A 71,841-nucleotide genomic window follows, 5' to 3' on the forward strand; every position below is an offset into this window, starting at 1 on the left:
ACAGGCGCAATCCCACCCTGACCTATGAGTCGCTGGGTCGGCATCAACTCCAAGGCAGGGAGTTTGGCTTTGGTTTAGGTTAAGCTGGTCAGTTCCCTTACTGCAGCCTCGTTCTTAGCGGTGCGCCAGAGGGCGCCAGAGCTGGCAATACTGATCCGCCCATCCCACAGGCTAGCTCTGCCCACAGATGATGCCATGTCCCACCAAACTCACCAAATCCACGACCATCGAGTGGATCTCGACTCCTCGTGGCACGGGCAGCTGTATTTTCTACCGCAGGGCTCTATTCCCTCCCACCTGCTGGCCCCAGCTGTTAGTCTGAGCCAAAGTCAGCCAATCCGCAGGCTGAATGACTCGGAACCGCTAGCTGAGCGGCCCAATGGCACTTCCTCTGGGAGGCGCAGGACTGGAGGACGCGGACGCATGCAGTGATGTGCACGGTGAACCCTGGCGGAATGTGCACAGAGGTCGCGCTGAGGTCCCCGGGGCTGCTCCAGCACACCCCTCCCTGGGGCTCACGGGGCCGTGGCCCTAGTTCTTGGATTTCTCCTGGATCCCAAGCGCGCCCTGCAATTTCCTCTGAGTTCCTCCCAGACCAGAGCAATTTTAGAGCCTAGGCCAGTGTCATGGGCAGCGGTCCCTGCTGGCCGGGGAGGGGAGGCCGGGGTGGGATGGGGGTGAGAAGCGCCTGCCTAACTCCCCTGAGAACAACTTGAAGTCCTCTTCCCAGCGGCCCACCTGCGACCACCTGCTTGGGTCTGAGCGATCCCCAGGGATCTCCCAGAGAGCTTCTGTGGGCGGAATGGGGTGAGACTGGCTTAGCCTTTACTAGCATGTGGTTTTGTGCTTCGGTGGAGCCACAAGAAGAAAAAATAAAAGAAGAAAATTCTTTCCAAGTGGCCGGTGACCATGTAACCCCCTGGGGGGCGTAGCAGGATGGGAATAGAAATGGGGTCAGGAGGGCTCAGAGGCCACCAGGGGGTGTGAGGCATGCTCTGCCAGTGCCTGGAGCTGGGGAGGGATGAAGGGGCCGGGTTGTGGCGGGGCAGCGCGCTGCAGGAGTCCAGTGGTCCCCTCATTGCGAGGACAGGGCCAGGAGACCAGTGAGGGGTGGCGCCACCCGCCCAGGGGAAGGTCTCCCAGCTGTCAGAACTGCTGGCGCCTGTGTGCCAGTGTCCCTGGGGAAATGTCAGGGTGCCAGCCCCCCAGCTGGAATGTTTGATGAGCACTGCACCCTGCCCTGGGCTGATCTGTGTGGGGGGTTGGTTTTTGTGTGTGTGTGTGGGGGGAGGCTGGAGGAACTTTGGGGGTTCCTTCTCAGCAGGGCAGTCTCAGCAGGAGGTCTTAGAAGAGTAATGAATTCTCTGGAAGATGGAGTGTGGCCCATGACCCAGATCTAGGCTCAGGGTCACCCGGAGGGGAAGTCACAGAGTCATAGTGCCAGTGGGCTCATCATGCTGTATGGAGCCAGCCCGAGGCAGGCTCTGGGCTTACATTGGGTCATCCGGGGGAGTGTGGACGCACACTCCAGGGCTAGCGAGGCCCCTTGGGAGTCATGTGTACAAGTGGTCGTGGGTGAGAATGGGCGGGGAGTTGAGAAGAGGAGGCGTTAAGCTGGGGCAGAGTTAAGGGCAGAGAAGCCCGTGGAGGCTGCTGGGAGAGCAAATCAGAAGGGACAGGTCAAGTAGGGACAGGAACATGTCAGGGCACAGGGGGTGGCCTGCAGGGGACAGAGGGAAGAAGGAGGGGGGACAGGGGAAATGAAGGGTCCTCCTAGGTGACTTGCAAAAGTGGCTTTAGGGGATCCTGGAGATGGGGGTCTTGGGAAGAGTAAGGGGACGAAAGAGGAGGTGAGGAGAGAGAATGGAGCAAGGGTCTGATGGGAAGTAGGACCAAGGTTTTCTAAGGATGGGTGGGGGGTGGCGACAAAGGCCAGTGCCCTTGGAGTCTTGCTTTTGCCCCTACACCATGCCACTTGACGGCCCCTCCCACTCAGAGCCCCTCAGGCCTCACTGCCCCCTTGAAGTCCAGCTCTAACTTTTGTGGGCATTGAGTTTCCCACCCTCCCCAACACCGTGATGTTTCAGAGGGATTGGCTGGGGACAGCGGCCACACTTTGGATGAGACAGCCCACCTCAGGGATGGCATCTTTGATCAGTCCCGTGGGCTGGGTGCTGAGGGAGGATCCAAACCTCGGAGCCCCAGGAAATGGTGTGGCAAATGCACTTCCTCCAAGTGTCTCAGAAGGCACCCTACTTGGGGGATGGGGGTGTGGTATGGGAGGGGGCGTTGCTGTTCCCACTTTTCCCCTTGGCTATTCTATGCCCCTGCCACTCCCAGAGACCAGAGTCAGCAGCACAGTGCTTTATTGATGGTTAGAACAAGGGCCCTGGACATCCCTGCTATGGGCACGGCCTCTCTGGGATCTCCTAAAGGCTCAGAATCTTGGGTGGAGGAAACAGGAGGCAGCAGCTAGGGGTACAGGGGGCAGCAGCTGAGGCTGGGACATTAGATGCCTTTTGCTGGCCTACAGAAAGTCCTGGGCAGGCGGCCAGCCCCTCCTGCCTCCAGGCACACTGGCTCTGCGTCCTCCTGATGAAAGCTCCCTCCCCAGCCTTGTGTGCTCAATCATCCTGGCCACTGCCCATGCTGCTTGGGCGACCTTGCCAAACCCCAAGTCAGGTTTGGCTGGTTACTGCCTGAGGGATGGGGCTGTGTGTTCAATCCTTTGACCTGGGGTCTGTTCCCTACTGACCTCTGATTTAGCCTGTGGTCCCCACCGCTGTGAGAAGACAGCAAGAGCTGTCCCCAGCCTTAGGGCACACTATGTGCTTCAAAGTGGGGTGTCTCTTGGGAGTCTGTGGCATGTCCTCAGCACTTGTGTCCTTTCTGTGTATGGTGTGTGTGTGTGTGTGTGTGTGTGCATGTGTGTGATAGAGGCTAGGCCTTAAAGTCCAGTGTGAAATTATTTACTCCTAAGCTCTGAATTGGCTGTCTTTTTAACCTTGTAAAATGGGGAGCGAGTGGGCTAAACTGGTTATTCCCTTTCAGACTACCTCAGCAAGGGAGGGAACTGTTGGCTTTCAATCCTGCCCCACCTTCATGCCAGTAGCTGCCTCTTGCTGCTTCAGAATAACTTACACCACATATTCTCAAGTGATTCTCTCTCCTCAAAGGTCTGTAGGGCCACATCCCTGACCCCCACACTGCTTGGATGTGGTTCATACTACTTGTTTGAAGACAGAACTTCCTCAGACCCCTCGGGCATATAACCAGTCTTGGCCATTTTTGCAGCCAGCATGCAGAGTTCCTAAGTTGGGCTTCTGCCACCTGTCTCCGTGGGCGGTGCTATTCCTGTAAAGTTACTTGTCACCGAGGCCTTCAGAGCATCACAGATGCCTCTGAGGAGACCAGCAAAGTGGACACTTGTGCATGTGATGATGATTTGGGTCCCAAGATGAGTCATGTGCGTTTTGAAGGCCGATGAATGCCACCCCGGTCCTCTGGCGATGTTAACCATCTCTAAGGGCAGCAGCAATCAGTTAGAGACCAGCAACACGAAAAAGGAGAAAACATAGGCCGGCTCTATCCCTGAAGTACTGGAAGGATTTTAGGGTGTGTGTGTGGGGGAGGGGTAGTAGTTCTTTATGGGGTGCAGGCTAAAGAGGGGACAGCTTACACAGTTTGGACAAAATAGAAGTACTCTTACCAATAAATACGTCTCAAGAGGAGAAATAAAGCTCTGTCCACTTGGCCACCCCAGAGCCCAAGGAGACGTGGTGGGCACTGTGGCCACGGGCTATGTACAGATTGTAAACAGTAAGGCTCTGGAGGGAAATGAGGACGCCGGGTGGGTGAGGGGGTGTGTGTGGAAGGGCTTGGGGTGAGCCCAGGGTTAAATACACCAGGCTTGTATGATGATGGTCATCTTCGTCACCAAAGCTAGTGGGTGGTGGCGACAAGTCCCCTGGGTCCTCCAGTTGGCAGTAGAAGGGGCAAACTTATCCAGCAGGGAGGCTGGGTCCCACCTGTTCCTTCTCAGTAGTGGAGGCAACAGGGACAGCCAGACCAGGCTTCAGTGCCCTCCCCAAGCGGAGAGGCAGGTGGGGTGGTGGTGGTGGCGGTGGTGGTGGCAGTAACTGTCCCAGGCCGACCACAGCCCCTCCGTGCCCAGTCCCTCTAAAGTGAGGCTTTGTGTCGGGGTGGCGGCACCCAGGACTCTCCGCCAGAAAAGGGCCTCGGCTCCTGGGAGGAATGGCACAAAATTCCACCCTATCTAGGTTCCGGTCCCTGCCCACAGAGGCCTCCAGCACAAAGTCCTGTCATTTCCCCTGCCTGGCTCAGGGGTCCTTAAATGTCAGTCTCCCGGAGGTTGCTGTAGTCGGCCAAGTCATAGGCCTGGTAGGGGACACCCTGGGCCACGTCGTGGGGGACGCCAAGGGACACGGCCTCCACGTCGGCGCGCAGGGCGTGGGCGTGCGCGTCCCCGGCGCGCGGCGCGCCCCCGGCGCGGATCTTGTGGGACAGGCTGGAGACCTTGGCCCGCAGCTGGGTGGTGGGGCTCCGGAGGGGCCCGAGCAGCCGCCACTCGCGGAAGCCGCAGACCGCTTTGCGCCCGTCCGCCGCCTCGGGAGGGCCGGGGGCGTCGCGGGCCGAGGGCGCCGTGAGGGCCAGCGGGGCCCCGGGGAGCGCGGAGCCCGGGCTGGGGACGCAGTCGGGGTGCGGGCCGGCGGTCGAGGCCCGCCAGTGGTGGCCATAGACGCGCCAGAGGGGACGCCGGCGCCGGCGCCGGCGGCACTGGCAGCGCAGGAGGCGGAGGAAGGCGCGCTTGAACTCCCGGCTGGAGCAGGGGTAGATGAGCGGGTTCACGCAACTGTTGAAGTAGCCAAGCCAGAAGATGACCTTGAACACGCCCTCGGATGGCTTCAGCTGCGGGAACAGGGAGCCTGGGGAGCCAGAGAGATGCGGGTTAGGTCCTGCAGGGCGGGGAAGGACCAGGCAGAACCTGGCCCAGGGTGCACCCCATGCTGCAAATCCCACTGCAAAGAGCAGAAAGCCTTATGTGGCTCCTGGAGGGGCGCCTGGTGGTTTCGAATGGCCGACCCGAGGGTTAGCAGCCCTGCTCATAGCAGACTGCACCCCCAGGGCTGGCGAGTTGATCCCCATGGACTTTCCCCGAGGCTCCTAGATATACAACGGGGGCTTCAACAGGTCGCTGGGAACTTTCTAGAACCTTTTAACTCCATTTTGCCCGTGAAAAATTTGTAGCCCCCTCTTGTATGATTCCGGGGGTCCATGGACTTGGGTGGGAGGAAACATTTATCTTCCTTTTTACATACCTCCCCCTGAAACGGTATATTCCCTTCAATGATGAGTGTGGGTCATAGAGTTTGGCAAAACGTATGAGTGGGCTGTTTTTGTAGGTCAGAACAGGTACCCTGGCGGTTGTTTCATCTGGTCTGGCTGAATGCTAGAAATACCCCTGATAGTTTCCCTATCGTAGTTATTGCAGATCCTTTGACATACAGTTTCTGCTCCTTGTTATTTGGAAATGCCAGTCGTTAGAACCCGCTGTTAGTGAAGGAGGAGGCCTGGTCGCATAGTGGTTATGCACTGGTCTGCTAACTGCAAGGCTGGCAGTTCAGAAACACCAGTTGCTTTGTGGCGGGGTGGGCTTTCTACTCCCACAGTGAGAAGCAGCTCAGAAACTCACAGGAGCAATGCTGCCCTGTCCTGTGGGTCACTGAGTCGGAATCCCCCCGGATGACGGGGAGTTGGGTTTTTTATTTTGGTTCGTGAAGAAGCACGTTTATTACTAAATCAGCTATTTTGAGATTTCTATCTGTAGTGAAGATCAACTTCTGGGAATGGATAGTGACGGGGCAGCACATTTGGTGACGCAATCTGCCCCTGCCTGGTACACGTTCAATTGATGAAAATGGCAAACATCTTGTTATAGGTGTTTTTCTACCATAAAATTAAAAATATATGTCATATTCGTTTCACTTGTAACCCTTGGCGTTTTATGTTATGTGTTTGCAAGCGTGACTCTGAGAGGGGACCTGTTGTCTTCCCCAGATGCCTAAGGAGTACACAGCATGGATAGGAAGGGTACGAACCCCTACATTCAAGGTAGGCCAAGACTTGCTCCTAAGGAGCCCTGGTTGGACAGAGATTCGGTGCTTAGCTGCTAACCGGAAGGTGGTGGGTGGAGCCTACCAGCTGTTCCGTGGGAGAAAGATAATGTACAGAGTATATATACCACTGGGGTATATATACCCTCTGGGGACAGCGATCTGTCCTGGACTGTAGCTATAAGTCAGTATCCAGTTCACAACCTTTTTTTTTGTTTTTGATTTTTGTAATTAAAACCATGACCTTGTTTCCTAAGAAGCACAGTGAATAAAGTACCGTGGGCACAGAGGCGGGAGTGATGGTGGTGCTCTGTATGTACCTGGGGGGTGGGGGTGAGGTCGGGCTCAGCGAACCTTCCAGGGCCCCAATGGATGAGACCAGAGGCCAGCAAGCTAAGGAGGAGCAGAGGACATTGCAGGGGGATGAGGAAGGCCAGTTTGGGACCTGGGAGTAACCTTAGGACAAATCCAGCAAACTACATGTCAGGGCTGAAGGACCTTAAGTGCAGAGAAGTTCAACTTTTAATAAGACTTTTTTTCCTAATCAGGTGAAAGATGATTCTGGAATTAAACATCCATAAACACTGTCTATGGGCAGGATAATGGGGCTATCCCAGTGGAGGGGGCTGGAGAAGGCTTCTGGGATGGCTCTGAGGGGACAGGGTACCAGGTAGTTGGGATGGTAGATGCTGGAATCTGAACTGTGCTAGAAAGCTCCTCTTGCCTATAAACCTCTCTCCTGGGACACCCACCATGGACTGAAAGGAGGCCATGTGTCTACAACCGACACCCAGCAAAGCAGAAAGACATGGCCCTAGAAGCAGAGGCCACTCTCATCCTCACTCATCTGAAGCAGCAGCACGGGCAGGCAGGGGTATCCAATCCATCCGGGGTGGAGGGGTCTTCTAGGCCAAATAGGCCAAGGGGGCGGTGGTCCTTGACAAATCGTAGGCCCTACCCTTTCTTCCTCTTGCCTCTAAGAAAATCAAGGCAATCCCTACCAATGTGGAAAAGGCACCACACTCTCTTCTCCACCCTGGGAGACACATCACTCAGCATGTTCCAGCCTCCAACAGATAGGGAGAGTTTCAGGTATGAGACTTCTCAGAAGAGGGCAGTCATGTGGGGTCACACAGTCCATCCTGTCAAGCCTTGGTCACGCAAGTCCCTGGGGCATCCAACCCTCCCTTTCCTTGTCAGAGAAACAGGGGCAACATTGTTTGTCTGGAAGGGATTTTGTGAAGGTTCATCTATTTTAAAACTGAGCTCTTAGCTAGCTCTTAATCCACTCTGTTTTCGCCTCCTTCCTAATTGTGTGGCCTTGAGAGGAGAAACTTGGGTCCCGGGAAGGGATCCAGTTCCCAGGCCTGGAGAGTGGCCAGAACCAAAGCTAGAATCTGGTGGGCTTGGGGAGGCTGGGGTATCCATCAGGGAGTGCTCCTGAGATGCTACCCCTGGGAGGGCTGGGCAATTGGTTTTGGAATGTGGGGGCTACTCAGTGGACCTCAGCTTCCAGGAAGGTGACCCCCAAGAACAGAGTCCCTCAATGGCTGCAAAGTAAGACAGACGCCTGAAAATAACTTTCTGACTTGGGCTACAATTCTTTCTTTTATATTTAGCCCAGGATGACAAATCAGTAGACTATGCTGTAAGTGGTGAGGCAAAGCTGGCCAAAGGGCATTGCTATTAGTGAGGTCTGAAGTAGGATTGGTAGGTAAGAGGGTAGGGAGTGTGGCCGGGGTCTGGTTGTAAGCAAGATTGTTCTAACTGAGGCTCAACCAATGTGTACGGAGGCCGCCTGGGACTTCCTTACACACAAAGGAGCTGGTATTCAAACTCAGTCTCTCGGTCGCAAGACTTTCCCACCGTATCCTGTTGAGCGTCTGTCTTACTTTGGCCTCTCCCAGACGCTGAGCTGGAGACAAGGATTCAAATACAAGTTGTTGTTTTGGGGGTAAGTGAAGCACCCGTAGCTGGAGGAGGAAGAGAGACATGAGAAGAGAAGGCAGCCAAAAGAGGTGTGTTATCCAGCCGTTCCTACTAGAGTGACTAGTGAGCCTCACTGGAAATCCAAGGGCAGAGGTGGTGGGGTGGAAGGCATGTCTGTCTTGCAGAGGGCGACTACACTTTGGTTGCTGGGTGGGGCGGCCTGCCAGTGGGTAAAATGGTCAACTTTCAGTATATGACCCACTGATGAAAAAATAAGCTCAGCATCATGTCCTAATTGGGCATTTTTGACCCAGTTCAGCCCTTGGTGATCCAAGCTCTGTACTATGAACCAGGACTTTAGACTCTGGCCTTTTGAGGTGTACAACATCCTTCAGAGGTCACACCAGAAGGATCCGCCTTGAACTCCCACTAAGTGAACCGGACTCCACCTTAAACACACCGGGAGCAGATTAGAGGCGCTGAAACACTCCCATGGGCCTAAGGCTGCCATGTGAGAAGCAGATGACTACTATCCCAAGGTTATGGATGTGGAGGACACTGGGTGTTAGTTAGTTCAGTTCAGAATTCTTGGCTTGAAGGTGCCCAGTAGATGGCAACTCAGGACTACCACATACATTCTACTTTTGTCCTCTCTTTGCCTTTTTAGGACATGTTTATTCCTGATCTGCCTTTGTCATGAATGAAAGTTTCCCCTTTCCCCAAACCCTCATTGTGTAGATAGTGTCCAGTCGCCTAAGTTCTTAATCAGTACCAATCAACAGTCCATGTATTTTGGTCAAGGAAGAAGACATGTCCTGGCATTGATGGTGGTGATGGGTACACAGTGCTTATGAGTGTGACTGAACTACTGAAATGTATGTTACGTGAATTGTATGTCGGTCAAACTGTTAAAAACTAGCTTAAAAAAAGTGTTTTTTTTTGTTGTTGAAAAAGGTGTGTTATCTAGGAGCCCAGGGTGGCTAAGTACTGTTAACTGGAAGGTCAGAGATCACAGGTGCCGCAGGAGGCAGATGAGACAGCCTGCTTCAGTCCAGATGGCAGCCTGGGAAACTCTGTGGGCAGGTCTACTCTGTCCTACAGGGTCACTATGCGCTGGATCTGACTTGATGGAGTTCTTCATTTAAAAAAACAAAACAATGAGTTATTCCTCTGGCTAAACAGGGGCTTCAACTCACTGGGGAATTCTGAGTGACTGTGAAGAATATGTACCCCAATGTCATCCCACCAGTGGGGTGAGGGAGGTGGGATATTGACATTCCCACCCTACCAGTTATCGGTTGGGCTACTCCCTTGGGCGTTAATTTTCTGCACCTCCTGCCTGCTGCATGGGTGAGCAGGGAGGATTTGGGTGGGCAGAGGAAGCCTGGGGTAAGAGATGCAGATGGGGTATTGGGGTGGAAGTTGGCCCACCTGTACTACAGGTGTGGTGGGAAATGCAGATATCTGTGCTTTGGGCTCCACAAGCGCAGCGCCCAAGAGGCTGGTCCTCTGTCCCCAGCCCAAGGGCAAAAGGCGAGCTTCATCCCTCCCCTCTTCCCAGAGGGCTCTGGTGTACTGCCAACGCTTCCCTGCACCTGCTCCACTCTCCCGCACTGGCCCACAGCCTCTCTGGAAAGTCTGAAGGGATTGGTTGCTCACTGTATGCCAGGAGAGTAGGCCAGTAGAGCTGTTCCTGAGGATGGGCACCTGGCTCGTGGGCACAATGCCTTCTTGTTGCCTATCTGTGGGGGCATCAATGGACAGTGTCCTTCCTAGCCTTCCCCTCCCCCAGCCACTCGGAGTTACACCTGGCTTGTGTGTCTGGTGTTAGCTTCTCTAGCAGTCTGACACACACTTTTGACAGCCAGCTCCTGTCTCAATGGGCAGACTGACTGAGGGCGCAAGGCCAAGGCTACTCTCTCTGTGCCTCAGCAGCCTCCTCCTCTGCCCAGAGCTGGCTCGGCCTCCTACGCTCCACATTCTCCATAGCCTATTTTACAGTTACCCTTGCAAAGAGAGGTACCCTTGTACGGTGCCCTCTGCAGCCTCCTACCTCTGGGCCCAGCATCCAGCCTCACCCCCTCTTCTTCCTTGTCACTCCGATTCCACTGCCTTGTACCCCAGTCAAGTGGCCAGGCTGACTTCTCCCTGCTTTCTGGCCCCAGGGAGCTCCTCCATCTTCCACTGGGAGTTTTGCATAGTTTCCAGAAACGCCCTGTCAAATAGATCTTGGCTAAAAGCAGAGACTATGAGGAGGCTTCAAAAGCTAAAAGGATTCCAGTATCTTGCAATGGTCAACACTAGCCTGGCCCTGCCCCAGTGTCCCACCTACGCAGCCCCCAGCCCAGGGGCCTTGCTCTCACTTGACCTGGGGGCTCACCAATAGCTTCCAGGATGTCACGCCCCTAGGAGCCCCCATTCCCTACTCCTTGGGTTCTCCCATTGCTTCTTCCTATAGCCAAGTGTAGGGCTGCCCTTGGGACTTGAATCTCTTTTTGTCTCCTTGTCTTGGCTTCCATTCAGTTTTGTGGTTACTTCAGTTTTCAGTAATCATTCTTTTATTCCCAAACGTTTTCATTCTCAACAGTAACTCTGGACTCTGGAAGCCTAACTCCCCACTTCTCCCTCCCTGTAGCCTTTGATCACCATGAATCTGCATCTGGTCTCCAGCCACTTGCTTATTTTCAATATTTCATGCATGTGCAGGCTTAATTTCCTTCACGTGCATTCTAGGGGTCGCCCATGGCACACACCCGTGGGACTTTAGCTCCCTCTACGGCTGCCTGCGGAGTCTTCCATAGGGAGCCAAGCCAGGCGGGGTTTACCCAGGCATCTGCTGGTGGACACTGGGGGTGTTCCCACCGCGTGGCCACTGTGGGCACTGGCATCTGGGTTTGAGCTCCTGCTTTCACGTCTTTGGGGTCTACACCGAGGAGGGGCATTGCTGAACCATCTGGCAATTCTGGGTCTTTGAGGAAGCACCAAACTGGCTTCTCACAGCAGTCACACCAGCAAAGGACGCGGACAGAGCCGTGAGTTTCAATACTAACTTTAGGCCGACAAGGCCACATGTCCATCTCCAGTGCAGACCATTTTCTTGAAGTCCAGACTCACAGATCCAGCTGCCCCCAGACATCTCCACTGGGGTATCTCCTGACATCCCACATCGATCTCGCACTCACGTGTCATCAGGGCCGACAGTCCGTGAATGCGGTAAGCAAGGCAAACACCACTGTGTGTGTTTGTAGAACTTGCACAGGGGGAAATGAAGGAGCAGGGCAGTAAGCAAGGTGTGCATAGAGCTATGTGGGAGCAGGAAGAAGGAGAGGGAGAATGGGGGGGTGGCATATGAGAGAGGGCAGAGAAAGATAGGCTGGCTGGTGGCATGCTTTTGGGACAAGGGGATCAGGAGAAGCCTGCTGCAGATGGGACACTGGAGCCAAATGAGGGAGTGTGGACATGTGGGGGAAGAGCATTGCCAGGCGGAGCCACAGGATGTGCCAAGGCCCTGAGGTGGTCCGGGGTGTCTGAGGGACAAGAGGGAAGTGAGTGTGCATGGGAGAGCGCGACTGCAGGCCAGGGGGAAGGAGGTGACGTCAGAACTCCATCACTCTTCCCTTTGCCCCTTCTCCACCCTTTTCATTCCATCTCCACTCCATCTCTTAATCTCTGACCTGGGGCAGTTCAGCAGCAGCTCACTGATGTCTCCCTCGCCACCGCCCCCCCCCCCCGCCCCACCTGAGTCTATTCTCTATCCAGCAACCAGATTAGTTCTTTTAAAATATTCTCATGGAAAGACTATTAGCTTTTCATTCTATTTCTCTCTCCATGAATTCTTTGAAGCCCCTTCCTTATATAAATGGATCTTCTCGTCTCTGCTCCCGAGCTTCTGACAGCTTCCTGCCCACATCAGAATAGGAGCCTGCACAGCTCAGCACGTCCTGCCCCTGCCTACTCGCTGCACTCTAGCCTCTTATTCTACCTACCTCAGGGCCTTGGCACTGGCCTTTCCCTGTCTGGAACACGTCCCAGATATCCATAGGCTCACACACGCACCTTCTTGGGGAGGCCATCCTGACTTCCTCTGTAACCCCACCATGTGCTACCCGGCTCCTTAGCTGACTCTAGTTTCTCCCTGGGGGGTGCAAATGGTGAAGGGCTAGGCAACTAACCAAAGGGTTGGCAGTTCAAATTAACCTGGGTGCACCTTGGAAGTCAGGCCTGACGATCCGTTCGGAAAGGCCACAGCCATGGACAGCCCGCGAAGCAGTTCTGCTCTGCTCACAATATGACTCACCACCCCCACTGTACTCCGAGTTCTCATCCATTCTGTCCACTGTCTTGCTCTCTGCGGCCCAGTTCCAAAGGCAGGGTCACATCTGTTTGCTTGGCTCCGCGTTCCCGGTGCTCGGGAAACCTTGTGAGTGCACTGTAGTGACTCTGCACCCTGAGTTTGCTGAAGGGATCTTCCTTCTTCATCCTACACGTCCACCTGGTCACCACTGGCCGGTATGGTGGACTCTCTCTCCCTTCCCTTTGTCCGAGCCCTCTGCTGAGCCTGTCCTCTCATCCTGTGGCGGCAACCCTAGTCCTTCCCAGCTGCCTCCAGCCTCGTGGTTTCCATTCCTCAGTTACTGGGCTGCTCTCTCTTAAAAATGGTTCCCGTCCTGTCCTTCCCCTTCTAAGAATTGCCCGGGGCTTTGAGCAGCTCTGGGGAATAAGCCCAACTGCCTTTGCCCTGTCTTCCAGGCCCCAGACTTGTTTTCCTCCCTCGTAACTACAGCTCCAGTAACCACAAGCAGCTCTCCCCACCGGGGCGGGGCGGAGCGCTCCCTCCATCTCTCTCATAGCCCAAGGCACCACTCGTCCCTCCTACCCAGCCCACTGCCTTTAGCTCAGATGGTCTTCCTCAGCAAGTCTGAGCCAGGGGTTCCTTTTCCTGCACGTCTGCACTGTAATAGAACGGTTTGCTTGCACGAGAAGATGTTTTATCCCACGTGGTCTCCTGAAGCCCCAAACCAAATCAGTTACCAGTGTGTCGATTTTGACTCAGGTTGCCCTGTGTGTTTCGGAGTAGACTCATGCCCCTTCGGGTCTTCATGGAGGGCCCTTTCAGAACCAGGTCACCAGGCCGCTCTTTGAGGGGTCTCTGGGTGGGTTCCAAACACCAACCTTTTGAGTCGTAGCTGAGCACGACCTGTTGTGCCACCATGAGACTTCTGGTAATCTCTGGAAGGTGAGGATGGGATTTTCTTTCCACCCCACCTCGAACACAAGGGCCTGGCACCACAGGGTCTGCTGGGTGAGTCCACTGATCCGTGAAGAGGCAGGACAGGAGAGACAGTGCTGTCAAGGGCCGGGCCCTTTGTGTCAGACGTCTCATTTAGTCCCTACCGCACTCTGGTTCAGAGCTGTGACGCCCCTGGCCTGATGTCTCCCAGAGGGGTGGCAAAGGTCAGGCTCTGAACTCTGGGCAGTCTCGTGTTCATGGCCTTGGCCTTTTCAGGACATCTTCAAAGGATAGAAACAGGCCCTGCCCTGGTCTTCCAAGGGCCCTGAGGTCAGAAGCTATAACCACTTGCTGTGTTCCTTCCTGGCCTGCCCCTTGGACAGAACACCCAGCCCCTTCTCCGGGGCCTTTGCCTTAGCCATGCTACCGCTGGTCTGCCCGCCTCTCTCCACAGCGGCTCTCTCCTGTCTTCAGCCTGAGTCCCAAATGAGCTTCTCCTGGAGCATGCTGATGGTTAGCTCCTCTCCGCTGGGGGTCTTGAGAGGCGGTAGTGGGTCCTGCAGTCGTGCCTTGAGCACTTCTTAATTCTGTTTGCACCAGCCCACGCGGCTTCTGCTGGCCTCCTGTCTAGTCTCGGGGTGCCCTGCGGGGCCTGGCCATGTGGGGTTTGGCTTCCATGTGTCCGTGCTCACAGAGACCACTCAGAAGGAGTGGGCCTGCTGGGTGTGTGTCTCATGAATCTGTGTCAAACCCCAACCACCTGGGAGGAACCTCAGGGAGATGCTAGGCCATCTCCTTTCCCTGTGTCATGTCTCTGCTCAAATGTCACTCTTAACAGTTGACGGCTGGGGCGCTACCAAGGTTTCCTTGGCCTGGTAGCTACTCCGTGTCCCCAGCCACTGTTGAATGTTGGCTGCTAATGTCTCAATGGGCACCGTGTCAAGTGGGGGAAATGGCACTTTCCTCAGGGGACAGAAGGCAGCCAATGATGGACTAGTGTCAAGATAAGACAGGCTGGCCCCTTGCCTCAAGACGCGGTGCATTCTGGGCCCTCTGCTCCATGGCTACGGGTTGGTAGTCTTCCTTCAATGAGCAGCTTCAGGTGCAGGCCGGACATTGTAGCCCGAGAGCACACCCTTAGTTTAGCTCTGTCTGCAGCCCCATCCCGCTTCCCTCACAGGTTTCTCGAGCGATCCTGCCCCAATTCCTCACTTGATAGGAACCCCAAATTAGACTCTGCTTCCAGGAGAGCCCCAACCCAAGACCCTGCCAAGTGCACGGACATGTCTGCCGGCCCCTCTGCCTGCTCTGGAACTCTGGATCCAGGGATGGATTAGGCCTCCTTGCTGTTATGGGTTGAACTGTGTTCTCCCCAAACAAATACGTGGGCATCGTAGACTGGGGCTCCTGGGAATGTGCCAGTGTCTCTAGTGACCACGAGGCTGTCTTGGGGCAGTGGGCCTGGTGCACCAGGGCTGGTGTCTGCATTCCAGGCATGAAGAGACCCGCAGAGAGGAAAATGCCACACAGAGACAGTCAGGAGAAGAGGGAGGCGGATAGCAGAATTCTACCTGGGAAGATCTGGGGCCGCCAGAAGCTCAGAAAGACCAGGTTGGGTCCTCCTCCAGGGCCTTCTGACAGAACACGGTCCGGATGAGCCCTGGATTCTGGACTTCCTGCCTCCAGAATGGTGAGGGAACACATTTTGGCTGTTTTAAGCCACTCAGTGTGGCTCCTTGGTGACAGCCACCCTCTGGACGGAAGCCCACCTCCTCAGTGGCTGTGATGACTGCATTTTACGTCAACTTGATGGTACTGGCACGAGAGTGTAGGGGTGGAGTCTCACCTATCAATCAGGTTACAGCCTGATGATGCCTCTTTGGGGGTGTGGCCTTTAATAAGACACACTGGGCACTTCTCTCTCTGGCTCTTCACCTTCCCGTTTGCCTGGATTGTGTATCTGGCTCTGGTGTTGGCAGCTAGGTGGCCTGCCTTCATCTCTGGGAGCTGCCAGCACCTGGCCATGTGCCTGCAGACCTTGAATCCAGGTGACTCTGCACCCACTGGCCTGTGATCTCCCAGCCTCCCTCTTCATCTTCCTGCTTTATCCTCCAGCAGCCAGGCAAGTCATCTGGGAGCTCCGGCTAGCATCGGACCCATGAACTTGAAGTGGACTCGACTGGGTCGCTTTTTTGATATGAAATTCTTTCTTATACATATATGAGTATTACTGATTTTGCTTCTCTAGAAAACTTAGTCTCACACAAGGGGGGTATTTCTCTTTTACAAAAATAAAGGTAAACCTTATTTTCTAGTGATGTCCACTGAGTCAGTGGCCAACAGCATCAGTGAGCGGCCGAGGGTCCAGATGGTAGTCTCTGAGCTGAAAGAGATCGGTGCTCACTGGAGCAATGGCTGATTTGAGGTTTGGGGTGGGAGAAGTGTAAGTGGAGCGTGGGACGTCTCACTGGGTCATGCTCTGCTTGTAGAACTGTGCTATGTCTCAGGCCCAACCCGGAAGGGGACCACTGGTATAAGATGAACCTGCTGAGCTCCCAACACATGGGAATAATGTCACATTATGACATCATCACGGTCCTAAGCCACCCCACTGGTCACCTCTGGGAGGAATACCAGAGAGATGCTGTTTACTCTGAGAAATCATTCTCTTTCAGTGAACCAAGCAGCTCATGCGCATTCTATTTTAGAATGCCAGGGAGTAAATGCAGCAGGAATGGTGGAACTGAAATACCACTACTTTAGGTCAGGATGGGTCCAGGTCATGGTCCACAGCTGCTAAAACTAGCAGGTAAAAGGCTCATGGGACACTTCATAAGGGGCACCTTATAATGTCAGGGCGTCAGGACCTGATCCCTTGAGCTAGCACAACACCATGACAAAGATTTTTTTGACTGAAATGCAGACCCTGGATCTGATCAGGCCACTTCATTGGGAAGTCGGAGACAGAGGAACAGGTTAACAACCCTGTGGGGAAGCAAATCACAGGCTGAACGCGTTCTTTGGGACCAATAGTCTGTTTCCCACCCCCTTCTCCCTTCTTTTAATCAAAGAAATGGAAAAGAAAAGCAGAGGAAGGGGCAACTTAGCAGTTGTACCCAGGAGACAAATCAACTAAACTGAAACTGACGAGGCAATTGGCAACATATTCCAGATGATGGCAAACAATTGTTTTTCTGGATCATACTAATAATAGTAGTTTAAAAAGCGTTCCTGTTGTCTAGAACTATGCGTGGTCAAATGTAGAGATGAAGTGGGATTTGATTCAAAATCATTCTCAGGGGTAGAACTTTGGGGGCTGACTTCCTGTTCTGCCCATTGCTTTCTGTGTTGGAGGCTTTTCAGGATGGGAAAAACAGAGACAAGTAACAACAAAAAGGAAAAAAAAATCCAAACAGCAAACCTAGCTCATTGCTGATTCACAGTACTCACTCAATAAATGTTAGTGGTAACAGTAGAATTTATCAATCACTACCCACACTGCTCTTTTCCAATTTCCATTTCACACACACACACACACACACACACACACACACACACACACACACACACACCATCCCTTTTCTGATCAGTTTTGCCTGCGTTTGAACTTCATTGATATATAAAGGGGCTTCAGAGGCCCCAATGAGTCTAGCTTATTGCTGACTCACAGTCACCACTCAATAACCATTAGGAGTTATGCACAAAGTTGAGAAACACAAGGCTGCAGGAATGGCTAATCACTACCAAGCATGGTTGCCTTCGGTGGATCTTGCTGCTCCACGCAGACCCTTGGTAGGGCTGGTCACAAATAGGTCATGGGCTCAGCCACCTTCTCTCTCTGCACACATCCCCTGAGCACCTACTATGTGCTAGGCACTGTGCCAAGGCATAGGCAGGAGAGATAATGCCAGCCCCTTCTTCAGGGGACAGTGGCGGTGATATATCAGTCTTAAGGACTTGGCACCAACAATCCCTCCCTGTCACCATGTATCTGCAGCACCCTGCATGCCCTCAGGGAGCCCATGGAGTGTGGGCATCACTTGACCAACCGTCAGATGTGCTGTGGTAGTTACATAATTTCATGTCAACTTCATAAATAGGTGTAGGGGTGGAATCTAGCCTGTCAATCAGGCCATGCCTGACAATGCCTCCTTGTGGGCCTAGCCTTCTCATGAGGATTCTGGGGACGCTCCCCCTCCCATTTGGAAGACTTGCTGAGCTCTGCGAGAGCCTCCATCTCTCTCTGCTTCAACTTGCTGTTGAAGAGCCACACTCGGAGAACTGGAGGAGCCAAGTGCAGACCTGAACCAGCACTGATATGCTTCTACCACCATTGGATCCACAAGAGTTTGCACCCACTGACCTGTGATCTTCCTGCATTTTGCAACATTGCATGTGACAGCATGAGTCTGAAGAAGGATTTATGGACTAGTACTGGACTTGATCTGGACTGGGTTGGGGAATTTTCTTAATATATAATTACTCTTTGATGAAAGCCCTTTCTTATACACATATGAGTGTCATTGGATTTGTTTTTCTGGTCAACTCGGCCTAACACATGCACCCTTCACACAGGCCTGCCAACGTGTGTTTGTCAATCTGAACACTAGTTCCCCACCAGGACTCACATTCTCTCTTCCTCCTCCTCCTTCCTGCTCCCTCCCTAATTAAGGCACAACCTACAGAAGAGAGTTTCTAAATCCCCATCCAGCTCACTCTTTCCCATTTCTCTGTCTCTCTCTCTCTCTCTCTCTCACACACACACAACTGTGTCACCACTACTGATTTTTATCACCATTGATCAGTTCTTCTTGCTTCTGAAAGCCTCATCTTTCTCCCAAGGAGATGTTGGTGGTTTTGAATTGCTGACCTTGCAGTTCATGGCCCAACAAGTAGCCTGCTGCATCACCAGGACTCTCATCCAGGTTGTTGTTGTGTGTCAGTCATTGCGCAGTTTTTCTTGCTGGGTGGTATTCCCAACCAGACCACACGGCACCTTATCCACTCTCCTGCTGATGGCATTCTGCCTCATTGCCTGCTTCTTCTCCTCATACACTCCATATTCCAGGTCTCCCAAACCACATGGTGCCCACAAACACCACCACTTTTTATGCCCACAAGGAGGCCTGGTGGTGGCGTGGGTTACACTTTGAGCTGCTAACCACAGGTCTACTGTTCAAACCCACCAGCCACTCAGTCCATGAAGGAACGATGAGGCTACTTCTGTAAAGATTTGAAGTCTTGGAAATTTTATATAGGGCCATTGAGAGGAAATCGACCATTTATTTTTAATTTAAGTTTTCTATGCTTACAAAAGTACCTTTTCTTCTGCCTCATGCTGTGTATCAGAAGATGGATAGTGGCAGAGCATTGTCCTCAAAGTATGTGCTTGGGAGGTTGGGAGAGGGGTACCTAAGTAGATCTAGGTGTGGTCAGGCAGGCAAGGAATCTCAAGGGTGCAGACTGTCAGTCAGGGAGATAGGCCCAGGCCTGACTCACGGGTGACTGGAGCTGGCACTAGGATGCTGGCCAGTTGGCCAGGGATGCCCGATCTCAGAGCCTCTGAACAGTTCCTACTTAGAGGGGTATTTCTGAGGCGCCTTGGTTCTGAGCCTGCGTGATGACCACAGTGCCTAATCCAAGGACACAGGTCTGAGTGTAAGTGGGGGGTTGGGTGCCTGGAGCGATGGGGTGGGACTGTCGGGTTTTGGTGGGTTCCATTGGATGTCCCACTTCTGGGCATGGCTGGGGTGCATTTGCCAGGCAAGCCAAGGCCTGCTGGTAATGACAGACCCCAGGGAGGTGTGGCATCTAGAGCAGTGGTTCTCCACCTTCCACAGGCCGTGACCCTTTAATACAGTTAGTTCCTCATGTTGTGGTGACCCCCAAACATAAAATTATTTTCGTTGCTACTTCATCACTATAATTTTGCTACTGTTATGAATGGGGTGACCCCTGTGAAAGAGTCATTCTACCCCCAAAGGTTGAGAACCCACAGGTTGAGAACGGCTGCTCGAGAGGCTGCTGAGATAGAAAGCTCTCTGGAAATGGTTCTTTCCAGCCCCCCTCCCGGGCCTGCAGTGCCTGGGAGAGTCCCCTTCTAAACCAAACCACAGGCCCAGACACTTGGGGAGTGGCAGGAAGGGGACCCTGCCACTAAAGCATCCCAGAGGCAGAAGGCTTTACCCAGGTGGGTACATTTGCAGCCAACTTACCCTTCCCACAATGCAGCTCACCTCGTGCCAAGCCTCTTTCTCAGGGCCCCCTCATGACAGCCTGCATGCAGCCGAGTCGAACTACTTTCCCTCCCAAAACACACCCGTAGGTTTGGGCTCTTCGGCACCTTTACAGGCTAAATGGTCCTGTCAGGAGGGGCCAGAGACAGTTTCTTGTGATTTTCCAGGGCTGCCAGACACCCATCTGCCATGGGAAGGGTTACCCTCTCCACAGGCCCCCAAAGGCTTGGTGGTCACATCCTTGACTGGAATGGGAACCGGAACACCCAAAGCAAATCAGACCAGTTGCCACAGAGCTGATTGAGACTCACATGTGGCCAAGGAGAACTGTGCTCCGTAGGGGTTCACTGTGGGGGACAGCAGGGGGGTTCTCAGAGGTGGATTGTCAGACCTTCAGGGTGGACTCAAATCGACAAGTACTTTGCTTGTTGGCACAATGAGAGCGCTCCCTGAGGACACAGGGGCGCATGGTTAGCATTGATGCTGGGCCAACAGGCAAGAGCTGGGCTGGCTGAGCAGCCAGGCTGTGAGGCCGCTGTCCTTTAGAGAAGGGAGGAAAGACTCCCCTGGGCATGGAGGGAATGCCGGGAGAGTGGGTTTCCTGTAGCTCCAGGAGCCACAGGCTGAACTGCTCTGGAATCACGGAATGAGCCAGGCTGTGTCTAGGATTCTCATGAGTTGACCCCTTGCCTGCCCTGAGGGGACACGTGCTCTGCGGCTGCTCTTCATGGCAGAGGGGGCGCAGATGCAGGTTTAGGGGATGATCCCCAGCCCCTCCCCTGGTTCCTCAGGATTTCAGGGCCTCAGTGTCTATCTCCCCATGTCTCTCAGCCTCTGACTGGGGTCTGCCTCACCAGATGCTGCCCTGTGGCCTGAGACCTCTGATGCTTCATGTGTCCTGTGGCAATGGCTCTCAGGGACCCTGGACCGCTAGGCAGGCTGGCTGCTGGCTGCTGGGTCCTGAGGTGGGTGGGTGGAAATGCTGCCTTCCCTTTGGCTCCGTGGGTGGTAGCATGGGGGAGGGTCACTGAGCTGTGGCCTCAGTGAGTGAACACTCATTCTTATGGGCTTTGTTCCCCCCCCTCCCCCTTCTTATTTTGCTCTTAGTGGTGACAAGGACCTTGAGGAGGGAGTAGCAATCCCACTCCTGACTGCTGCTTTCTCTGCTGCCTTCCTTGGGCTGGGGGAGGAAGGAGGGGGAAGCCCTGCCCCTGAGGGCTCCATCTTCAGCCCCTCTTTTCTCTTCTTCCTTCACTCTCTTTCTGGGAGACTGCACCCCTTGCTCCTGCTCCTACAACTGTCATCACTGGCATTTCACCAAAGTTCTGCATATCTCCACCGCAGACCTGGCGTCTCCATACCTAGCCAAGACCCTTGGCTTCCACAGCCCGGCCCAGAGTAGTGACTCCAAGTGCCCCTGTGCTTCAATGGGGCTGTTCCCTTCCTTGACCTGGGCCCAGAGCTGGAGGTGTCAGCACCCCTGCCTTCCTCCTGACAGCCTTATCCAGCAACTTCCTCCCCCCCCCCCCAAGCAGGCCCTGCCCTCCCCTCTCATTGCTGCTCCTGTCCTCCAAGTCACAACACAACACGGCAGACCTGGGGATTTCGTTCCTGTCCCACCCAATTCCGCTCCATCAGTGCCTCGGGCTCTGCGCTGGGGCCATGAGATGTCCTGGGAGGCCTGGCACAGATGAGTAGGAAAGATGAAACAGCAGCCCCGGAGTGCCGTGGCAGGCACAGGAGCCTCACAGGTGGAGGGACTGAGAAGGCAGTGTATGGGAGCAAGGAGCAGAGGGCCATGGGGTCCAGGGATGGCTTCCAGGAAGAGGAGAACGTTCAGACAGCAGAGCATCACACAAGTGATGACAGGAACAGAAGGACCAGGAAAGCTCACACTCAGTCAGTGACGGGATTGGATGGCCGGCTGTGGTTTCTGCTTCAGTGAAATCCAGCACGGCTGCTACGACAGACCAGCATGGGGCAGCTGCAACCTTGTCATGGTGTGGGGAAAGGCAAAGTGAACAGGACATGCGCTTACATAAATCCTACAGACACACAGATGGCACTGTACATTGGTATGGATACAGGATCTCTAGTAACCATGGTACAAACACAGCTACAAAAACCGTCGAGTCAATACCACCTCATAGTGACCTCATGGAACCAGCAGAACTGCCCCTGTGGGTTTATAAGGCTGTAACTATTTACAGGAGTAAAAAGCCTCCTATTTCTCCCATGGAGTGGCTGGCTGGTGGTTTGGAACTGCAGACTTTGTGGTTAGCAGCCATGATGCCAGGGTTACCTAAACACCCGTATAGGAGTGAGGAGCACCAGACATGCCTCTGGAGATAGCAGAAAATAGAGGAAGGGACAGAGGAGGGGATTTCACGGTGGCTGTGCTTATAGGAGGAGCCCTGATGGCGTAGTGGTCACGTGCTGGGTTGTGATCTGCAAGGTTGGCAGTTCAAAACCACCAGTGGCCCCGTGGGAGAAAGATGGGGTTTGCCACTCCTGTGTAAAGTTACAGTCTCAGAAACACAGGGGCAGTTCTACCCTGTCCTATAGGGTGACTATGAGTTGGCATTGACTCAATGGTAATTGAGTTTAGGTGGGGTTTTTTTTTTTGGTGTATATAATCCGAACTACGTGGACAGCCGCCCTGACGCCGCCCCCCCCCCCCGGCCCCAGGAGAATTCACTTCAGAGGACAGCACTGAAAGTACAGCTCAGAGAGAAGGACATGTCTGATCAGAGCACACAGGAGCAAATGAAGGGGGAGGAAGAGAGAGTGGAGCACATTCTAGTCCACCAAGCGTTGAGGATGATATCCCTCCTCAGAGCAGCCAATGCACAGAGAGGACCATAGTGCTGGCCCCACTATGAGACACGACACCCCTCACTGACCCATAGCTCTACAGGGGACAACACTGGAGGCAGTACAGGAATTGTGCCCAATCTGACCCCACCACACCGAGGCAAACACTAAGGATGTGCAACAGAACAGCAAGGGGAGCAGAGCAAAGAAGTCCCAAGGGAATACCCAATACAGACTTTTGGGCCAGGGCATTGGACACCATCAGACTTGACTGGAAAACAGTCCTAAAGGTCAACAAACAGACCTTGAACTATTTACAGGCTTTCTTTTTGTCATTGGTTTTTTGTTGTTTTGTTTTCTTTTATTGCTTTGTTTTGCTCTGTCTTGTTTTTTTGTGCATATTATTATCTTTGTAGGTCTATCTAGATAAGACAGGTGGGATAAACAATCTGGAGGAGAAAACAACAGGATTTATGGTTCTGGGGGGACACGGGAGAGGGGGAGGGGGAAAAGGATGTGGTTGTTAACAAACCAAGGGACATGGGAACAATAAGTGATCCAAAATCAATGGCAAGGAGGGTGTAGGACGCCTGGTAGGGTGTGATCAAGGGCAATGTAACCAAGATGAATTACTGAAACCCAAATGAAGGCTGAGGATGATAGTAGGACAAGAGGAAAGTAAAAGGAAATAGAGGAAAGAACTAGGAGGAAAAGGACATTTATGGAGGTCTAAATACAAGCATGTACATATGTAAATATATTTATATATGATGATGGAGAAATAGATCTATGTGCATATATTTATAGGTTGAGTATGAAGGTAGCAGATAGGCATTGGGTCTTCACTCAAGTATTTCTTCAATGCAAGAACACTTTGTTCTGTTAAACTGGCATTCCATGATACTCACCTTCCCGACACCATCCCTGAAGACAAATGGGTGCATAAGCAAAAGAAAGCTGATGGTGCCCGGCTATCAAAATATATAGTGTCTGGGGTCTTAAAGGCTTGAGGATAAACAAGTGGCCATTTAGCTTACAAGCAACAAAGCCCACATGGAAGAAGCACACCAGTCTGTGTGATCATGAGGTGTTGAAGGTATCAGATATCAGGGATCAAAGAACAAAAAACCATACCATTGTGAATGAGGGGACGTATGGAGTAGAGACCCAAAGCCCATCTGTAGGCAACTGGACAGCCCCTTATAGAAGGGTCTCAGGAGGAGATGAGCCAGTCGGGGTGCAGTATAGCAATGATTAAACATACAACTTTCCTCTAGTTCTTTAATGCTTCCCCCCACCCCATGATGATCCAAATTCTAACCTTACAAGTCTGGCTAGACCAGAGGATGTACACTGGTGCAGATATGAATTGAAAACACAAGGAATCCAGGACAGATAAACCCCTCAGTACCAATAATGAGAGTAGTGATACCAGCAGGGTAAGAGGAAGGTAGGGTAGAAAGGGGGAACTGAGCACAAGGATCTACATATAACTCCTTCCCTGGGAAACAGAAAAGTGGGTGAAGGGAGACATCGGACAGTGTAAGACACGACAAAATAATAATTTATATATTATCAAGGGTTTGTGTTGGGCGGGAGGTGGGGAAGGAGGGAAAAAATGAGGAGCTGATACCAAGGGCTCAAGTAGAAAGAAAATGTTTTGAGAATGATGATGGCAACAGATGTACACATGTGCTTGACACTATGTATATATGTATGTATGTATGTATGTATGTATTGTGATAAGACTTGTATGAGCTCCCAATAAAGTGATTTTAAAAAGAAAAAAAAAAGGCTTCTCTAGAATGAATCCATTTGATGGCAGTGTTTTGGGGTTTCTTGGTTAATCTGCAAGCTAATAGTCCTAGTGGTGCTGTGGACTAACCATTGGGCTGCTAACCACAAGGTCCATGATTCAAATCTACCAGCTGCTCCTCAGGAGACAGATGAGGCTGCCTGCTCCTGTAAAGGTTTACCGTCTCAGAAACAACAAGTTCTACTAGGTCCAATTGGGCCACTATGATTTATCATCGGAATGGGTTTGATGCCTATAGGTTTGGCTTTTCAATATGGTTGGTCCTTTTGACATGAGAAAGAGATTGGAAACAAGCAGAAACATCTGTTCTGGGTGGGTGATCACAGGGCCGTGGGTGTTTGAGAGATTAGCTTCTCCATTGAAAAAAGCTTGGTGGTACTGTGGGCAAAATACTTGGCTGCTAACTAAAAGGCCGGTGGTTCAAACCCACCAGCTGCTCCAACGGAGAACGATGTTGCTGTCTGCTTCTGTAAAGAGTTAGTGCCTTGGACACCCTGTGAGGCAGTTCGACTCTGTCCTGTGGGTCACTAGGGTCAGCAGCAACTCAGCAGCTATGGGTTGGGTTTGGTGAGGTTTATCTGTGCACTATTCTGTAACCAGAATATTCAAGAGGAGTTCATTTAAAAACTAAACTTGCTGCCATTGAGTCAATGCTGAGTCAGAGCGACCCCTGTGAGTTTCTGAGACTGTCACTGTGTACAGGAGCAGGAAGCCCAGTCTTTCTCCAGAGAAGCTGCGGGTGATTTCAAACTTCCGACCACGTGGATCGCAGCCCAACTCATACCCACTACATTGCCAGGGCCCCCAAGCGAAGTTCAGAGGGACAAAAGAAAGGCCGCAATCTCTAACATGGGTTGGAGAGAATGGGCGGAGCCGGGACAGGGACTGGGAGGAGGCAGCTGGGCTGGAAGTGTTCTCAGTCTTGGGTGGGGTGGGTTGTGAAACAGGGAGAAAATCAGCTTTCCCCTTCATGTCTATTTGCCCTCTCAAGTGTGTTGCTCCGGGCCTCTGAGCTGCTCCCCCACCCCCACTCTCCGTGCCAGGGGACCATTCCAAGTCGGTAATTTATCACTTCTTACTCAGAACTGAGCATCTACCACAACAGCAGATGCCCACGTGCCCTAGTCACAGTCACACAGAGACACGCATGGAATGAGTTGCATTGCTAGCTCAGTGCTGCAGTGCACCTCATACACAGCTACCGTCATCCTCTCTGTCACTCGGGACCTTGCTGCTACTAGTTCAGCCAAGCTTCTGACTAAAATAGGCTTGGAAGAAAGTCCTGGTGATCTACTTCCCCCAATCAACCAATGACATCAGCCTAGGGGTCACAACAGGAAATGGAGGCCCGGAGATTTTAAGTGACTTGCTCACAGTCACACAGGAGAGGGCAGAGCTGGGATTTGAACCCAGGCAGGTTGGCCCCCAGACCTGGGCTCCCACTGCTGAGTCTCTCAGTGGGTACCATGCCGGCTGCTGTGCGCTCAGTGCTTCTGCGATGGCTGAGGGGACACACCTGTCCTCACAGAACTTTGGGGCCGGAAGGAGAAATCAGACACCGAACCACTCAACCCACACTAATGTAATTCCAGCTACTGGTCCAGGGAAGGGAAAGTACTTTGTGCTTCAAGGAGAACACAGAGGAGGGTGCCAGTGAGATCGTGGGCATCAAGTCTTTCTGAGGAGGGGACATTTAAGGTGAGACCTACAAGACCTTGGCAGGGGAGGAGTTGGGGCGGGCAGCACAGAGGGAAGGGACAAGTGCAAAGGCCAAGATACAGGCCTGAGCTGGGCCAGGGGGCCACCTGATGAGTCAGGGGTTGGAGAGTGCCACGACCAAGGGCGGAACAGCCGAGCCACTAAGGCAGAGAGGAGACGGCCACCACGCTGGGCCTTCTGATCACTTGTCCAGGCTTGCCCTTCACAATCCTGGTTCACGTCTGTGGCCCCAGCACGAATGCTCCTCGTGTCCCACTTTAGTTTGAACAATAAATTTGAAGGTCACTGTCTCATACGCCATGGGAGAGGGTTTGGAGTTTGTTCCCAGGGTGGTGGTGGGAAGGCATTGAAGACTTTCAGCAAAGGAGGGACACCGTCTCATTTATAATGTATAAAGGCCACTCTGGCTGCTGTGTGCAGAGGGCCTGCAGGAGGAAGGCTATTGTCCCCTTCCTGACACAGGCACAGCCTCTCTGCCTGGAAGGCCCTTGCAAGGCCTGTGGGGGGCCCTGGGGAGGGCCAGACGTGGGCTGATTGAAGTTGCAGCCATGGGGAACGCAACTCAAGTGTCCCCCAAGATGCTGTTCCCCCTTCTTCTCACTATGTCTGCCCAGCCTTCAGATTGCCCAGCGGGGGGCCTCCAGAGGTGGGAGGAAGCCCTGGAGCAAAGCTACCTAGTTCCCAGGACTGCAGGCAGGCAGCTGGTGGAAAAAACAGAAGAATTCTGCCATCGAAGAGCTAAAGGACACCATCAACATAAGACCATCAACGTAAGACACGGTGATGAATAGCAACTTGCAATTTTTCAAGCTGCCCCGATTCTCTTCCCTTTTCTTCCCACCCTGCCCCCATCTCCAAGAGATTTCAGAAATGAGACCCACGGGCATTCACAAATACCAGCTGGGGCGGGACTAGGAAAGAAACCTTCTGGAGTCTGCCCATGTACATGGACCATGGGGAGTACGTACATGCCTCAGCCCACCTGCTCTGTGCCCCCAGCTCCAGGCCTGGCATTGGTGTCTGGGATGGGCAGTGGGTTATAGATATCTGCGCCATACACACTGGCCACGTATGATGGACACGATACACAATTCCCACAAACCTTTGATATTTAGCGGGATTGGGAGTGTAAAACATGCCCAGGGCTTGTAATAGCAATGAAGCAGAGCAGGCTGGGAAAGTCAGACGCTTGTGAGAAAAAACTCACCAGCTAGAACGGCCTCTGGTCTTCCCATTACCCAGTGGCGCATGCGTGCCCCCTGCTTAAGACACTCATGTTAAGATGAGGAATTTAGGGTCATCCAAGTTGGCATGTGTGTGTGTGTGTGTGTGTGTGTAAAAGACAAAGCTAGGGGTGGGGGGTGGGAGTGGGGGTCAGGGGCTGGTGGGTGGGGGGCACTCACCCAGTGGCAGCACGAAGAAGAAGGGGAACCAGCAGAGCACGAAGACGCCCACCACGATGGCCAGAGTCTTGGCTGCCTTCTTTTCGCGGGAGAACTTGAGCAGCCGCACGGAGAGGGAGCTGCGGAAGTTGTGGCCCTTGGCACTGCGCGCCCCGGGCGTCCCGTCCGCACCGGCAGCAGCGCCGCGACAGTGGATGCGCAGCACCACCTCCGAAGCCTTGCCCCGCTCGCGCTTGACCCCCGCCTCGAGGCTGCGAGTGGTGCTGCGCGCGACCACGTACACGCGGCAGTACATAACGATGATGACGGCCATGGGCAGGTAGAAGGAGCACACGGAGGAGAAGACGGCGTAGCCCGCCTCCTCGGTGATGCCGCAGAAGCGCTCGTCCGGGGGCACCGGCTCCTTCCAGCCCAGCAGCGGCCCCACGGACACCACGAGGGCGACGACCCAGAGGAGCGCCAGGATGGCGGCCGCCTTGCGCTCCGTCATGATGGCCGGGTACTTGAGTGAGTGGCGCACGCCCACGTACCGGTCCACGGAGATGGTGCAGAGGCTGAGGATGGAGGCCGTGCAGCACAGCACGTCCACGGCGGCCCACACGTCGCAGAAGGCGCGGCCGAAGGCCCAGAAGCCCAGCACCTCCATGGTGGCCGAGAAGGGCAGCACCGCGGCGCTCAGCAGCAGGTCGGCCACGGCCAGGTTGACGATGAAATAGTTGGTGACCGTCTGCAGGTGGCGGTTGCAGGCCACCGAGAGGATGACCAGCAGGTTGCCGGCCACGGCGGTGAGGATGAAAGCGGCCAGGAAGACCCCCACGCCCAAGCCCTGCGCGCTCACCACCAGGCCCCCGACGGCCGCCGAGCAGTTCACCTCGCCACCCGCGCCCGTGCCCCCCGGCTCCCCGGCCGCGCTGCCGTTGTCCTCGCCGCCGCCCGCCCCCACCACGCCGCCGCCGCCGCCGCCCGCGGCACCCGGCACGCCACCCACCGCCGGGCCCTCCGAGGCGGCCGCACCGCCCGTGCCGCCCGCGCCCGTGCCTGAGCCGGCGCTCCCGGAGCCGCCGTCCGGGCGAGGTCCCTCGAAGCTGACGCTCAGGAGGGCGCGGAAAGTCATCTCAGTGCCGCGCGGCCGTCGGGGGCCGGGCCCAGGGGCAGGACGTGCGGCTGGCAGGCCAGGGCGCACCGGGCATAGCCGCGGAGCGCCGGCTCCAGCTCCGCGCGCTGGTCCCGTCCGGGTCCTGCCCAAGTTCCTGGGACGCGGGGCGCCGCTGTCCCGAGCGGAGCAGGGCCGGCCAGGACAGCGACCGGGCTCCCCCAAGGCTGCCGCGGAACCGGACCGAGGAGCCGGGCCGGGGACGCGCGCTCGCGAAGTGCGCCCGGGCTAGCGGGCAGAGCGGCGGCCGCTGCGGCTCTCCCCAGCCGGCGCGGGGGGCGGGACGGAGGAGGGGCAGTGCCTGGAGGTAGGAGGGGGCGGCAGGCGCCGAGGGAGAGGGCGCTGCAAAATCCTGGGAAAGGGGGCGCACTGCGCCGGGCGAGCAGGCGCGCGGGTCCCGAGGAACCTGCGATGCTGGCGCGCGCTCGGGCTCTGCGGTAGCTGCCCCCACCTCGCCGCGGTGCCCACCCCCGCCCTCTCCCCTCGCGTCCTCTCCGGCGCCTCTCCGTAACCCCTCCCCCCTTCCCTCTGGGGCCTCTCCTCCCTCCCGCCCCCTTCTCCAGCCCCCGGGTCACTCGCTGGTGCCCTTGGGCGCGCGGAGCGAAAGGCACGACTTCCCAGCTGGCTCTCCTGCTCCCTGCTCCCTGCTCCCGGTTCCCGGTTCTGGGCTGCGGACTCCGGCCGCCAGAGAGCAGCAAGCGCCCGGGATCTGCGGACTGCGGACCCGGCGCGCAGTGCCGCGGCAGATCGCTTCCTAAGACTGTTTAAACTAAAGAATCCGTGGCACCTCCCTCCTCTCAGGCCACCGGCCAGGGGAGGGCTCCAAACTTCTCTGTCCAGTACGGTGGCGTGGAAATGTCTGCTCTGGGCTGAGCCTAGGTGTGATAGACACACCTTGGTTACAGCCCCTGTCCTCTGTCCAGGACACATCAGCGGCAACTTGGCAATGTCTGCACCGCTTCTTCACTCCACTGGATGTTGGAATCAGACTTCCTAATGGCTCACCAAAACAAGTGGTCTTCTTGGGGAGGGGGCGCAGTTAGATGTCGGGCAGGAGGGCGGGGAACGGCCACTTAGTTACCAGGGTTGAGAGGGTGGGTTCCAGACTTGATCTTGTCTTGCCTCAGTTCCCCTTCTGCAAAATGAAGGTAATAATAGCGAGAACCTTCTGGGCTTCTTGTGAGGGTTGGATGAACGAATACACCTATGCCCCCCCAGAGCAGAGCAGTGCCTGGGACAGTATGACCCAGGGCCATAGAACCAGGGGGAGTGAAGGGTGCTGCCAGTGAGCAGGACAAGGTAGGGAGATATAAACCGAGATCATTCATTTAATCACTAATGAGCTGTCCCCAAGTGGCAGGCAGGATGCTGAGCACTGGGGTCTGCGGTGGGAGCCAAGGCCCTGCAGGGAGGATCATGCCATTGGGTGGGTGCAAGAGAAGGCAGGCTTGAGTCCTGCCAGGGAGATGAGGGCCTGTCTGGAGTAGAGTCTGGGAAGGGTAAGAGACTGGGGCAGGATGTCCGAGAATCTTGGAGAAGTAGGTTCTTTGAAGAAAACTTAGAACGTGAGAGAAATTCTGTAAAGATGGTACCCATGCACCCTCCCAGCCTGGTAATAGCTGAGAAACGGATCTTTGAGGCCTTCTATTCCCCTGACATCTTTTTATTTGGGGTTTTGGCAACTTCCTTTGGCAAATGGAAATGAGAGTATGTCAGTCTTCAGGGTTAGCTGGCCGCTGACCAAATGTCAAACCTTTTGGGCTGTCTCCCAGAAGGGGAAGGGCTGAGGGCACTGAAGGGCCAGGAGCCAGGAGCTCCTGACATGAGCATTCTGGCTGGCAGGCTCTGTGCCTGTGACTGGCTGCTGGCTCATAGTATGGGTCAGGGCTAAGCCTGGTGGGTCCATCTAATTCTGGGCTTGGTTAATCTTTAAGGAAGGCAGGGAAAAGGATAAACTGTTAAACCCAAGACTAAGGCTGGGGTCGTAGGAGGCTTCTTGACAGGTGTCACGGGGGAGATCTGTGTCTGATTCTGGTCTAGAGGACCAGCAGAAGGCTGGCTGGGGTGTCCTGGCCAGCAGGGTGAGGAGAGTTGTGTTATGAGGCACCTGTATGAAGGTGGGGCAGCATCACCCTATCTGAAATCTTGGGCATTCTGAGATATGCAAAAGAATTCTTGAGGCTGGAGACGTCTAAGGGAAGGTCAGTGGAAGGGTAAATATTGTGAGATCATCTGCGGTTTCTTGGACAGGCTTCTCAGATGTTCAGCTCAGAAGAGGGATTGGGAATGTGTACTATTGGCAAGACCAAGAGAGAAGTAGTTTCTTTCTGGAGGTCTCAGCAGAGAAGTGACTAAATACCACTCCCAGGGCACAGTATGCACTCACACATCTTTGCTTGGATGCTCCACTAAAAAGATGCAAAAACAAACTCACTATCATTGAGTTGATGCTGATTCACCTGGACTCTATAGGACAAGGCAGAACTGTCCCTGTGGGTTTCGGAGATGGTAACTCTTTTCTGGAGTAGAAAGTCCTATCTTTCTCCTGAGGTTTCAAACTGCTGACCTTGCAGTTAGCAGCAGAATGTGTAACCACTGTGCCACCGGGGGTCCTTGACTTGCCCCATGTTGTTGTTAGATGCCATCAAGTCAGTTCCCTCCCATACAACAGAACAAAATGCTGCCTGGCCCTGCACAATCCTCGCAATTGTGGTCACTGTGTCAATCCAGCTCACTGAGAATCTTCCTCTTCTTCACTGCCCCTCAACTTACCAAACATGATGTCCTTGCCCAGGGACTGGCCCCTCCTGACAACATGTCCAAAGTAGGTAAGATGAAGTCTTGCCCTCCCCGCCTTTAAGGAGCACTCTGACCTGGCTTCTGCCAAGACAGATCAGTGTGTCCTTTTAGCAGGCCATCGTATTTTCAATATTCTTCCAGCACCACAATTCAAATGCATGGATTCTTCTACGATCTTCTTTATTCAGTATCTAACTTTCACTTGCATATGAGGCTATTGAAAATACCATGGCATGGGTCGGGGCATCTTAGTCCTCAAAGTAACATCCTTGCTTTTCAGCATTCTAAAGAGGTCTTGCACAGCACATTGACCCAATGCAACTCCTCTTTTGATCTCTTGACTGCTGCTTCCATGAGTGTGGATTGTGGATCTAAGCAAGACAAAATCCTTGACAACTTCGACCTTTGCTCCATCTATAACGATATTATCTATTGGTCCAGTTGTAAGAATTTTGGTCTTTTTTACAATTGATAGTGAAGGCTGCAATCCTTGATCTTCAGCAAGTGCTTCAAGCCTTCCTCGATTTCAGCAAGTAAGGTTGTGTCATTTGCGTATTGCAGGTTGTTAATAAGTTTTCCTCCAATCCTGACGTCACGATCTGCTTCACATAAGCCAAGTTCTCTGATGATTTGCTCAACATATAGATTGAATAAGTCTGGTGAGAGGAAACAACCCTGTCGAAAACCTATCCTATGTAACCATTGTTGGATGACCTTCAGCAAAATTTTACTTGCATGTGATATCAAGGATGTTGTTGTATAACTTGAGCATTTTATAGGGTCACCTTTCTTTGGACTGGGTACAAACAGGGATCTCTTCCAGTCAGTTGGTCAAGTAGCTGTCTTCCAAATTTCCTGACCAAGATGAGTGAGTACTTCAGGCCATTCATCAGCTTGTTGCATGCCCATGGACACCTGAAGTTGAACATCGTCTGAATTAAATTCACAATGTCTGCCATTCAAATCCTCAACTTCCTCTGTTCTCTGACCCACAATGGAACCACCATCTAAAGAGTTGCTAAAATTAGAAACCTCAAGTCTCCTCTCTCTTTTACCAACTGCTCCAAATCTAGGCCGTTTCCAAGTTGTGTCGGCTACTTTTGTGAAGGTTGGACAATGCCTAAGGAAGATGAAAGAAGGACGTATGTCTTTGACTGCTAGTGTTGGTAGCGAATATCGGGTATGCCATAGACATTGAGAAGAACAAACAAATCTGTCTTTGTACAGCAAGAATGTTCCCTCGAAGGAGGGTGGTAAGACTTGTCTCATGTACTTTAAACATGTCATTAGCAGAGACTGGTTCCTGGAAAAGAACATCAGGCTTGGTAAATGGAAGGCCAATCCTTAATGAGGTGGATTGACTCCGTGGCTCCAACAATGGGTTCCAACATAACAACAATTGTGAGAAGGGCAGACTATTAGCTGGCTGTAAGTGGAAACCGATTGGCATTACTTAAACAACAACAGCAACAACTTAACTTTGTGACCACATTCTTTTTGTCACCATCATCTACCTGATACCAATAATACCTCTTCCTAGTCTCTTGACATATGGATCATTCTAGCATGTACATCTTATCATTTCCTTCATTTGACGAATATTTCTTGGCGAACTCACAAAACCTTTAAGCTTGTGACACACTTGGTCCCCTGTGGCTGGACTCTAATTTCTTTTTTTAGAAGATCAAAGTAATTTGCTTAGGGGGTGATTCCAGGTTACATGACCAGATGGTAGTTTCTTAAAAAGGATATGCTTTGTGGTTGGGCAACCTGACACCCTGAGATTGATCTGAATTACAAAGTAATGAATGTGAGTCAGAAGTCTTTTGTACCTGAAATGATTATCACATGAAATTTGTGTCCCAAAAGTTCAGACATGAATAGATCCCCATCCCAGAGGACCTCCTCTCCCCCAGATGGCTGGAACTTTCCCTAGCTGAATCTCAGGGTCTAGAACTCAGACCCTTAGGCACATTTTACGATGGAGGTTGTCCTTCAGGGAGTGCTGGAGGAAATGAATTTCAAGGAGAATTTAAATGCTCTTTGGATCAAGAAATATCTTCCATTCTTTAGTCTGTGTTGGTTTGTGGCAATGGGACTGTCCTTCACTATGAAAATATTGGTGGCCTTTCTGAACCGCTTTCAGCTGAAGAATCCTGTTGGGATTATTCCCTTGGTTAGAGTGGTTCTCACAGATAGTTGCTGTAGAATGAATGGGTGGGAGCTTTGGGCGGCCTCACTTGTGAAATGATGTATGTTTCTTCTTCCATTTCTTTAGCATCTACTGAACTTTCCCCATTAGCGCCAAGCCCCAGGATGACTTCACAGTGTGACTTCCAAAGACAGAGTCTGTCCCAGGGGGCAGCAGGGCAGACATCAGCAGTTGGGAAAAGAGTGCCTTACCGTGGAACACTCACTGTGGGTTTTGGCAAATATCTTGACCCCAGCTGTATCCTTAATAAAATAGGGAGTAAAGAGGAGAGGACTGGGTAATATCATAGAGTGGAAAACTTGCTATTTTTTAAAAGGAAGGGAATTAATTGTTCAAATGAAATCTTTCAGAGAGCCCAATATAGAAGAACAGATGCTAGATTTTAGCAGAGATGCTCTGGTTGTATTGGTATCCACGACCTGAATCCAATCCTCTGACCTCCCTGTCTAGCTGGGTTCTGATTCCTAAGGAATCTCCTCCCCATATCCCCCCCGCCCCCGCCACCCCATGGCATTGTAGATACCAGGAGTCTCATGGGAAAAATTACTGGACCAGTGAGACCTGGTTCTCTGTAATGGAACGATGTGGCTTCCAGATTCAGATGGGAGACTAAGCCCTTGTGTTTATTTTGCCTTCCTCTGAGACACCTTTAGAGTAGTAGCAAAGAAATATGAAAGGTCCATCCCATAATTCAGAAGTTAGTCCCTAGGCTGACAAATTCTGGACTCTAAAGTTGAGACTTGACCCTAGAAGATGCCATGAGGGCCTTGAGAAGGCCTGGACCCACTCCTCTCTCTGATGATGGTGCTTGGTGGTTGCCATGGTCAGAGTCAGAGTACTGAATGTAGGAGAATGCTGATAGAGAAGCTCTTCCTACCAGTCATCCTGTTTTCACGGACAAGCTAGTCAACCCCTAATCTTCTCTCACCCACCAAGTCTGGGAAACCTTTATTTGTTCATTCAACAAACATTACGTAAGCACCAGTCCTATGTCAGGAACTCTTCTGGTCCCACCCCTGGTACCAATTGTGTTAGAGAAACAAAATCAGGACACTTGTGAATATCTATCTATATAGATAAATATAGCATGAAGGAATATAATAACTAATTAGTCTACACAGTAGTACAGAGGGCTCAGTTCAACTCACTTCAGTGAAACAGCTAATATACTGATGTTTCATGATGGTTGCTGGGTCCAAGGTCAAGGAAGAAGACAACTAAGTCTTCCAAAGAGCAATGCAGGCAGTCTGGCCACAGGCAGCAAACAGCAGGGTGGGTCACCAACAGTCAGCCAGATGACAGGATCTGACAGTCACCAGCTCAATTGTTGTATACACTAACAGTGTGGCAAAGCAGATCTCAAAGGAACCTCAAGCTCTAGCGACATGGTCCATGGGTTGGGTGTCCCACAGGTAGTGTAGCTCGCAAGGTGAGGCAGAGAACTAGCTAAGACAGCCACACACTGATCTGATCACCAGAAAGCAAGTGAGAGGTGGGGCTCACTGAGCCATTTATCTCTTTGCCTTCCAATGAAACTGAAACCTTATTAATCCCACATATTCTTATTGACCAGGTTGGCACAATAACCTACCTATCACAATGTTGAATAAAGCATAGCCCTACCATTCTAGAGCTCTCATTCAAGTGGGAGAAAGTGCTACCAAGAGTTAGGGAGAGAGCCCTCCCATTGCCTTGGATGAAAACGTTCTCTAGGATTGACATCTACGAGACCAGAGATCATTAAAATCAGATGTTGCCTTTCAAGAAGGCAACTTTCAGTGAACTCTTCAAAGAAAAGCTAAATCCAGAGGAACTCTTTTTCAATGTCTTTCTATCCTCGAAAAGCAGTGGGGAGATGACTCTGGAACTGGAAAGGGTAACATTCAGGCATATCATTGGAGACGTGGCTAAAGTTGCCACTTGCTGGGATCAGTCCAGATGGACAAATACAGGAGTTCATTCTATTCTTCATCTTCAAAGGGATCTCTAACTCTTGTCACCATCAGATTTTTAACTCTGTCATGGCTTGACCATAACTCTGGCCATAACCTTACCTAGGATCCTGACTGACCTGCAACCTAAGCTTATCAATCTGGGCCATTCTTTCTCAGATACATGTGGGGGTCAGCAAGAGCACTGGGAGAAAGGGTGAGGACTTGGTCCCACTCTCCTTTGGTACCACTGTCAGGACTGCAGAACTTGAGGCTCAAGGTTGGTCACCTCTCAACAGGCAGGGGTTAGGGTAAAGGATGTTCTCTCTGTAGGAAGGAAATACTGAGATATGCAGACCCATTCCTATACCGGCAGAAGTTGCAGAGAACTTGAGGACCATTGTAGTCCTTTTATGATAATATCTGCTCAAAGTAAAGGAGTTGGAAATTAGTGACCGTGTCTGCAAGCAGAGTGGGAATGGTGGAAGCCCAGGAGGAGCAATGGAGTGATGTTCCCATTAGGAGTTTGGCCAACAGCCCACTGCTCTGGCGACCCTTGGGAGTGGCAGTATGCTTCACATCCTTGCAGCTGTATTGGCTTCTGTAGTCTCCGAGTTTCTACGCTTAAAGTTATTCTTTTGTTTTGTTTTCTTTCAGGAAAGTAAATAAGCTGGGAAGCTGATATTAGAAAAAGTTGGAAGATCTACTAGGGTAGAAATCTTTCACAGAGATTAATCTGGGTAGACTAAATGCTCTAATGAACAACTCTTAAGTTTCAGTGATTTAACACAATAAAACTTGATTTCTTATTGATTCAAGGGTCATTGTGAATGGATCTAGTTGGACAGTTCTCTTAGGCAGATCATCTCCATGGGGAAACTTAGGGTTCCAGATTCTCCCACGCATGGCCCCACTGTTTCCTAAAGCCTAGAAAACTTTCAGGGCCCCAGAGATGAAACTACATTTAGTTTCTCAAAGAAGAAAGGGATAGTGTGGAGAATTACATGTACATTTTGAGAGTCAAACATCCCACTTACATCCCAGTCCATAACCTCACTTAGATGCAAAGGGGCTGGGAAATATGATCTAGCCAAATGCCCAAGAAGTGGTAATGACTTTGATGACCATCTGGGCTGTCTCCATTGTAAGACATCCAGAATCTCAGGACGATCCAATGTATTTATTTTTATTTTTTTGAGATTGGGCAACAAGATACCACTTTATGGAGTATCAAAAAGATAAATGCTGCCCAATTGTCTCAGAAAAAATATATATATTCTCTACTGAATTCCTAACCCAAATCAATTGAAAGCAATAGACAGCATACCACAGATCAAAAAAGTAATTCCTTGTTACTACCTAATGAAACATTAACATTAAAGTTATTAAAGGGAAACCTGCTAGAACTAGAACTCAACTGAAATTCCTGTTTTTCTCCATGTCTTGCAAGTTTTCCTGCTTTTGACTGGGTGTGGTTTTACCACGTAAAAACAAACAAACAAGCAAAAGTTTTTAGTGTGATTTGGGTGAAAGTATTAAGGGGAAGCTGATTTTCAATGAAACAATTCATACCTGTTTTGTCTCAGGACAATGTTGTTTCCTGGCAAGGTTCCAGGGATAGTAAGTCACACAATGTCACAGTACTTCCAACTTCTCTCTTATGTTTCCTGTTTCCTGTGAAGATGTAGCTTAGATATCAACCAGGCAATGGCTGCTGGGTGGATGGATGATCAAAGAGCAGATAGATTGGCTGCCCTGACACCCAGTTAACACTGCTCAGACTACTTTTGGATAATTTTATTTGCTGATTCCTTTGAGACCTGGCCCAATACTTCCTCTTGCTAAGAAAGGATTAGGGTTAATGACATTTGGAAATGCGCTGGTGATGGTGGCAACTTCAACTCAATCCACTCTGGAAATGCAAAGGGAGATGAGGGCAGGACGTGGAGACTCAACTAGCATCATTTTAACCTTTATGGAGAGTAAGCAATTCCTCTTTAGCTGTCATTGTGAGGTGCCGGCAAGTCAGTTCTGACTCAAAGCACCAACAGGATGAAACGCTGCCCAATCCTGTGTTGCCTTCACCGTTATTCTTATAGTTGAGCCCATTGTTGCAGCCACTGTGTCCATCCATCTTGCTGAAGGCCTTCCTTTTTCACTGCCCCTTCACTTTACTGAACACGGTGTTCTTCCCCAGGGCATGGTCTGTCCTGACAATGTGTCCAAAGTACATGGAACCCACTAAAGCGCTAGTGGGACTCGCTCACCTTCCATTACCAATATTTCAACTTCTACCCTTTAAAGTTTGGATCTTTTAACTCTAAAAGTCAGTGTGGTTTTCTTTATGTCACACATTTATCCTACCTCCTTGCAGAAGTGACTGGCAAGGTTACTATCTCCTCTATCCCCTGCGATTTGGTAAGTCAATATGCGATGGGGAACTGGAAGAGGGGGAAATGATGATGTTCTGGTGTGTGTGCATACGTGCGTGCATGCATGTGTGTGTGTGTGTGTGTATTCTATAGTGATGATTAAAAGTTGGGAAAGTTCCAGGGATACATTTTGCCAACATGACAAATTTGTTGATGTTCAGAGGAGAGAAATGTCCTAACTCAGAATTAAAATCTGCCCGTCCTCTAGAAGGCAGTGACTGATAATCAACTTGAGAGACCAGGCAGGATTGTGCGACTCCAATCCCAATTAGGGAGACCGAGACAATGCTTGCTTGGACATTAACCTTCCCGCTCACAAATAAGATGGCCCAAAGCCATTTTCCATTTCCTTTCTCTTGGGCCAGGATTCAATCTCTGAAGTCGGTGAAGAAAGGAGAATTTCCCTTGATGATGAATCTTTGGATGAATGGAGGAATGGAGGAAGCACAATTCCCAACTGTCTCGGGAAAAAAATGAGGAAATGCATTTGGCCTCCCCCACTTGCAGTTCTCCTTGCCTTCTTATTTGGGCTCCTTCCAGCATGCTTCTCTTCTCCTCCCCTCCCCTCCTCTCCTCTCCTCTATATGTGCATTAACCAGTCTTTCTATTCCTCTATTTCTCCACTTATAAAACGATGCCACCCCTGCCCTACTGGTAAATTCAGTGCCTGCCCAAACCCCATTCAGCTGCTCTTCTGTATCCATACTGTCTTTGGCTTAGTGCTGTGTAGTGTTTTATGATTTAATTCTTTACCTGACATTTCTGTGCAGAGTAGACTTCTTGGGTTCCAGTCATTGTGATATATTTGCCTTTTGGTGCCCAGTGGCCAATTAATTCACTGCTGGCCTCTTGAGCTGGTCAGTGAATACTTGATGACTCAGCATGAACTAGCAAATGAATGAATGAATGAATGAATGAAAGCATGAAGAACTACACACTTCGGTGTGTTGCGGAAGATGAGAGTATGTGTCTCTTTCCCAAGGTACTAGCCTGTCTGCAGATGACTGGGGAGGATTTCTTACATGCCAGAGACCCTAGCCTGCTTGGGGCAGGAGTGAGCGAGTTCTTTTCTCCTTCTGAGAGGCACCAACAGGGAGCTGGCCGAGAGTGGTACATAGCCCTTTCCCCAGGGACAGAGCAGGAGGGCCCCAGGGTCAGGATGTTCCCAACATGTCTTTGTAGCTCCTTTGCTTGAGTTTCTACTCTATGGCTTCAGGTGATGGAGAAAAGGTAGTCACTGAACACTGCAGGATTCAGTGAGTGCTCTGATCTCAAGCAGACTGCAGCTCCGAGGCTGTGCATGAAACACAGAGGAGGCATTCATGATTCAATCCTTTCCTCTTTCCTTCCCTCCCTCTTTTCCTTCCTTTGGTCCCTTTTTAACTCTTCTCCATTCTTTTCAACCATTAGAATGGAAGCTTCACTTAAAACATCACACGCACAAGTCATAAACACACAGCTTAATGAATCCTCTCAAAGTGAACCACCCATATAACCCAACCGCCGCTTACCTCATGACCATGTGAAGGCATTTGACTGTGTGAATCATTACACACTCTAGATAGCCTTGAGAAGAATGGAGACTCCACAACACTCCATTGTGCTCATGCAGAACCTGCTCATAGACCAAGAGGGGACCATTTAGAATCAGGAACTGAGTGCATCATACTTATTTAATATGTATGCCAAGAAAATATCCTAAGAAACTAGACTTTATGAAGAACACAGTATCAGGATTGGAGGAGGATTCAGCAATGACCTACAGTAGGCAGATGACACATTCTTGCTTGCTAAAAACCAAGAGGACTATGACACTGACTGATATCGATCTAAGAATACAGACTTCAGTATTCTTAACAAAAATTCCTCCTAACTTGACCAATAGACAACATCATGACATACAGAGAAAAGATTGAGGTTGCCAAGGATTTTATTTTGCTTGGATCCACAATGAACACCCATGGAAGCAGTAGTCAAGAAATCAGTGTATTGTGTCGGGTGTATATGTTACACAGGAAAGACCCAGTTATAGGGTTAAAGAGCAAAGACGTCACTTTGAGGACTAAGGTGCACCTGATCTAAGTAATGGTATTTCCAATCCCCTTAAATACATGTGAAATCTGGACAATAATGAGGAAGACCACAGAAGTGATGCGTTCGATTACGGTGTTGGGGAAGAATATTGGAAGCATCAAAGGCTGCCAGAAGGACAAACCAATCTGTCTTGGCAGATGAGGAAAGAGTATGTCTTTCAAGGCTGATGGCCGTAAGGTGGAGGTCTGATATGCCTCCAACCCTCATGCTCTTTTACCCCATTTTGACACCAATAATTCCTCTGCTGGCACTCAGCTTTTGTGGCTAGTTTCAATGATTCCCTGAAATGGCCACACAGAACTCACAGTTGATGTTTATGGTTATAGAGTTTATTAGGGCTGTTGTTAGGGGCCAATGAGTCCGTTCCAACCCATAGTGATCTTATGTACAACAACACAAAGCACTGTCCATTCTCTGTCATTCTTACACTTGTTTCTATGCTTGAGCCCATTGTTGCAGCCATTGGGTCAATCCATCTCATTGAGAGTCTTCCTCTTTTTCGCTGTCTTTCTACTTTACCAAGCATGATGTCTTTCTCCAGGGACTGGTCTCTCCTGATAAGATGTCTAAAATATGTAAGACAAATTCTCCCTTTCCTTGCCTGTATGGAGCACCCTGGCTGTACTTCTTCCAAGACAGATCTGTTTGTCCTTTTGGCAGACCATGGTACTTTCAGTATTCTTCACCAGCACCACAAGTCAACGGCATGAATTCTTCTTCAGTCTTCCTTATTTAATGTCCAACTTTCACATGCATGTGAGGCCATTGAGAATACCATGGCATGGGTCAGGTACACCTCAGTGCTCGAAGTAACACCCTAGCTTTTCAATACTCTAAAGAGGTCTTACGCAGCAGATTTACCAAATGCAATGTGTCCTTTGATCTTTTGACTACTTCTCCCATGAGCACTGATTGTGGATCCAGGCAAGGCAGAAACCCTTGACAACTGCACAGTTTTCTCCATTTAGCATGATGCTACCTATTGCTCCACTTGTGAGGACTTTGGTCTTCTTTACATTGAGTTGCATTCCATACTGAAGGCTGCAATCCTTGATCTTCATCAGCATGTGCTTCAAGTCCTCCTCACTTTCAGCAAGCCAGTTTGTGTCATCTGCGGATCACAGGCTGTTAATAAGCCTTCCTCCAATCCTGATGCCACATTCTTCTTCATATAAGCCAGCTTCTCTGATGATTTGCTCAGCATACAGATTGAATAAGTATAGTGAGAAGATGCAACACTGATGCACACCTTTCCTGATCCTGGTGCTCCATATACCAGTTCCCCATGAACACCATGAATTGTTCTGGAATTCCCATTCTTCTCAAGACTACCCATAATTCGTCACAATCCACACATTTGAATGCCTAGGTATAGTCAATAAAACACAAATAAACATTTTTTCTGGTATTCTCTAAGATAAGATCCATTTGATATCAGCAATGATTATCTCTTGTTCCATGTCCTCTTCTGAATCAAATGCATTCCCCATCAATGCATTTCTTCAATTATTGTTGGATGCTCTTCAGCAAAATTTTGCTCACATGTGTTATCAATGGTCCTACCCCACAAAAACCAGATGTGATGTGAGGGGGATAGTGCATTTGGAGTTCGTTCCACCAGGTCAGACTGTTATTTAAGCTTTCTATTTAGAGGTTCTGAAAAGAGTGTGTAACTGTGTGTGACAAAAAAGGCCTGACTTGTGGCAGACAAGGGACTGGTTTTGCCACCATGACAAGGCATCTGCTCACGCAGCCATCTCAGTGTGCTAGTTTTTTGGCAAAAAACAGCATACCTCTCTTGTCCCATTCACCTGAACTTGCTCCGTGCAATTTCTTTTTTGTTTCCATGAATGAAGAGGGACATAAAGGGCAGTGATTTGACTACATAAAAGAGGTTAAGAAAAAAATGAGGAAGATGCTGTCAACCATCCAAACAGATTAATTTGAAAAAGGTTTCCAAGAATGGAATCGCAGATTTGACAAATGTATTAAGTGTAATGGAGAGTACTTTGAAGATGAAGGTTGCTTTGTAAAAATAATTTAAATACATAGCTTTGGAAAAAAAAACAACGTTCCTTTCTTTTTGGAACCTCCTCCTACAACTTGACCATATTTTTTATGCTCACCTTTCCTTGGTATTGATACAAATATGGATCTCTTACAGTCATTTGGCCAAGTAGCCGTTTTCCAAATGTCCTGACATAGAAGAATGCTTCCAGTGCATCATCAGCTTGTGGAAACATTTCAATTGGTATTTTGTCAATTCCTGAGTCTTGTTCTTGGCTAATGCAACTTGAACTTGTTTCCTCAGTACCTTTGGTTCTTGCTCATATGCCACCTCCTGAAATGGTAGAATGTCAACTAATTCTTTTTTGGTACAGCAGGTCTATGTACTTGTTCTCCAGGGACTAGTGTGTCCAAAGTATGTATCACGTTCAAAGTCTTGTCAGGGAAGTTAACAGGTTAAAATTCAGGCGAAACATGCTTAGAATACAGTTGTTTAGTCAGGACAGTTTCTTCTTTGTTGTCCCTGTAGGCAGGCCTCTCTCTGGTCCTCGGTCTCTTGGCTTAGCCTCTGCCTTGCTTGGACAATGTCACAAAGTTCTTTTGGGGCTTCCAGTAAATGTTCAAAGGGCAGGCCACTCCTCTGTAAGACTTAACCAGAAAGTACTCAGCTCCTGCTTCATGAGTCAGCAAACCCAACTCTCGCAATTAGGTACCTTGAGACACCCCACCCTACAATCAAGTCTCTTGCCCCAAAGCGCTCAGTTTTGCTTGCTATTTAGACTGGCAAGTCCACTGCTCTGGCTTATGTTCTTGTTCTTGTTTCTGCTGTTTCTCCTCTCTTCTATTCTTCTGGTGTCAAGGTTGTCTCCTGGATTGAGGAGGTTCAATGCTGAGGGATCGCAGTCCAATGGATACATTCCATTCCTGACTTTTCCATTTTGCTGGTAATGAAATAGTCCACTCCTGCTTCTGAGATGGCATGTTTTATACCCAGCAGGATGGTAATCACAATTAACCCTATTCCAAATTACTCACAGCTGAATTTATAATCTAGTCAATATACCTCCCCATTCTCCACATCTTCTTACCATGAGGAAAATGAAAATTCTTTGGCAGGAGTAACAAAGGCCATGCCCAGAAAAGCCACATTAAACAACTCATTACATTGCAGAGGAAGTACAACCAGAATTCTCCTTAGAAGTGAGGATGGCAAAACTGGTCTCACGTAATTTGGATATGGTGTCAGGAGCGATCACTTCTTGGCAAAAAAGCTTGGTAAAACAGATGGACAATGAAAAAGAGGAGATCCTCAATGAGATGGACTGGCACAGAGGCAAACATCACAGTAATTGTGATGATGGCACAGGACTGGGCAATGCTTGGTTCTGTACACTGGGTCACTATAGCTGTGAGTCTGAGCCAACTCAATGGCACCTAATGACAACAACCACGTCCTTTTTGGGGATTTAAGATATTTCTGAAACATGGGGCTTCATGTTGCTTCCCCGTTTTGGCAAATTCTTGACCATTTACCTCTCAGTAGATGGCTGCGTGTCCTTCCCTCGCCTTTTCTTTTGGCTTTAACTTCTATGTGTTAGATCATTTGATCATGTTCCATATGCCCCTTATGTTCTTTGATGTTTTCCATCTTTTTTACTTCTCCACTGTGCTTAAGGTGGGCTATTTGTGATTCAGGGTGAAGCTATGTGTGTCAGAGTAGAACTCTGCTCCACTGGTTTCCCAGTGACGGCTTTTTCAGAACAGACCACTAGGCTTTCCTTCTGAGGCGCCTCTTGGTGGACTCAAACCACCAGACTTTTGATTATCAGCTTAACTGTTCCTTCCATGTGTTTTCTCTGGTGAGCTATCAGTTCAGATCTAGTCCCACTTTTAAAAATTGGGTTGATGTTTTTGTTATTACTGAATTTTGAGGTTCGTTATAAATTCTCAATAGGTCTTTAATCAAATTAAATATTCCACTCCTGCTTCTGAGATGGCATGTTGTATACCCAGCAGGATGGTAATCTTACCAATGTCTTTTGAAGAAGATGAGCTTCATCAGGTAACTCTGTTGTACAGGGTCTCTTTAGAGTATTGAGAAGCAAGGGTGTTACTTTGAGGACTAAGGTGCATCTGACCAAAGTCATAGTATTTTCAGTCACCTTTTATGCATGTTAAAGTTGGACATTGAATAAAGAAGATAGAGGATGAAGTCAGAACCAACTCAATGGACAACAATTTATTTTGGAATGGGTCTCGAGTTTCAGGTTTAATTTCATTGACAAAATGAGATGAAAGGACCACTGTTAACAATGGCACCTTCTTCTAATCCTGAAATGTTGTTGGAAAGTATTTTCTGTAACTCAAGGTCACAAAGATTTTCTCCCATGTTTTCTCATTTAGCGTATGTGTCAGTTTGGGGTCAATTTTGAGTGATGATATTTATTCTCATTATGGACCATATTTTCCCACTTCTTTGAATGCCTTAGAAATTTTAATTGGATGCCAGACATTTTGGATTTTACCTTTTGTGTGCTAGATTTGTGTGTGTGTGTAAACATCAATGTTTGGGGGCTTTGTTTTGGGATGCAGCTACGTGACTTGGGAGCGGTTTGAGCCTTTGGACCTTGTTTTTATGTTTTGTTAGGTGGGACCAGGGCAGCACTTGTAGAGGGTAATTTGGTCCGACTTCTGAGGCAACCACTGACCTGAGTCCTCCCTTTGTTCCTGACTTCAAGAGGTATTGGGTGACACCAGGACAATGGTTCAGTAGAATCGAGGTGAACTAAATTTAATACGCACTGTTCTAATTACTTTTCCTACGTTACTAGACTTTTTAGCCTGTAGAATGTCAGAGATGGAGTCAAGATCTTTTGGGGGTTATGCAGACGGCATATGAAAAGACAGACACAACCTGATTATAAATAGATGAGTCCTCTAGAACCACACAAAATATTCTCTCTGTTGCGCATTTGATATTAGAATTTCATTTGCAAAGTAAATCTTTCACCCTTAACTTTTCAGAGAGGGTATCATGGAGCAGAAAGGGGTGCTTTCTAGGCAAGGGCTCAAGAGTTCCCACTAAGGACTGGGATAGAGGGAATGCTGGGGGGCTATTGGAAAGAGTTACTGCCTGAGTGGTATCTTTACTCCAAGGAAGGCATTGGGCAAAGTTGGCAGGGTTAACTGTAGAAAGAGTACTACCTGCATTTGTCAGGCATTGATGAGGCTGATCAGCTATCTTTACATTTAATCGACCTCGGGTGTTCAGGGTAAGGCAAGATGTTGAGGATTTATTCCTTCCTTGGAGCATCCCCAGTGATCTGACTTGGGGCACTTTTCTTTGTCTTGAGTTTTCCTTTTGTAAATGAACAATCTTTTCACAGGGGTGACTTCTGTTTGCAATTGCTACAAATGATTATGTTAATAGATTGTCAGTGGGGAGTGGGGATTATGTTAATAGCTGTTTAATTTGCAGGGCTATATGTTTCTTTTGTTCTAAAGCCTTATGCCAGTTGTTGTAATTCAGGTAAAGAGACTATTTCCCATTCTAATTTGTTTTGGAAGTAACAGTCAGGAGATCAAAAGATGAGTTTCATCAGGTAACTCTGTTGTACAAGACCTCTTTAGAGTGTGGAAAAGCAAGGGTGCTACTTTGAGGACTAAGGTGCATCTGACCCAAGCCATGTATTTCGGTCACCTTGTATGCATGTTAAAGTTGGAGATTGAATAAAGAAGATAGAGGGAGAAGTCAGAACCAACTCAATGGGTCTGACAGCAATTTATTTTGGGATAGGTCTCCAGTTTCAGGTTTAATTTCATTGACAAAATGAGATGAAAGGACCACTGTTAACAATGGCACCTCCTTCTAATCCTGAAATGTTGTTGGAAAGTATTTTCTGGCCTTGTCCCAAATTTGTTTTCAATGGAAGGCTGGAGTCAAAAAGGACATGCAAGGAGAGAGACTGGATAAATAAGGGAACCAAACAATATATTTGTGTTTGCATGATTGAATTGTGGGCCAGTATATTTTTATTGGAAATGACTCGGTTGTATACTGAGTTATGGGTTGTGGGTGGGGTGAAGGTCAGGCTGTTGATTGGATAAGAGTCATGTGATAGATAAGATGAGGATCAGAATGAGGGAAGGGTGAGAACAAGCAGGGCACAAGATGAGAGTCAAGGTCAGGTGGCAGAAAGAATGAATGAGGCTGTGTAGGATCAGCCTGCATTCAAGGTGAAGATTAGATTGTGGGCAGGATGAGGATTGGGCTGTAGTCAGGGTGAAGGTTAGGCTGTAGACAGGTATGCGTTTGGGAAGTGGGCAAGTGAGAGAAGCAAATGAGTCTAAGGTCAGCAGGTAAGATGTTAGGCTGCTGACAACGTCCAGGATTGGCAGGCCATCCAACAGGTTGCTGACTCAAGCCTAAAGAACTAGAGGTCAGATGATGAGCCAGATGCAAGCTCCAGACCTAGAAAAAAGCAAGCACGCTTTTTCACATCACACACTTACGTTGGAAGCAGGCCATCCCCCCAACAGATAGCTTCAGGGGGGATTACTTTGTCTTAACTACCTGTGAATATGGAGCAGGAAAGCTGCCACAAAAACTTAAACTATCACAGTTACTAACAACTGATTGACACTGGCCCATTTGTCCTATTTCTGACTAGCTTGGATTTAAGGCCATACTCTTCCTGGTCTCTGAACAACTCCTTTGGCACGAAGAGGCCTTCTCCAGCTGTACCAGGTACCTTTGGGAGGTACTTTTAGGGCTATTCTAAGGCTGAGGAGGAAGTGCCATGACTCTGATAATAGAGGTCTAAGGAGAAATTGTACCCTGTAGCCTCTCCATGCTGTGTGATGAAAGCATCATCGCACCTGCACCCAGATGCACTAAACGTCGCACTGTCTGACAAGTCAACATCGCCCCTCTGCCACTGTGTTAAGAATAAAGATGCTGTAACACCACAGATCTCCCAGCAGTTGGTAGAAGGGTGATGAGATGACAAGGATGGCCTTATTCTGCTCACTGTGCTCCTCAGTGCAGTTCCTTCTTAAAATGCCTCCTCCAGGCATCACCGTGATCTGTGATCTCCAGTCACACCTGAATATCCATTGGTGTCAAGGTGATTCAGATTCACAGTGACTCTGCAGGTCGGGCCGGGTTTCCCAGGCACTTGCTGGTGAAGATGAAGGATTGCAGCCTTCAGTGTGGATGACAATTCAATGTAAAGAAAACCCAAATCCACACAACTGGACCAATAGGTAACATCATGACAAATGGAGACATGATTGAAGTTGTCAAGGATTTCATCTTGCTTGGACCCACAAGCAATGCTCCTGGAAGCATTAGTCAAGAGATCAAAAGACAGTTACACTGGACAAGTCTGCTGCACAAGAGCTCTTAGAGTATTGAAAAGCAAGAATGTTACTTTGAAGCTAAGTTTCTCCTGACCCATACCATGGTATTTTCAATGGCCTCATCTGCATGTAAAAGTTGGACATTGAATAAGGAGGACTGAATAAAAATCGATGCATTTGGATTATAGTGCTGGCAAATAATATAGAAAATACCATGGTCTGCCGAAGGACAATCACATCTGTCTTAGAAGTACAGCCTTCTTCGAGGCTAGGGTGGCAAACCTTCATCTTACATACTTTAGACATGTTGTCAGGAGAAATCTGGAGAAGGACATCTTGTGTGGTAGAGGAGTGGTGGAAAAGAGGAAGACTCTCAATGAGATGGATCGGCACAGTGGCTACAGCAACGTACTCACGCACAGGAACCATGGTGAGGATTGTGCAGGCCAGAGCAGTGTTTTGTTCTGCTGTGTACAATGTCTCTATTGGTCGGAACTAACTCGGTGGCATGTAACAACCACAGTCTTTCTAGAAGCAGACCGCCCTGTCTTTGCTTGATGGAACAGCTAGTGAGTTGGAATCACTTACTTTTCAGTTAACAGCCAAATATGTAACCACCACACCATCAGGCCTCCTTCCAATGGAAGGCAATGCCCAACCCAAAAGAACTTGGATCCACTGCCATCAAGTTGATTCTGACTCATAGCAATCCCTAGGGACAGAAAAAACAAACAAACTTCTCTTTAAGGTTTCTGAGACGGTAAATCTTCAAAGGAGAAGACAATCTCATCTTTATCTCCTGGCTGGTTGGTTTGAACCAGTGATCTTGCAGTGAGCAGCCTAATATGTAACCCACTATACCACCAGGACTCCCCATTGGCAGGCAGTAGTCATTGAATGGGGACTAGTCAGCAGATGTCATCAAATCTTCATTTACTGTCCTACCTGAAGGGGTACCATAATTCTCCTTTTTTTAAATTTAACAAATGAATTTTTTAATGCAAATGAGGTGGAGGGGTTTACATTTCAGACCATCAACTCTGCATTCACAGTTCAAACCATGCATCGATAGCCCCATCATATTCTATCTTATTCCCCGCCTCTTCCGGCTACCCCCTGCCCTTCAATTTCTCTTCTTCTTATGAATTTTTATCCTCCCATTCACTCAAGTCAATACCTGTCAACTTTCTAGTCCACTGCTTCATCTTCCCGCCCTTCCCTTCCCTCCCTTGGGGACCTCTAAACTTTCTTCCCTTTGCTATGCAAGCCTTTGTCTTGGTTTTTATCCTTATAGGAATGGTCTCATTTAATATTTGCTCTTTTGTGATTGACTAACTTCACTCAGCATAAGATTCTCCAGGTCATTGCATGGCATGAGGTGCTTGGTGGTTGCGTCATTGGTTTGTTTGTTTTTCCATTTTGTTTTGATTTTTAAACAATGCATCGTAGTCTACTGGGTGTATGGACCAACGTTCTTTATCCATTCTTCTACAGATGGCTATTTGGACTCTTTACAACGTCCTGACCTTGTGAACAGTGCTGAGATGGACACGGGCATGCGTGCGTCTGTTTAGGTATTATGGCTCTTACGTCTTTCCGGGATAAACTCAGCAGAGCTATGGCTGGCTGTGTGGAATTTCTATTCCTAGTTGTTTGAGGTAGCACCGTATCACTTTCCAGAATGGCTGTACAGACCCACCAGCAGTGCATGAGCGTTCTAATCTCTCCATACCCTGTTCCATTCTTTTGCGTTGAGCATCCTTCCATTTCTTCATTCATTCAACAAACATCTGCTCCAGTTGTAAACTGTGTGTCAAGCATTTTGCTGAGGTTAAATGTGGAGCCAGCTTTGACCTTCATGGGTTTGATAGTCCATCCTAGGAGACAGACCGTGGACACCCAGCATGATGACTCTAGTGCACTGGCGAGCACACGGCCTGTGACGGGATGACGGAGGGACGTGCGCAACTTCAGTGGAGCGGTTACAGCAGGCCCCTACGAGTGTGACATTTCAGCTGAGATTGGATTTTGAGCAAATGCCAGATTCGGGAAGAGCAGACAAAAGCAGTTCAAGCAGAACAAAAGCATCTGGAAAAGCCCCAGGGCAGCAAAACCTAGTCGTTTTTTGGCACCAAATGAAGTGAACCCAGAGCATGGCAGCTGAGGTCTGAGAACCACGGAGTTCAGCTAGAGAGGGAGCTTAGGGACATCTAGGGATGCTTCAAGGTGTCTGTCTTTAATTTCAAATATGATAGGAAGCTAAAGAGGGAGTCTAGGTAGGAGTGTTGTATGATTACATTTAGGCTAATTTATTGGGTGCATAAATTCATGATCTACTCTGTAAACTCACAATAAAAAGGTTTTTTGTTGTTTTGTTGTTAAACATAATTATTAATTCCAAGAAACTGTTGTACAGGACCAAATCATCTACATGAACCACAGCCTCATCTGCCCTGAGACCAGAACTAGATGGTGACTGGTTATCACTACTGACCATTGAAAACAGGATCACAGAAAGGGAGAAACATGTAGAACCAAGCCTCAAATGCCTACGCAAACAGACAAGCAAATAAACGGACAACCCAACAGATCTACTGACGACTTGTTGAGACTGGAAGAATCTCCAAGACTATGACCTTGATAAATTATATATATACACATTTTTTCCATATCTTACACCATCTGCTGTATCCCTTTACCCATGTTTCTGTTGTTCACGCCCCCTCCGGGGGCATTATATATCCTTTATTGCTATTGGCTCCCCATTTCTCCCCCTCCCGACACCCCCATCCCCTTACCCTCATAGTGTTGCTGTTTCCATTACTGTTTCTGAGGAGTTTATCTGTCCTGGCTTCCGTGTGTCCAAAGCTTATCTGGACCAATGTACATACTCTGGTCTAGCAGGACTTGCGAGGTAGAACTGGGGTCATGATATGTGGGGGAGGAAGCATGAAAGAGCCAGAGGAATGTTGTGTGTTTCACTGGTGTTAAACTGCACTCTGACCGAATCGTCCCTTCCATGTGACTCTTCTGTGAGGGGATGTCCAATTGTCTACAGATGGGTTTTGGGTCTCCACTGTGACCCTTCTCCTTCACATGAATGCAATTGTTTGTTTTTGATCTTCTGATACCTGATCCTGCCGACAGACACACAGACTGGTGTGCTTCTTCTTTGTTGCCCTGCTTGTGGCCACTTGTTTAAATTAAGTTCAAGCCTTTACGACCCCAGGTGTTATATCTTTTAACCATCAGCTTTCTTCACCACATTTGCTTATGCACCCATTTTGTCTTCAGCAATCATGTCGGGAATGTGAGTATCACAGAATGCCAGGTTATTAGAACAAAGTGCTCTTGTGTTGAGGGAAGACAAGTAGAGGCCCAAAGTCGGTCTGCTACCTTAATACTTTAACATATAAATATATGTACATAGACAACACTTCCTATCTTTATATATTACTATATTTACAAATGTACATGCTCATATTTATACCTCTCTATATGGATTTTGCCTCCTAGTTCTTTCCTCTATTCCTTTTACTTTTCTGCTGTCCCACTATCATTGCACCCTTCATTCAGCTCTCGGCAATTCCTCTTGGTTACATTACAATTGATCAAACTCCCTCCTCACCATCAATTTTAGATCCCTTGTTTTTTTCTTCTTAAGCCATCCCTTTGGGTGCTGAGTTGAGAATGGCAAGAATAAAAGTGGGAACTTGGGGGTGATTGGTTTATTTAGCACATATTTATTTATGAAATACATATTCTGGAACATACAATCTGCTCAGCTTTATATAGTCTGATACTAATCCTTTGCCAAATGCACATGTTACAGTAATCTTCTCACATTCTCTAACTTGGCTCTTTTCACTCTACTATTTGTGTCTTGGATGAACACAAGGAACCCTGGTGGTGTAGTGGATTAACTTTGGGTTGCTAACCACAAGATCAGCAGTTCAAAACCACCAACCATTCCACGGGAGAAAGATGAAGTTTCTATTGCATAAAGATTTACGGTGTTGAGAACCCATGGGGTCAGTTCTAGTCTGCCCTACAGGGTACCTGTGAATCAAAATAGACTCGGTGGCAGTGAGTTTGGCTTTGGTTGATGAACACAAGGTCTATGGTAAAGGGATCCAGTTTATGTTCAGTGCTTCTTTTAGGCCTCATTTAAGAAATCTTTGAATACCCCAAAGCCATGAATATTTTCCTATATTATTTCTAGAAGTACTATTCTCTTATATTGTTGGTGGAACTACTTTCCACCTGCAATATAATGCTTAATATAAAGTTTTTGTTGCTAATTTTTCTTTTAGATTAAGGAAATCACTTTTGTCTTAATCCTGGTTGTCTAGAGAAACAAATCCAGTACTATTCATAGATGTATAAGAAAGAGCTTAATTTCATCAAGTAATCTTTTTTAAAAACAGCTTTATTGGCCCTTACTCCATATATCATACAATCTAATAGTTCACTCATATCAAGAAGTTGTACAATCATCACTACAATCAATTCTAGAATATTTTCTTCTTCACTATGCTCACTGTTATTAGTTTAATTATTATATTTTAATTCTGCCAAAAATATACACAGAAATTCTCCACTTCTATATCTACATGTATAATTCAGTGCTATTGTTTATATACTTTTTGTTGTGCAACCATTATTGATGCCTATGTTAGTTTGGGTACTTTAGAGAAACAAATCCACAGAAACTTATGTATAAGAGAGAGTTTTATATAAAGGTTATGTGCACATCAAGAAAACATCCCAACCCAGTGCTGTCCAAGCCCATATGTCCAACATTAATCCATTAGCCCCTACGTCCAACACCAATCCACAAAGTCCTCCTCCACCTCACAAAACAGACACAACCATGCCGACTGCAGGAGGAAAGCCGAGTCAGTGAACGTGTAAACATCTCAGCGCTGGCAGGGGTCTTCACATGGCTGCTCCAGCACCCAGGGCTGCATCGGGGTAGGTCCATGTGGTTTCTCCTCAGGGATGTATCAGGAAGTGAGCCTTGTCAGCTAAAGCAGGGGACTGGCTAAGGCAGCTGCACCCTGGCCTGACCATCAGAAAGCAAGAGAACTGAGAACTCCAAAGGCGAGGCTCACTGAGCCAATTATCCCTCCGCCCTTCAATTAACCCCACATGTGTTTATCGGCCAGGTTGGCACAATAAACTAACTACCTCAATACCCTTTCCCGAATTATTCACCACCATTAACATAAACTCACTGTCCCCTAAGCTAAACCTCTTCCTCCTTCACCATGGGAACCATTGGTTAACTTGGGTTTCCATTTTTTAGTAGTTTTTCTGATATAAAATTCACATATTATACACTTCCCTAGTTCAGCCACTTTTAAAGAGAGTTGTATCTACATCATCACAATCAGTTTTAATGCCCATTCTTCCTCCCACATTCATTGTTTGCTCTCCAATTCCCCTCTGCCCACTTCCGTCCTGATAAACCTTAGCATCAGCTATTGTATCGATGAATCCCTCCTTCTGTGCTTCATAAACTGGGAAACCTAACCAAAACAATACAAATCAAAACAACAAGAGGAAAATAATAACACAAAGATAAAAACAAAAATAAAGAGTAAGAAGAAAAGGGCCACCGGCAATATTAAAAACGTCAGAGAAGAAAAAGCTGTCCCGGAACATGTAAGAAATATTTAAGCCTAGAGCAAATCCAGGTCGGGTAAAGGGGGAGGTGAACTGACCCAGCATCATATTGTACCATGGTTTGACCCACCCTAATCAAGTTTACAAAGATCTCTGTCTGAGAGTAAAAGTGGTCGAGTCCCCACCTGTGGCCCAGTGGGAGCTGCCACAGGCTTCCTCTGACGAGATGCTCTGCAGGATTTTGAGTTTCCACTGGCCTCCATTACTTTCTACAAATTGGGTGTTCACAATTAAGGTCTGATACTTTTCCTTTAAACATATTTAGATTTTGTTATCATCACCTTTGGATCACACAGGCTGGTGTGTTTCTTCCATGTGGAATTAGTTGACACCTCATTTAGGTGGCTGCTTGTTTGAATATAAGCCTGAGACCCCAGACACTATTGCAATTTATAGCTGGTGTGATAGGTAGGTTTATTGTGCCAACCTGGCCAAATACGAACACGTGGGATTAATAAGGTTGCAGTCTGATTGGAGGGCAAAAAGATAAAGGGCTCAGCAAGCCTCTCCTTTTTCTCTCTTGCTCTCTGCTGATCAGACCAGTGTGTGACTGCCTTAGCTAGTTCTCTGCCTCAACTTGCGAGCTACGCTACCTGTGGGACACCCAACCTCTGGACCGTGTCACTAGAGCTCAAGGTCCCTTGGAGACTTGCTCTGCTACACTGCTGGTGTATACATCACTTGAGCTGGGGACTCTTGGATCCTGGCATCTGGCTGACTGTTTGCTGCCTATGACTGAAATGCCTGCATTGCTCTTTGGAAGACTCAGTTGCCTGCTTCCTTGACCTTGGACCCAGCAGCCCTTGTGAGTTGAAGGACTTTCAGTATATTAACTGTTTCATGGAAGTGAGTTGAACTGAACTTTGTCCTCTGTACTGCTGTATGGACTAATTAGCTGTCATATTCCTTCATGCTATAGATATTTATCCATATATATGGTCCTCCTCTCATTTCTATCTATCTATATATAAACTCATAAGTGCCCTGGTTTTGTTTCTCTAGAGAACCCTGTCTAACACAGCTGGGAACCATTGTCTTTCTTCACCACACTTCGCAGTAACACCCTTATCTTCAGGGATATCTTCCTGACAGTGAGTATTGAGCAGGGCCATGTTATAATATTGTTCCTAGGTTGGGGCTAGAATTAAGTGGGAGCTCAGAATCCATTTGCTTGTCTATGACTTATGAACGACTCTGGTTGACTTTGGTGGTTATGTTATGACAAAAACAAAACCCAACAAGAACAGCAATAAAAATAGTAATAATAATACCCACAAATGAACAAAAAATAATTCCCCACTCCCAAAACAAAACAAACAAAAAGGAAAACATTGTCAACCATCACCTGGGGTATAAGGTAATTGCGTTGATAATATTAATAATTTATTCAATGGCATGAAGTTCAAGGTACTGTGGAGGCGAGGAGCTCCTGCATAGTCTAACTGTGAGCTGCGAGTCACGAGTTGCTGCTTTGCACAGATTGATTTCTTAATTGATGGAGCTCTGTTTACATTGAGCATGGGGGTTGGTGCCAGGGTAAGATTTCCTGTCACATTTCTTACAAGGGCAAATCTTTGCTTACAAGATTCATACCTGTCGTATTTACCCAGGGGGAGCAGTGAGAGACTAAATATATGGTGAGTCTGGGTCTCCTACATTAGGTGCCCACTAAGCCAGAGGTCCCACTTAACCTCCAATGACTGCCATGTCCACAGTCTTGGGGTGGCCATTCTTTGCTCCCTCTCCCATCAGAGATTTGTAGTCTTAAGTCCCAGAGCTACAGGTTGAGCCCGGTTTGTTCAGTTGGGATTCCATGTCAAGTCCTTCTGGCATGGTACTTGGGGGATGCCATGCTCCCTGAAGGCCAGTATCTAAGGTCATCATAGTGCCTAGTCCATGGGGCAGTTCACCGAGGGTTGGGTAGAAACTTATTCAGTGTCTAACCAGGAAGACAGAACTCGGTTGATTCTCCCCTAGGCTCCCTGCAATTATTGTTTAGCATCCCCTCCTGATGTGAGGTTGCTCCTCCCCATTCACCCACCATCCTTAACAATGGAAATATAAATGCTTCCTCTGAAATAGAGATGCTCCCCTCCCCTGGTCTTAAGTTGATTTTCCAGCAAGGCTCTCCTCTCATTCCTTGGGCAGACCTGTTGATTTTTCACTGCCTTGTCTCGGGTTTTACAGCATTGAGGGGATGGTCACCCCCCTTTCCTTCCTTAGAGAAGGAGTGACTGCGGCTGGTGTGATGTCTCTTCTTTCGGGGTGGTTCTCATGAAGTGCACAAAATGGCTGTGAAGTATCCACAAGCAATCTTATAGCAAAAGAAGGCATCCCAGTGCCGTCCACCTCAGGCCCACCAGTCTGATGCAAGCCAGGGCCCTCTTTTGACTCATGTACCGGCATGCTGGTGACACAGAATGGTGCACTGGGAAGCAGGAGGATCACAGACCTGTGGGTGCAGTTTCATGGCTCCAAGATTGGTGGAAACAGGGTAGGGTGCCAACAGGTGGGTCATGTAGGGCCACTCTCAGAAGGAGATAGAGTTCCAGGAGGCAGGAGGCAGAGGAGCAGGGAGAGAGAGGTTTCCCGATTCTTCTCCTAAGAAGGCAACTCCCCTAAGGAGGCATCCACAGGCTACGGTCTGAGTGACAGATTGGATTCCACCCCTACACTTTCATACATAAAATAATGCTGCCACAATGTTGTGTTATTAGGCTGTGCTGTGTGTGTGTTGTCTGTTTTAACACATGAACAGCTGCTGAATTTTAAGACATGCTGTTTTCAGCATATACTGAGGCTCCGACTCAGATCAGCAGAGCCCTGGGAAATCTGTGGATGTTAAGGAGGCAGGAATTGATATTCAAATCATGCCAACAAGGAGGGGCTCCAGTGAACATCCAGGCTTTCAGCTGAGACCCCTAAAGGTCCACATCCAAGAAATAAGGGTAAATTGAAATAGACCAGATATTTTGGAGACTTAAACCCTACCTTGAAACATCTCAATCTCGGATTCTATTAAATGATCACCTCTGTTGTCTGCATAAACAAAGAAATAGAACAGAACCCTGAGCTTCTATATTTTTTCTTGATCCATGTTTGATATTCAAATAAAATATTACCAGGCATGCCAAGAGGGAAAAGCAGATGATTGAAAACCAAGGGTCTGGAGGAGAGGGAGGGAGGGAGGAAGGGAGAGAGAGAGAGAGAGAGATAGAGATAGAGATAGAGATAGAGATAGAGATATTTGGAAGAAATCAAGATACTGGGGATGTCGCTTGGTATCCCTAAGGAGGGGTGAGGGTGTGAACAGCACTGGCTGACGCCAAAATGACTGCCTATAAAAGTTACATGAACTGTTTCAGCAGAAATTCATTATTTTTAAAACGAAAATATCCCTGTCATTAGTAATAACAAGAAAACCATTTTTCTTTAAATATTTTTTGGTGTGTGTCCTTGGTGAAAGTTTATCCCGCAAATCAGAGTCCCACTCAATACTTGATGCACAAATTCTTCTGTGTCCTTGGCTGCTTCCCTCCCAGTGTGTCTGTCAGCAGGGACCCCATTTCTACCCTGCCTTCCTGCTTGGTTGCTGTCTGGCCAACTTCTCTGCACCACGACTCCTTCTCACCTTGGCTTTTGCGCAAATGTTGCCCAAAATATTTTTAATAAGCACAGTTTACATGCATCAATCTACCTATAAGGCTAAAACTCTGATAACTTACTTCTTGAGTTTTCTAAAGCATTCTTGCCTTATAACCCAATCACAGTGATGTTTTGAATTACGTGGCTTTGTCTGCACATGCCACTAGCACGCACTGCCATTTTTGTTGCTGCCCAAATGTTACCATCTTGGCCCCACGCGTGGGTGGTGTTATGCTGTCCTACAGAGTTGCTATGAGTTAAATAACTTGGTGGCAGTGAAGGTGTTTTTATAGTTGAAAATTTTGTCAAAATTTGGATGTGTTAGTTATAATGTATGGTAATTAATATTTGTGAACCTAGAGCAATATATATGTATATATATTTGGAGGATAGAGTAGTAATTAAAGAAAAAGAAGAGCAAAACTGAGAAATGGCTTCCGCTAATGACAAAGACTATTGTAATTCAATGTAGAGAGATTTTACAAAACAATTTTATTGTATGCATTCATAGAATATAAGAAATATTACATTTAAACCATTTACAGTCATGTTTACCACATGTAATTCTATCATTCTATCACATAGTAACCCCTTCAAGGCTTCGGGGGGATTTGGTGAAGGAGATGATCCATGGGGGCAGGAGTAACACCATGAAGTACTGCACTGAGTGACATCAACTCTTATCTGCTAATGGGGTTATCTGACAGATTAAAAACAAAAATAACAATAGTTAATATAGCTGCAAATGTAAGTGACAGGATGAAGAATTTTAGCAGAAAACTAGAACTGGAATCCCTTTAAACATGTAGAACAGAAATTATTTTCTGAGCTTAGCTGGCTGTTTCATTTATACCCCTTTTCTGTTCTTTCGCCAAAGTATTTTAAAGAAAATCACCTGTATTAAACTAATTCATCTACAGATATGTCATAATATCTTTCTAAAAGTTTAGGGGAAAACACAACAAAACAATAGCATTAAAGAATACTACCATCTCCTTCAATTAACAATAAATTCTTAATATCATCCATCACTCACCTTTTGTGGAATTTTCCTCTATTGTTTTAAAACATTTTTAAAACTCTGTGAATCAGGAATCAAGCAATATCTACATATTGCATTTGAATTCTATGCCTCTTAAGCCTAATTTTATTTAATATCATTAGAAAACTATACGATTGTCTTGTAGGATTGCTCACATTCTGTATTTGGCTGATTGTAGCTTCATGATTTAAAAAAAAAAGATATAATTCCAGTACCATAAGTGCCACCATTTGAAAGCAAACAATGATGTGTTTTCTTTGTTATTATGTTATTATGTAATCCAGACAATTCATCAGCCCCCAAATCCACTTCGATTAGCAGTCACCCCATCCTGCCCTATCCCCAGCCATGGCAACCACTAGTCTACTTCTGTCTCTGTGGACTTACAATTGACAACCATGTTTACACATATGAACCTCCTCTGGACATTTCCTGTGAACGGAATCATACAATATGTGGCCTTTTGTGTTTGGTTTGTTTCACTTAGCAAAAATATCTTCAAGCTTCATCCACGTTGTAGAGTGGCATCCATCTGCCACCTTTTGTTGGTCTGCTCAGCAGTTGATAGACATTTGGGTTGTTCCCACGTATGAACTCTACTATAAATCATGCTGCTATGAACAACTGAGGGCTGGATTTTGGACAAACATATCTTTTCAACTCTCTCGTGTATCAACTCAAAAACTCGCACTGCCATCGAGTTGATTGTGATTCACAGTTTTTGCGCTGAGCTGCCCAACTGGTAACTCACTAGGCTCTGAGGGCTCCCCTCTCGTGTGTTCAACACCTGAGCGAAGGACGGCAGGGTTATTATGGTCTGCCGTGTGAAGAGCTGCCAACTTGTTTCGAAATTAGCTGCACTATTTCAACATTTTACGCTTCCACCAGCGAAGTATGAGCTTCTCCACATTCTTGCCAATATTTATTATTTGTGTGTGAGTGTGTTTTAGTTATAGTCATTCGAGTGGGTGTGAAATGATATCACAATATTGTGATACTACATTTGATTCGCACGTCCCTTATGATCAGTGATGTGGCGCTTCCCCCTCGTGTGTTTACTGCCCCTTTGTCTGCCTGTGTTGGAGGAAAGCTATTCAAATACTTTGCTCACTTAAAATTTGTTGTTTAGTTAAAGCCTTGTCACTCCATCTCCCTTCTGATTTACACTGTGCTTGATCTAGGTTTTAATGTTTTCTTTTTCATATTGGGAGTTGTTCTCGTTGTATTTTGCCGCTGTTGGTGGCTTTCTTGATTCTCTGTTGTGTGTGTTTTCTGTGGCTTTTCGTATATGAAACCCAGGATAAGTGAATCTATGGAAACAATAACTATAAAAAGGGTTCTGGGGGGAGGTGGGAGAGTAAGAGGGAGCTGATACCAAGGAGTTTAAGAAGGAAGAACATGTTTGGGGGCTGATTGTGATAGCGATTGTACAACACTGCTTGATATGATTGAACTATGGAATGGTTTGATGTCTGAATTAGCTCCTAATAAAATGGGTTTGGGGGGAAAAGTTGTTGTCATCATGCGTGTTACTTGTAAGAGTTCCTTGCACACTTCAGAGTACCACGAGACCCTTGAACAAATTGCCTTCTGTTTATGGGCTGTCTTTTCACTTTCTTGATTGTGGGATATGAAAGACTAAGCTTTGACTTCGATGAAGCCCAGTTAACTCGAGGAATCCTGGTGGTACAGTGGGTTAGGCGTGGGGCTGCTAACTGCGAGGTCGGCGGTTCAAACTCACCAGGTGCTCCTTAAGTAAAGAGGCTTTCTGCTCTCATACTGCCTTTAGGGACGCCGCAGGGACAATTCTACTCTGTCCTGTATGGTCACAATGAATCATAATTGGCTTGAGGGCAGACAGTGGTCGATAGCTTAGCTGAGTTGTATCTAACAACTATGTGGAAAAACAAATTTATAAATGATGAACTTAGATATTTAGCTGAGCAGACTCCCAAGCAAAGTATGGAAAAAATGACCAGATTTCTTCTGACTACTCATCGTAAAATGAAAGAGGAGATAATTATTAAGAAAAATGGATAAGGGAGGGATATGTGCAGTAGGACTTGGTTTATGAAACTTCTCAGCCTATGCAGGTTTCAGAAGACACTAACATGAGGCGACCGACTGTCAGGGGAGCATTCTGTGGAAAAGTCCCCAAGGGTGGACAACTTGTTAGTGAGCATTCCCTCACAAAGAGCATCTTTGACCAAAGCAGGCATGTGAGAAGTCAAAAGGATGGGATCGTCCAGAAAATGTCTGTGAAGTAGCCTCGTGCATGAGAACAATGGAGGAAATCCCTGTGGCGCACATAGGATGCGCACTCTTGTGCAGCTGAGTCGACTGCGCGCTAGCAACTCTATGTGATGGAGTTCCTGCCCCTCGGGTTCCCTCGCTCCAGTCTTGTGGGAGCAGCTCAGCACGTCTTTCTCCCAAAGAGCACCTGGGAGGGTTTGTGCCGACCAAGCCTTGCGTTAGCCGCCAGGGTTGAACTCTTGTCCCATCCTAAAGGGGAACAGCAGAACAAATATAAAAAAACCAAAAACAAACCTGTGGTTATTGAGTCTATTCTGACTCACCCCCACCCTGTAGGGCAGAGAAGAGCCGCTCCAATGGGTTTCTGAGGCTGTACATTCTTAGAAAAGCAGGCTGGCGTTTGAACTTTCTTCTACCTAGTGGTTGGTGGGTTTGAACTGCTGACCTTTTGGTTGGCCACTGAACACTTAGCCACTGGGGCTTCTCTAAAAGTTCAACAAGAATACCAAATGCAGAACATGTCAGATCACGGAGATTCTGCAGGCAGGAAGAAAGCTGATGAAGTACTCAGGGGCAAACACATGTTCCCTTTCCTACAAAAGAATGACTCTCAGAGCCGAGGATACAAGCCACAGGGGATTAGGCTCGGGCCTCAGAACCACGCAGAATTTCCCCAGCTGGATTTGGAAATTGCTTAGGACCCACGACTCCTTTGTTTCCTTCTATTTTCACCTCTTTTGAATTGAATAATTTAACTGGCCCCCTATATCTGTCCCAGTCTTGTGGTTTGGAAACAGGTAGCTAATTTTTCAAGTTCAGTGGCTCACAGAGAGAAACTGTGTCTCAGAGGCGTTCTTGTATCTGATTTATTTAGAGGATGCCATTTAGGACATTAGGGGTGAAGCGGCATAAATGTAGTTTCCAGCTTGAGTTGATGGTTGGGACTTTGGGGGACCTTGGAATTGGGTAAATGTGCTTGCATGTGGGATTGACGTGAACATTTGAGGACCAGAGGGAGGACTGTGGTAAGTAGAATAAAGATGTCCATGTGTGAATCTCTGGAACCTGTGACTATGTAGGAGACCTAGCAACGGAGACTCAAGCTGGTAGGGAGAATTAAGGTTGCTTATCAGTGGACCTTAAGGTTGCTTATCAGTGGACCTTGGACAAGAAAGGCCAAGGAAGAATCAATGCATTTGAATGATGGTGCCGGAGAAGAGAATTGAACCACGGAACTGCCAACATGACAAACACATTTGTCTTGGAAGAAGTGCCGCAGGAATGCCCCTTAGACTAGGCAAGGATGGCAAGACTTGTCCCATATTGGGGGTATTGTTGTTAGGAGACCAGTCCTTGGAGAAGGACATCATCGGTGACAAAGAGGAAGACCCTGGACCAGATGGATTGACCCAGAGGCTCCAACTATGGACTCAAACATAAGAACAATCGTGAGGCTGGAGCAGGACCCTGAGGCGTTTAGTTCTGTGGAACACAGTGTGGTTAGGAGTCAGAACGACTAGATGGAACCACCAACAGTAATCAACTGACCTGAGCGCACTGTTACTCTTGATTCTCTGAGAGGATCCAGTGGGACCCCAGGGGTCTTCACATGGTGACGAGGAAGGCAGATGACGCAGAACCAGAGAACTAGTATGGTGAACCAGACTAGGTGCGAGGATCCGCCGCAGGATCTGTGGATGGTTTATGGAGCTGGTTAGTGTCCTAGGCTGAGATTCCCGCCACCAACATGTCCCACCATTCCCTTCCACCCCAGCCCCTGCCCCCATGGCTCACCTCCCCAAGTCTCTGTTCCTGAGGAGCTTGGCTGCCAACATCAGGCCTGAAGATTTCCCTCAAATGTTTGATCACTGGGCCTTATGGTTCCACTTGATTTCTACACTTGACGGCCAACAGGGTTTGCTTACATTCAATTTCAAGATGTTCGTGATCCTGAAGAAGCTTTACTTACCTTGGACAGAAAATTGAGTTGAAATCCAGTTTGCACATAGAGAATCTGAAGACACCAATTTGGATGCAGGCCAAGGAAGGGATGAATGTGCACAGTTCTTTGAACTATGATGATTAAGACAGAATGCAGATGTTCTAGAAGCCAACTTTGAAAGGAGGCGATCAAGAAGCAGGTCTTTTGGTTACAACAATAGAAGGAACAGTGGACTATCTGGAAGACCAGGAAGTATCAGAAGCCACACCAATGATGAAATCAAGTAATCAAGAAGAGACATGACAGAGGATGCTTCAGTGGGAAAGGGAAGGTACCACATAGCGCATGAGCAGAAAAGTTTCCACCCGGGGAAAAGTACTGTACTGTAAGTACAGCTAACAAAATCCTGCGTGCCCAGGGAAGAAGCAAGAAAACCAACCTGGCAAACGTCTTTTTATTTGAGATCAAGCTGCAGCTGGAATACCCAGCACTGTTCTGCTTACTACTACCCTTGAAGAACCGAGAAAGCAGAGAAAGAACCACCGATGAAGGGCAGTTCCGTGACCAAAGGGCAGGTGCAAGGGGCTGCAGTAGGAAGAGCCTGTGGCTACTTTGACCCTGGTCTGGGAAGACAAAAGAAGGTTAGGAAAACTATCAAACTGAAGTCCCTTCAAATTGGAAAGTAAGCATCTTAGGACAAAGAAAAGGAAATTCAACTTTGTATTTGGGGAAATGGATCCCTAAATAAGAATAGGTTTATACTGATTCATGGATAACAGGTTGCTAATAAATTATTGAAAGTTGGGGTATCTGAACATTAAAGAAAACAGCCATGGTCTATTTCCTCCATTGTCCCTTATCAAACGGAATTAGGTGGGGGGAATGAAATGATTTCTGGTCTCTCCGGGAAGGCAATTCTCCTCTTTGGCTCTTGCTAGTAAATCTCTCCCTGGTTTATTCTGTTGCCATTGTTTCTGCTTAATTGTTCACTCTGTTGGCATGTTGAGTTTCTGTACGTGTGTGCTACCTGCCATGTACATCTTCCTTAAATGACTCTTCCTCGGGGAATCTCAAGTGCTGTACTTGACAGCCCATTAAGAGGGTCCTCTCTTCTCAGCTCTTGCATAATATAGTCAAGAAATGTCGTAAGCCTTTTAAAAATACCTAAAGCCAAACTCACCGCCATCAAGTTGATGCCCACGCATAACAACCCTCCAGGGTTGAATTGTCCCTGTGAGTTTCTGAGACTGGTGGTTTCGAACTGCTGACCTTTTAGTTAGCAGCCCAGCATGTAACCCAGACACCACCAGGAACTTTATTGTGGGTAAAACATCATCCTGGGTAATTGGAGAGAAAAGTAGACACAATTCATTAATTTTTCAATAAATGTATACTGAGCACCATCTAATGAATCAGTATAGTATGGCTTTATTTGTTCGAGATATATTGATAATATTTTACGGCATTCATTCTGACATAATTTGTAAAAGTTGAGCATAATATCAACAATAAATAGGGGATTATCTGCCATTTCCATAAAAGTAACCAATATTTCTGTTTGTATCCCAAATAATGAGGAAAATGATGTTTATTTTTGTAATAAGTTAATTTATTGTACAGTAGGGAAAAAAAGACTAGTCTATTGTTGGCTTTGAAGATCTAAAGGGATCACGAGTCAAGAAAATCAGGCAGCCTGTTGTTAGGTATCACTGGGTCACTCCAACTCACAGTGCCACTGTGCACAACAGAATGAAACTCTGTCCATCCGATTCCATCCTTGCCACCTTTGCGGATGCTTGAGCCGTTGCTGTAGCCCCTATGTCAGTCTCTCTCATTGAGTCTTCCTCTATTTTGCTGACCCTCTGGTTTCCCAAGTATGGTGTGCTCCAGGGACTGGTCCTTCCTACTAGCGTGTGCAAAGCAGGTGAGATGATGTCTCCCTCTTCTGGCTTCCAAGGAGCACCCAGGCCGTGCTTATTCCTTCAGGTTGTTTGTTCTGGCAGTTCACGACACTTTCATTATTCTTTGCCAGCACCGTAATTCAAGGGTATCAACTCTTTTTCAATCTTCTTTATTCATTGTCCTACGTTCACATTGATATGAGGTGATTTAAAATACCATGGACTATTGATTTTCCTCCACTAGTAAGATCCATTTTCACATCTTCCACCTCCAGAATTGTAATTTGGTTAGTTTGTTTGTTTTAAGCCACTAAATTTGCAATAATTTGTTACAGCAGCAATAGAAATTAGTGCAATAACTTTATTTTCTCAAGTAAGATTATCATAGATACTGTGGTTCATTTTTGCCCCAAAGACTTGGTTTCAAAGTCCTTTGAAATAGTAATTCTCTATGTGGTCATCCCACCAACTGCATATGCAGCAGGCTTGTTTATGCGAGCTTATTTTCAATTTATCAGGGCTATTTTATTGTTCATTTTGAATTAACTCATTTTTATAAAATGTTATATGAAATATGCTTTCTAAATCACATTTCCTTCCCCACATCCTCTCTCTCCTTTATTTGTCCTTATCAGTAACCATTTTTAAAATTAGTTTTTGCCTTATTTCCCTTTTGCATATACACACATACCCATGCCTTTCTTATAGATCAGATAGCCAACTATACACATTCATCTTACAAATTGGTTCTTGTTTTATTCCCTTCTCTCTTAAGAGATCTTAGAGATCATTTTAAAATTGTGCATAGAAATCTTCCTCATTGCTTTTTACAGTGACATGCTACTCTGTAATATGAATGGACCATAAATAACTTCCGTTTGGCTGGGTATTTGAATTATTTCTAGTCCTCTGCTGCTGCCCTAACTTTACCCATACATCTTTTTATATTGTTGCTGGTTTGGCCTTGCGGTAAAAAGGGAAATAGTCAAGGGGAAGTGAGTGTATGATTTTCCCCTGGGTATTATCAAACGAGGGAACTTTTCATAAAAGAAGACACCTATCAGAGATATTTGCATTATGCTAATACAGAGCATGATCCCCCAGGGATGAGGAAGCTTTTCTCTGCCAATGGTCTAACATCAGTCATCCTCAGGCCTCACTGGTCAACCGTTTAACGAACTCAACCCTAATGTGATGCCTGGAGTGGTTCCTCTTTGGTGAGCTACGCGATGGTGCCTGGTATTGATCATTTCTCGGGCCTTCTGCAACTAAGTGCTGAAAGTTCCCCACGCGCCTGGTCATGGGACATAAGAGGCGAAGAGAAGGAGGTGGCAATTTGGGGTGGAGTTGTATGTATGGGTGCTGGAACCACCGAGTCATATGCATCGGAGGTGAAAGGAAAACGGTCATCAGGTTTACAAGTGACCAGGAGTGAGTAGGAGCTGGCAGTAGAGAGGGCCATTGTTAACTAATAAAACCAATTTCGGATTGGGTCTTGGCTTTCCCTCCTGCTTGTTTATGAGAGTGATGTTATGGGGAGACCTGCAGAAATAAAACCTGTGGATGATGGCTGAGATACTTCTTAAAAATTAGACACCGCCCCCCACCATGCAGCCAGAGGAGCCCTGGTGGTGAGTGCATGATGCTCTGCGATGCTGACATTGGAAAACACTCCTTGGGAGAATGATGAATCCTCCTACTCCAATGAAGAGTTACAGTCTCCGAAACCCACTCTGTCTTATGGAGTCACTGAGCCTGAATTGACTTGATGGCAGCGGGTCTCCCCCAAGAAAACACTTCCTGGGACTACTCACAGGGAATGCAATTCAAGGGCCTGCGTTTCCCCTTTGCTCACTCGGAATCAATACTCTCGGAATACTTATTTCTTAAAAGATCTAATCTCAGAAACTTTTCTCTCCTGAATGCCAACCTCATGGCCCCAGTGCCCTCTGCGGACTGTGGGCTTTCTGTGGACAAGGCCAGGAGGCCTGCAGCCTTGTGTGATTCTCCCAGTATCAATCTCCTGTCCTTGCCTCCCTGTTGCTTTTCGGCTGCAGAAGGTCCCCTCCTCAACAGGGGGACTGCCTTAGCAACTGCAGGGAATGAGGGGGCCAGGAACGAGACCAGTTCTCTGATGCAGGCCTTTCTGCCTTCCCCCACCTCCCCCAAGCCTGGCACGTTGAAGCCTTCCTCCCCAATGGGAAACAATAGACTTTCCCTTGTCATTTTTTTTTTCAGTTCATGGGAGGTGAAAGTCTCAGAAAAACTCAAAACAGTGCCTAGTACAACCCACTGCAAGTTCTCAAAGAGCACCAGTGATTTGTTGGTGGCTTTATTTTTTTGATACCACACAACAGAGCGCCTGCATTTTTCCCACTCCATTGAGTGACTTTTTGATGGATTTGACTGGTTGTTTTGGCATCGTGTGGGCACAAACTCGAACTAAGACTCCACTGAGGCGGCAAAATCAGACATGAATAATAATCATAATAAACCTTCACAACAACGGAAAGTTTCCAAAGAGCTTTCCCGTAGGGTTACCTCGTTCCATCCTGGAGCACTCTAATGGAGGCAGGAGCCTGAGGTTTGTGTCCCGGGCCTGGTGGCAAAAACAAAAGTCCAGGGATAAGTGCTGGCCTGTCCCTGTCCCAGACCAGACCTGGACTCCTTGTCTGGGCCTTTTGCACATTGGAGGGGGTGGTGGTGGTGTGGAGAGACAGAGAAGCTGGCTGGTGGGACCTCCATGACGGAAGGCTGAGCAGAGGTTCTCAGGGTCGGGCCAGCTGTGGTGCAGAGCATCAGGTTCCAATGAGGAGAACTGAAACCTAGCCTGGGACCAGGACCTTGGTGCGACCATGAGCTAGATGTAGCCCTCAGTGGGGACCTGAAGACCTTGACGCATATTACCAAGCCTTCAGGGCACTTTGCATGTTTATTTTCCAGGTTAGTGCCAGGTGGGCACTTTTGACTTTGGTGTCTTTTCTAGGCTCCCTGTTGTGCCATGCCAACCTTCCCAAAAGCCCCATTGCCCCAGGCACATCCACTTCTCCATGGCCCCAGGCTCTCTTGTTCTGTCATCAACTTACTGGCCTCTCCTTTCCCTGGCCCATTAGTTCCATCTGCCTTGTCTCCAGGGGGGTTCCCTGTCCCCCCGCCACCCACACTCCACTGTTATGGTATCTAGCTCTTTATGCTTATGATGTGTTTGATATTTTGCCAGATATCGCTTCCTGGTCTCCCATTGAAGGTAAAGTGTATTTGTTTTTAGAGAAGCCTATTCTAGATAGGATCCCTCTCATGGTGGCCCAAGGTCAACCTGGGATTGTTGCTTCCTGCTGTCCTTTCCTTGGAGGACCCACTTAAGAACTGCCACCTCCAGGAAGCCTTTCTTGGTTGGTTGGATCCACCCGGATCCCAGACTTCTCTGATTTGATAAATTGTGAGCTTCGAGCTTTACCTTATTACTTCTTTGGACCTTCCTTTCCTCCACCTCCCGCCCTCCTCTCTCCTCCCCTACCGTTGCCTTGTCCTTGCACACAAATCGGTGGATGCCAGTGTCCTCTTTCTACCAAAGGCTTCTAGGGAACCAGCAGACTCTGCCCTCCAGGTTTTCCAGATCCTGAGTCAGTGACGAGATGCTCTGAGTGGGAGTTTCAGGCATCAGTTGACAGGGGTGGGCAAAGTGGTGAGCCCCTGAAATTTGCCAGAGGAGTTAGGCTTGTGGTGCTGAATTGGCTAATGTTTTGGCGATTTGGAAGGCGCTCTGGTGGCACTGTGGGATAAGCATTGGGCTCCCGCCCCTAAAGCCTGTGGTTTAAAACCACCAGCTTCTTCCAGGATGAAAGATGATACTCTGGCTGTTCTGGTAAAAATGTCCAGTCTCACAGACTCTGAAGATTACCATGGGTCCGAATAGACTCGAGGACAGTGGGTTTGGTATTCTCGTAGGCAGGCAGTGCCTTCTCTGTCTTGGCGGGGCTTCACAACGGCCCCCTCGTGGGCTCCGGTGGTGTGTGCGGGGAGCTAGAGAGTGGAACGGACATGGGCAGAGGAGCTGGTGCAGTTGTGGTCAGTGCTGCTGTCACAAGGAATCGTGGGTCTTCTGTTTGTGGCTCCCGTGCTGCCAGGCTGCAAACCCCAACCCACATACACATGCTCAGGATTCGGGTAGCCTGGTATGAGGTCACTGCTGGCCCCTGGCCAGGAAGCTGAGGGTAGAGGGACTGGCCACCGAGGCTGGGCGTAGGACACAGGCTTCAGGCTCCACGGGGACACGGCTTTCTCCCACAGGACTCTGTCCTTTCCACCCCAATTTCCTTTTGAAAGGCCTGACAAAGATGCCCCGTTGGCTATGGCAAATGCGAATCATAGTTCATTGATGGCATTTTCCTGCAGTGAACAACACATAGTTTGACCAATTAAAGCCTCTTTTGGGCAAAACTCCTGACAGAATTGGAGAGGCAGCAGAAAGGGACATCTTGTTCTTATAGCCCCCCTCCCGCCCCCGTTTTTTTTGGTCACAGTTCAAATACAGAGGGGAGCAGCAATGGGAATACTTAGTCCACTCTGGCCTCCTGACGAGTGTCCGGTCCAGCTCCCAGTTGTGCAGTCAGGGCCCGGGAGCTGAGGCCACATCCCAGGGCGGAAATGGACTTGGAGAGGTCTGGACCAGTTCTGGAGACCACGGTAGCAGGTAAGGAGAGGAAGGGAGAAAGAGGGGCCACCTGGAGCCAGAGGGTGGCCCCTGCTGGGGTGGCAGTGGGGAGTGAGTTGTTTCTGTACTGGCTCAGGGGACAGGAGAGGCAAAAAGAGAAGGGCAGTGGAGTGGTTTTCTGGGTGCAGAGGGTGGGGGTGGGGAGGGGAGGATGACAGGTGAAGATTTCTATTTTGCATGTTCCACTCTGACGTCAGGGATAACCCTTTCCCATCAAGTCCATTCCAGCTCATGGAAACCCCATCTGCTCAAGAATACAATTGCATGTCATAGGCTTGTATATCCCTGGTGGCATGGTGGGTTAGGCGTTGGGTTGCAAATAGTAAGGTTAATGGTTCAAAGCCCCAGCCACTCCAAGGGAGAATGATGAGGGTGTCTACTTCTGTACGAATGTACAATCTCAGAAATCTTATGTAGCGTTTCTGAGAGGTAGAATCGACTTGACAGCAGTGGGTTTAGATTTTGGTTTGGAATCTTTCAGAACTAGATTGCCAGAACTTTCTTTCAAGGCACCTCTGAGTAGATTAGAACTGACAACCTTTTGGTTAGAAGTCACTGAACCATTTGTCTCATTCAGGGACATCCAGGTGGTGGTTGTTACTGTTGGGTGCTGTGGAGTTGGCTGCAACTCATAGTGACCCATGTGTAACAGAACAAACTACTGCCAGGATGTGAGCCCACTGTTGCACCGTTGTGTTGATTCTTCTTGTAGAGGGTCATTTTCACTGACTCTCTGCTCTACCAAGCATGCCGTTGTATTCTAGAAACTTGTCCCTCTTGATAACATATCCAAAGTATGTAAGACAAAACCTTGACACACCAGGATTATTGTTGTTAAGTGCCATCAAGTTGGTTCCAATTTATCAAGATCCTATGAACAAGAGTGAAACACCACCTGGTCCTGCCCCATGCTCACAGTTGTTCTTTGTGTAAGCCCATTGTTGTAGCTGTGTGTCAATCTATCTTGTCGAGGCCCTTCCTCTTTTCATGCTGCCCTCTGCTTTACCAAGCATAATGTTTTTCGCCAGGGACTCGTCTTTCCTGACCCTATGCCTGAAGTACGCGAGACAAGGTCTCACCAGCCGAAGGAGCATTCTGGCTATACTTTTTCCATGCCACATTGATTTGTCCTTTCAGCAGTCCATGGAACTTTCATGGGCTTTCTTCTCCAGCACCACGGCTCAAATGCATTGGCTCTCATTTGGTTTCTTATTCTATGTCCAACTTTGACAGCGTCTGAGGTGATTGAAAATACCATTCAAAGTAACTCCTCAAAGTAACATCCTTGCTTTCCAACACTTTGAAGAAGTCTTGGGCAGCAGATTTACCTAAATGCAATGGGTTGTTTGGCTTCTTGACAGATGCTTCCATGGCCATTCATTGTGGACCCAAAAGAAGACAAAATAATTGACAACTTCAATCTTTTCTCTATTTGTCAAAATGTTACCTTTGGGTCCAGTTATGAAGATTTTGATCTTCTTTAATCATGGTGTAATCCACACTGAAGGCTGTAACCCTTGAGCTTTATTAGCAAGTGCTTCGAGTCCTCCTCAGTTTTAGCAAGCAAGGTTGTGTCATGTGCATATTGCAGGTTGTTACTAAGCCTTCTTCCAATTCTGACTCCACATTCTTCTTCATATAATCCAGCTTCTCTGATGGATGTGCTCAGCATACAGATTGAATAAGTGTGGTGAGAGGATGCCGCCCTGATGCACACCTTTCCCGATTTTAGCATTCCCTTGTTTTGTTCTCACAGCCGCCTCTTGATGCATGTTACCCAGGAGCACAATGAAGTGGTCTCGATTTCCCATTCTTCTCAGGTTATGCATAGTTTGTTGTGATGCCTTGGGATAGTCAATAAAACGCAAGTAGACATCTTTCTGGTATTCGCTGCTTTCATCCAAGATCCTCCTTAAATCAGCAATGAAATATCTCGTTCTGCATCCTCTTCTGAATGCGGCCTGAGCCTCTGGCAGCTCCTTGTTGGATGATCTGCAGCAAAACTCTACTTGCATGAGATATCAGTGCCATTGTTGAATGACTTGAGCATTCTGTATGGTCGGTTTTTCTTTGGAGAGGGTACAAATATGGATCTCTTCCAATCAGTTGGCTAAGTAGAGTGCTTCCAATGCTTTATTAGCTGGTTGCATCATTTTGATGGGTGTTATATCAATTCTTGGCGCCTTGTTTTTGGCCAATGCTTTCAGTGCAGCTTGAATTCTTTCAGAGCCATGGGTACTTACTCATTTGCTCCCTCCTGAAATAGTGGAGTATTGACTAGTTTATTTTGATTCAGTGGCTCTGTCTATTCTTTCCATCTTCTTTTGACATTTCCTGCATCATTCAATATTTTTGCCCTTAGAATTGTTGAATATTTCAAATTGATGCATAATTTGTTTCTTGAGTTCTTTTAGTTTCAGATATGCTTAGTATGTTCTTCCTTTCTAGCTCCAGGTTCCTGAGCCTTTCATTATAATACTTGACTTTGCCTTCTTGAGCTGTCTTTGAGGTTTTCTGTTCTGCTCCTTTGATGTTACCATTTCTCCCATTTGCCTTAGCTACTCTATGCTTAAGAGCACGTGTCAGAGCCTCTGCTGACATCCCCTTTGCTCTTTCTTTGTCTTTTTCATGACCCTTTGCTTTCTTTCTGAATGATGTTCTTCATGTCCTCCCACAGCTCACTGGGTCTTCTGTCATTAGCATGCAGGGTGTCAGATCTGTTCTTGAAGTATTCTCAAATTCAGGTGGGATAGACTCAACTTCATATGTGGGCTCTTGTGAACTTAGTTGAATTTTCCTCAGCTTCAACCTGAACTGATATATGAGGAGTTCCACAGTCAGCTTCTGTCCTCATTTTAGCTGCTGATATTGAGCCTCTCCTTTGTCTCTTCCGGCAGATGTAGTCAATTTGATTTCTGTGTATTTCCCTGGGGAAATCCATCTGTATAGTTGCTATTTATGTTGTTGAAAAAAGTATTTGCTATGAACAAGTCATTGGTCTTATAAATTTCGATTTATATCACCAAGACCGTATCTTCCAACAACCATTCCTTCCTTTTTGTTTCCAACTTTTGCGTTCTAATCATCAGTAACTAGCATGGCATCTTGATTGCATGTTTGGTCAATTTTCAACTGAAGACATTGACAGGAATCTTCAACGTCTGCATCACTAGTTTTTGTGACTGGTGCATAGACTTGAATATAATTGTATTGACTGGATTTTCTTGACTTCAGATCGATATAATCTTATCACTTATAGATAGATTTTAAGGTAGAAATTGAAGGCAAAACACTGGGGGAGTGCAGTGGAACAGCAAGGGAATGGAGTGGCAAGGTCCCAGGGAATGCTGAAGGTGGACTTTGGGGCCAGGGCATGGTGCTCTAAC

General features: G+C 48.1%; 1 protein-coding gene across 1 annotated transcript; it reads right to left on the minus strand.

Moving 5' to 3' along the window:
• Window positions 1–4,313: 4,313 nt before the first annotated feature.
• ADRA1D (adrenoceptor alpha 1D) lies at window positions 4,314–28,395 on the minus strand. Its single transcript, XM_075527822.1, has 2 exons — window positions 27,282–28,395; window positions 4,314–4,946 (listed from the first exon to the last, which is right to left on the minus strand). Exons 1-2 carry the CDS (start codon window positions 28,393–28,395, stop codon window positions 4,351–4,353), a joined length of 1,710 nt encoding a protein of 569 aa, XP_075383937.1. The 3' UTR covers window positions 4,314–4,350.
• Between the last annotated feature and the right edge of the window lie 43,446 nt (window positions 28,396–71,841).

The sequence above is a fragment of the Tenrec ecaudatus genome, chromosome 12 (genome assembly GCF_050624435.1).
Source record: "Tenrec ecaudatus isolate mTenEca1 chromosome 12, mTenEca1.hap1, whole genome shotgun sequence".
Lineage (NCBI taxonomy): Eukaryota > Metazoa > Chordata > Mammalia > Afrosoricida > Tenrecidae > Tenrec > Tenrec ecaudatus.

What these genes read in the sequence shown, in the direction of transcription:
- ADRA1D (XM_075527822.1), bottom strand. Translation starts at nt 28,395, where the DNA reads ATGACTTTCCGCGCCCTCCTGAGCGTCAGCTTCGAGGGACCTCGCCCG. An exon ending in CTTCTTCGTGCTGCCACTGG is followed by an intron (nt 4,947 to 27,281) that starts GTGAGTGCCCCC and finishes CTGGCTCCCCAG; the next exon opens with GCTCCCTGTTCCCGCAGCTG.